Source organism: Medicago truncatula, chromosome 2 (assembly GCF_003473485.1).
Source record: "Medicago truncatula cultivar Jemalong A17 chromosome 2, MtrunA17r5.0-ANR, whole genome shotgun sequence".
Taxonomy (NCBI): Eukaryota; Viridiplantae; Streptophyta; class Magnoliopsida; order Fabales; family Fabaceae; genus Medicago; species Medicago truncatula.
Genome location: NC_053043.1, coordinates 21,672,008 through 21,724,292, shown reverse-complemented (window position 1 = coordinate 21,724,292; position 52,285 = coordinate 21,672,008). Strand labels below are relative to the sequence as shown.

Below are 52,285 nucleotides of genomic sequence, written 5' to 3'. Positions count from 1 at the left end.
TCCCGAATGTTGACAAATTTGTCGACATGAATGCCATCCAAATCTTTTTAACCCAAAACCCGGTTCCAACCCTGCTTGCCGACACTTATGTTTCCATCCATGAGCGTACCGATAAAGAGCGTGGAACCATCGTTTGCTGTGCACCTCTACTCCACATTTGGATAACCTCACACTTACCTCGCCCTAAGGTTAAACCAGAATATCTCCCTTGGTCTCAGAAGCTCATGACCCTTACCCCTAATGATATAGTTTGGTTTAACCCAACTTGTGACCCTGAGCTCATCATTGATAGTTGCGGGGACTTCAACAACGTACCTCTACTTGGTACGCGTGGAGGAATTAGCTATAGCCCGGTTCTTGCTAGACGACAGTTTGGGTTTTATATGGAGATGAAGCCCGTTTACCTCATCCTGGACAGGGACTTCTTCCTCTACAAAAAGGATGATGCAAATCAAAGAGCGCAATTCAAGAAAGCTTGGTATTCCATTATCAGGAAAGATAGAAATCAGTTAGGAAATAGGTCGGTTATTGCCCATGAAGCTTATGTAAAATGGGTCATCGATCGAGCTAATAAATGGAAGATGCCTTACCCTCGCCAAAGGCTTGTGACCTCAACCGTTTCAGCTATACCTTTACCTTTACCTCCTGAGTCCTTAGAAGGGTATCAGAAACAATTGGACATTGAAAGGCGTGAGAACTCCATGTGGGAAGTGAAGTACCGCAAGAAGAAGCAAGAGTATGATACGGTGAAAAATCTACTGGATCAGCAGATTCAAGCCAATTGCAAGGAAAAGAATGAAAACGCTAGGCTGAAAGCCTCTATCCAAAGGAAGGAGGATTTTCTTGACAAGATTTGTCCTGGGAGAAAAAAGAGGCGCATGGATCTCTTTAATGGTCCACATTTAGATTCAGAAGAGTAATCTACTTCAGGGGCTCAAGAATTTCCCAATTGTTCTTATCTTTTATATCGTAGCTTCTGTTATGAACATTGGAGTCTATCCCTTGGCTCAGTTTGTAAAAAGGGAATTATCTTGTTTCTATTTATAAGTCTATCATTTATCTTTTATAATGTTTACAAAATTTCTTTTATAAGTCCTTCGATAAATAAAAAATGCGTCTACCTTTTTGCATAACATCATGCATCATCTTGCATTTCATAGTCTCAAATCCAAGTCCCACACAAATTTTCTTCTCCAGAAAAAGGTCAGTTCGTTTCAAATGGTGGCACCACGCATCCACTACAAGGCTACCCATACACATTACACTCGAGCAGCTGTAAAGAGGAAAATGGATCATCTCGAGCAAGAAAATAGAGCTCTCTATGAAGAAGTGGCAGCCATGCAGATTAAGATGGGCGAAATGGCTGAAGTGATAAAGACAATGGCGGAAGCACAAGCTCAGGTTCTAGCACAAGCCCAGGCTCAGGCTCTAGCTCAAGCTCAGGCTCATGCCCAAGCCCAAGCACCTCCTCCACCTCCTATCAGAACTCAGGTCGAAGCATCTTCCTCTGCTATCCCTGAATGGACAATATGTGCCGACACTCCGACACACTCTGCTCCACAACGTTCCACGCCTTGGTTCCCACCTTTTACTGCTGGCGAAATATTCCGTCCCATTGCTTGTGAAGCTCCGATGCCTACTTCTCAATATGCAACTCATGTTCCTCCGCCTTTTGCGACAATTCCTCAAGCTACTATGACATACTCAGCACTTGCGATTCATGCTATCCCGCAAGATAACAAACCCATTTTCCATTCAAAGAGTATGAAGGCCTATGGTCAAGTGGAGGATTTACAAGAGAAGTATGATGAGATGTACCGTGAGATGAAAGCTCTCCGCGGGAAAGAAAGGTTTGGAAAAACTGCTTATGACCTCTGTTTGGTGCCGAACGTCCAGATACCCCACAAGTTCAAAGTCCCAGATTTCGAGAAGTATAAAGGGAACTCCTGCCCTGAGGAACATCTGACAATGTATGCAAGAAGGATGTCCGCGTATGCTAAGGACGATCAGGTCCTTATTTATTACTTCCAAGAGAGCTTGGCTAGTCCCGTCTCAAAGTGGTACATAAATCTGGACAAAACAAAGATCCAAACTTTCCATGATCTGTGTGAAGCTTTTGTGGAACAATACAATTATAATGTGGAAATGGCTCCAGATCGAAGTGATCTTCAGGCTATGACTCAGGGGGTCAAAGAAACATTCAAGGAGTATGCTCAGCGGTGGAGGGATGTTGCTGCCCAAGTCAGCCCGCGTATAGAAGAGAAGGAAATGACCAAACTCTTCTTAAAAACTCTTAGTCAGTTCTACTACGAGAAGATGGTCGGAAGTACGCCCAAGAACTTCGCTGAGATGGTTGGTATGGGTGTGCAGTTGGAAGAAGGAGTCCGAGAAGGACGTTTAGTAAAAGATGGAGCTTCTGCTAGTGGAACCAAGAAATTTGGGAACCACTTCCCAAGAAAGAAAGAACACGATGTTAATGTGGTAGCCCATGGAAGAGCCCAACAAACTTATCCAATCTACCAACATATCGCTGCCATCACACCTACTGCCGATGTTATTCAACCACCAAATAGTTAGCCTCGATTCCCACAATATCCTCAACAAAATCCTCAACAACAATATCCCCAACCAACATACCAGCAACGCCCATATCAACAACAACCCTATCAACAACAACAGCCTCGACCACAAAAAATGCAAATTGACCCAATCCCTGTTACTTACGCAGAGTTACTCCCAGGATTACTCAGAAAGAATTTAGTTCAAACCAAGCCTCCTCCTCCAGTACCAGAAAGAATGCCAGCATGGTACAGACTTGATCAGACTTGTGATTTTCATCAAGGAGCCCCATGTCATAATATTGAAAGTTGTTATGCCTTTAAGTATGCAGTCCAGAGGCTAATCAATGATAAGAAGATAACCTTCACAGACTCAGCACCAAATATTCAAACCAATCTGTTGCCAAACTATGGTGCTGCAACTGTCAACATGGTCGGAAATTGCCAAGAGACTCACCCTATTCTCGACGTTCAACATATCCGAACACCTTTGGTCCCATTACATGCCAAGTTATGCAAAGTGAACCTCTTTAAACATGATCATGATGTCTGCAAAGTGTGCCTTCTAAATCCCTGGGGTTGTCAGAAAGTGAAAGATGATATTCAAAGACTTTTGAACCAAGGAGGACTGGTTGTTGAAAGAAAATGTGATGATGTATGTGTTATAACTCCTGAAGAGCCCTTGGAGATATTTTACGACAGTCGAAAGACATTTGCTGCTCCTTTAGTGATCTGCTTTCCTGGTCCAATACCTTATACTTCTGAGAAGGCAATTCCTTACAAGTACAATGACACTATGATAGAAGGTGGTCGTGAAGTTCCAATACCACCTTTGCCTTCTGTGGGAAATATTGCCGAAGATAGTAGAGTGCTGAGGAATGGGCGTGTTGTTCCTATAGTATTCCCGAAGAAAGTTAGTATTCCGGTAATTGAGGAGGCTCAAGCTAAGGATTCCAGTGCTGTCAAAGAGGTAAGCCAGTCGAATGGGGCCGGTGCAAGTACAGAGTTTGATGAGATTCTCAAGTTGATAAAGAAGAGCGAGTACAGGGTTATTGACCAACTGATGCAAACTCCATCAAAAATATCCATAATGTCTTTGTTACTGAATTCTGAGGCTCATAAGGAAGCATTGATGAAGGTCTTGGAACAAGCTTTTGTAGACTACGATGTAAGTGTGAGTCAATTTGGTGGAATAGTGGGAAATATCACTGCATGTAACAACCTGAGTTTCAGTGATGAAGAACTCCCAGCCGAAGGAAGGAACCATAACTTGGCTTTGCATATATCTGTGAATTGCAAGACCGATGCTTTGTCGAATGTACTAGTGGATACCGGGTCGTCTCTGAATGTGATGGCCAAAACAACCTATGCTCAACTCTCTTACCAAGGTACACCTTTGAGACGAAGTGGGGTAATGGTAAAAGCTTTTGATGGTTCAAGGAAGGATGTTCTTGGAGAGGTGGTTCTGCCTATTACAATCGGGCCACAAGTTTTCCAGATTAATTTTCAAGTGATGGACATTCAGGCATCATATAGTTGCCTACTGGGCCGACCCTGGATTCATGAGGCTGGAGCAGTAACGTCTACACTGCATCAAAAGTTGAAGTTCGTGAGGAATGGGAAGCTAGTAACTGTGAATGGTGAAGAGGCTTTGTTAGTGAGCCATTTGTCGTCTTTCTCTTTCATTGGGGCTGATAGTGTTGAAGGGACGCCTTTTCAGGGATTTACCATGGAAGAAGAGAGTACCAGGAAGAGTGAGGCCTCTATTTCTTCTCTGAAGGATGCTCAGAAAGTGATACAAGCTGGAGGGTCTGCAAGCTGGGGAAAGTTGATTGAACTTCCAAAAAACAAACGCCGAGAAGGGTTGGGTTTCTTCCCATCAGCTGATTTGTCCAAGACAAAGACCGTCGTCGAGCCGATAAGGGGTACTTTTCATAGTTCTGGGTTCATCCATGCAATCACCAAAGATGATCCTGAAGGAGTGCCACGAAGCTTTGTGACACAAGGAGGGTCTAGCCGCAATTGGGTTGTTGTAGATGTTCCTTTTATTGCTCATTTGTCCAAGTAATGCACTTTATTTCGTATTTTATGCTTTTTAAAGAAAATCCTTTCGCCCCGCCCCAAGCAAAAGTGAATCTATCTAGGGTTTTTTGCTTCAAGAATTTATCATCAATCAAATAAAAATGTCGTTTTGTTCCCGACCTTTTGCCTTGTTTTCTTTTATGTTTTTAGAAAAAATGGTAATACAAAAAACCAAAAATATAATCATATATGCAGATTAAAAACCAATGAACCCGTTGAACAACATAGCCCTATGATCTCTCCCAACTTTGAGTTCCCTGTGTATGAGGCGGAAGAAGAAGAGAACGAAGAGATTCCCGACGAAATCTCTCGGCTACTTGAACAAGAAAGAAAGACCATTCAGCCTTATGGGGAAGAATTAGAAGCAATCAACTTGGGTACCGAAGAAGACAAGAAAGAGATCAAGATTGGGGCATCACTTGATGCAAGTGTCAAGAAGCGAGTGATAGAGCTTCTCAAAGAAACAGATATGGCCCTCAAGTGGTACACCATTTACCTTTGAAACCCGAGTGTCCGCCGGTCAAGCAGAAATTAAGAAGAACCCGTCCTGATATGGCCCTCAAGATTAAAGAGGAAGTGCAGAAACAGATCGATGTAGGTTTCCTCGTTACATCAAAATACCCTCAATGGCTAGCCAACATAGTGCCTGTTCCGAAGAAGGATGGCAAAGTCAGAATGTGTGTTGATTACCGTGACCTTAACAAAGCTAGTCCAAAAGATGATTTCCCATTACCTCATATTGATGTACTGGTTGACAGCACTGCAAAATCCAAAGTGTTCTCCCTCATGGATGGTTTCTCCGGTTACAATCAGATCAAGATGGCGCCCGAAGACAAAGAGAAGACGTCTTTCATCACACCTTGGGGCACTTTCTATTACAGAGTAATGCCGTTCGGTTTGATCAATGCAGGAGCTACTTATCAAAGGGGTATGACTACTATCTTTCACGACATGATACACAAAGAGATTGAGGTTTATGTGGATGACATGATCGTCAAGTCAATCACTGAAGAACAACATGTTGAGTATTTGCTAAAGATGTTCCAACAGCTAAGAAAGTACAGACTTCGTCTGAATCCCAACAAGTGTACTTTTGGTGTTAGATCCGGAAATCTTCTGGGCTTCATTGTTAGTCAGAAAGGTATTGAAGTAGATCCAGACAAGGTCAAAGCCATAAGAGAAATGCCAGCTCCGCAAACAGAAAAACAAGTAAGGGGGTTTCTCGGACGACTGAATTACATCTCCCGTTTCATTTCTCATATGACTACAACATGTGGGCCGATATTCAAACTCCTCCGCAAGGATCAAGGGTTCGTTTGGACAGAAGATTGCCAGAAAGCCTTTGATAGCATCAAAGCATACTTACTAGAACCTCCGATTCTCATCCCTCTAGTTGAAGGAAGACCACTAATCATGTACCTGACTGTACTAGAAGATTCCATGGGTTGTGTGCTCGGACAACAAGACGAAACTGGAAGAAAGGAGCATGCCATTTATTATTTGAGCAAGAAGTTTACTGATTGTGAATCTCGCTATTCCATGCTCGAGAAGACCTGTTGCGCACTAGCCTGGGCCGCCAAACGCCTCCGTCACTATATGATTAGTCATACTACTTGGTTGATATCTAAGATGGATCCGATCAAGTACATCTTTGAGAAACCCGCTTTGACAGGAAGAATTGCCCGGTGGCAGATGTTATTATCCGAATATGATATTGAGTATCGTTCCCGGAAAGCAATCAAAGGCAGTATCCTTGCTGATCACTTGGCTCACCAACCGATTGAAGACTATCAGCCTATCAAGTTCGACTTTCCTGATGAAGAGATCATGTATTTGAAAGTGAAAGATTGCGATGAACCACCGCTTGGGGAAGGTCCAGATCCAAAATCAAGATGGGGTTTAATATTTGACGGGGCTGTTAATGTTTATGGTAGCGGAATTGGGGCAATCATTATTACTCCTAAGGGTGCACACATCCCCTTCACTGCCAGGTTGACGTTCGACTGTACAAACAACATGGCAGAGTACGAAGCATGTATCATGGGTATCGAAGAAGCCATCGATCTGAGAATCAAGAACCTCGACATTTATGGTGACTCAGCCCTTGTAATCAATCAAATCACATGAGAATGGGAGACTCGTCACCCCGGATTGGTTCCCTACAAAGACTATGCAAGACGATTACTGACCTTCTTCAACAAAGTCGAGCTACACCATATTCCTCGTGATGAGAACCAGATGGCGGATGCTCTGGCTACTTTGTCTTCGATGTACCAAGTAAATCGTTGGAATGAGGTGCCATTGGTCCATATCAGACATCTCGAGAGACCCGCTCATGTATTCGCCACTGAAGAAGTTGTTGATGGCAAGCCATGGTTCCACGATATCAAATGCTTCCTTCAAAGGCAAGAGTATCCACTTGGAGCATCCAGTAAAGACAAGAAGACTCTAAGAAGATTGTCTGGCAATTTCTTCCTGAACGGGGACATTTTGTATAAAAGAAACTTCGACATGGTGTTGCTCAGATGTGTTGACAAACATGAGGCAGACTTATTGATGCATGAAATACACGAAGGATCCTTCGGAACTCATTCTAGCGGACATACAATGGCTAAGAAGATATTGAGAGCAGGCTATTACTGGATGACAATGGAAGCTGATTGTTACAAGCATGCCAGGAAGTGTTATAAATGTCAAATCTATGCCAATAGCATTCATGTACCGCCAACTGCACTCAATGTCCTTTCCTCCCCGTGGCCATTCTCTATGTGGGGCATTGACATGATTGGAAGAATTGAACCCAAAGCTTCAAATGGGCACCGCTTCATTCTACTGGCTATTGACTATTTCACCAAGTGGGTTGAAGCTGCATCTTATGCTAATGTGACCAAGCAGGTGGAAGTCAAGTTTATCAAGAATCATATTATTTGCCGCTATGGTGTCCCTAGCCGGATCATTACAGATAATGGGACGAATCTGAACAACAAGATGATGAAAGAATTGTGTGATGATTTCAAGATCGAACACCATAATTCTTCGCCTTACAGACCTCAGATGAATGGTGCTGTCGAAGCTGCAAACAAAAATATAAAGAAGATCATCCAGAAGATGGTGGTGACTTATAAAGATTGGCATGAGATGCTTCCCTTTGCATTACATGGATATCGTACTTCTGTACGCACATCAACAGGGGCAACCCCTTTCTCTTTGGTATATGGCATGGAGGCAGTACTTCCCATAGAAGTTGAGATTCCTTCAATGCGAGTTTTAATGGAGGCTGAATTATCAGAGGCTGAGTGGGTTCAAAGTAGGTATGACCAATTGAATCTGATCGAAGAAAAGCGCATGTCTGCTCTTTGTCATGGTTAGCTGTATCAAAAGAGGATGAAGCAGGCTTTTGACAAGAAAGTTCATCCCCGTGAATTCAAAGAAGGTGATCTTGTGCTCAAAAAGATCTTGACTTTCCAACCCGACTCTAGAGGCAAGTGGACGCCTAACTATGAAGGCCCGTATGTTGTCAAGAAAGCTTACTCAGGCGGTGCCATGACTCTTCAAACCATGGATGTGAAGAACTTCCACGTCCTGTGAACACAGATGCAGTCAAGAAATACTTTGTCTAAAAGTTATAAGAACAGCTCGGTAAGTCGAAAACCCGAAAAGGGCGGCTTAGGCAAAATGAGCGTCTCGGTGGGCTGAAAACCCGAAAGGGCGGCTCAAGCAAAAATTAGAGACATTAAACAGAAATCATTATCCTGGTAGGCTGAAAACCCGAAAGGGCGATCTATGCAAAAGTTAAGGATAAAAAGAAAAAGACAAAGTAACTGCGTCCAGTCAGGCGCAATCCACTTGGGGCATGTCTGCTATCAAAGAATCTCCAAATCTGAAGCATCAAAAGCAGCAGAATTCAAGAGTTGTAAGGGGGAATGGGGTTATGAAGTTCAATGTACCTTCCCATTTTAAAATTACCACTTTTTTTCAAAAAAAATCCATGAAGTCATGCCATCTGCAGGCTGTCATTCAATCAATAATATTTGAGCCCATGGCCCTTCTGTTTGAAATTCCCCTTTTATTCTATTTTTAAAGTTCTTTCCATTGTTTGATGATAATATTTCGAAGTAGAATTCTTAAAAACTTTTTTCTATGTCTCTTAAAAAGGCATAAATGCACAAGTACATATTAGGACTTGAGAGTGAAGGAAGCATGCGTCAGCACGTTCCTCAAAGAATGGTTAGACCCCACCAGACAACCATGATTGGACACTGTGAAAATTCAAAAAGAGGGCACAACGACGGAAGTGTGTCAATGGAAGAACATTATGTATCAGCTTACAAATGGCGACTTTTTCCAGACTTTTAATGGGTTTTGTCCCCATAAGGCATATGTTTGTTACTTCGCCCCCAATGAGGTCATCTCCAAGGAGGTTTGCCGAGTTTATAGTACTATGATGTCAGTCCACTTTCCACCTTACCAGTCTTGTCTTGTCTCATCGAGTCCATCTATCATATACAATAAATACATTCATGTTTTCGTACGTTAACACATTCATACACCCATACATCCATGCATCAGCACTTTCATACATTCTTACACAGCATATGCATCGCATCATTCGTACACGGTTGCATCAGTCGCACAAAGTTTTGTTTGATAATATCCCCTCAGTTCGGTCCTCGTTTCATCATTATGTCAAGTGGCAAGTTCTAACAAATGAACAGCTTGTAATCATCATTTACATCAAAGGTGTCATCCCCAGTGTGTCTGGTCAAGAGATGTCACGAATCAATCAATTTCAAGCGGCAAGTTTCCGACAAAAGGACAGCTTGAATCTATTTTTCAGTCAATTTCAAGCGGCAAGTTTTCGACAAAAGGACAGCTTGAATCTATTTTCATTCACTTTCAAGCGGCAAGTTTCCGACAAAAGGACAGTTTGAATCTATTTTTCAGTCAATTTCAAGCGGCAAGTTTCCGACAAAAGGACAGCTTGAATCGATTTTTTTTCAAGCGGCAAGTTTCCGACAAAAGGACAGCTTGAATCGATTTTTTCAGTCAATTTCAAGCGGCAAGTTTCCGACAAAAGGACAGTTTGAATCTATTTTTCAGTCAATTTCAAGCGGCAAGTTTCCGACAAAAGGACAGCTTAAATCTATTTTTTCAGTCAATTTCAAGCGGCAAGTTTCCGACAAAAGGACAGCTTGAATCTATTTTCATTCACTTTCAAGCGGCAAGTTTCCGACAAAAGGACAGTTTGAATCTATTTTTCAGTCAATTTCAAGCGACAAGTTTTCGACAAAAGGACAGCTTGAATCTATTTTCATTCACTTTCAAGCGGCAAGTTTCCGACAAAAGGACAGTTTGAATCTATTTTTCAGTCAAATTCAAGCGGCAAGTTTCCGACAAAAGGACAGCTTGAATCTATTTTCATTCACTTTCAAGCGGCAAGTTTCCGGCAAAAGGACAGCTTGAATCTATTTCCAATCAATTTCAAGCGGATGGTTTCCGACAAAAGGACAACTTGAATCCATTTCCAGTCAATTTCAATTTCAATTTCGAAAGTATCATCCCCGGAGTGAAGTCGTTCTAGTCATGACACTAGTCAATTTCAATCCTGGCGTAAAGCTGTGCCAGTGATGTCACTAGTTAGTTTCAATCACCTATCATACATGTAGTAGCTAGACAATTATTTTCCCCAGTGAAACTACATTCCCCTAGCGGAGTCGGATCCCTTTCTCTAGCGAGTTTTGGGTATCCCATGGTTGCTTCTCATTCCAGTCGAGTCATCTTTGTCATCTGCATTCGTAATTGCATCATGTGCATTCATAGCATCTTAGGTCAAAAATGGTGTACTCTGTATTTAAGTCTCTTCGACCCGTCAAATCAAAGATTCCATCTTCAAATCTCCGGTCGAAGAAACTTAAATAGGGGCATCTGTCATACCCCAATTTTTGACCCAAGATACCACTTACACGCGTCATTTAACTCCGACCGGTCTTAGCCTTTCGAGCAAAAATTCGGCAGGGAGGTATTTTAAAATACCTCATGTTTGATTCCGAGTCGGGCTCTCTTCTCTCAATTTTCATTTAATTTTAATTTCCATCTTTTATTAACTTTAAATTCGTTTTTTAATCTTTATTTTATCTCATCTTTGTTTTTTATTTTTAATCCTTTAGATGTCCCAAAAAATTAATCAAAAACCATTGTCGGATAATATCCAAACAGCTCACCCACAGTTCATTCACACAGCTCAAAACAGGCTGTCATGTTCCTCTCCAAGCAACAAAATTCTGCTCTATAAATACAACACACAAACCAGCCAAGAAAGGCGGGGGGGCCCAACAGACAAAAACATAGAATTTCAATTGCAAAAACCTGCAATCACAATATCCAAAAACCAATCACAGAAAAAAAACCCAACTCATTTCAAACCATCACCGATCCATAAACAAACAAAGAACCACACATCACAAACTGTTTCACGCTCACAGAACCTTTTTTTTCAACGAACAAAACACAAATCCAGTAGCCATAAACCCCAAATCACAAATCCAATCAACCACAAACCAAATCTAAACAGCACAAACACAAAATCATCATCAACCGCAAATCCATACAACCAAGTCTGACCCATACAAGAATCTCACAAACCGAAACACAAATCGGCTTAAGCTTTAAAGGTTACTTTTTCTTTCTTTCGTCTCTTTTAGATCTAGGGTTGAAGGGTTTGATTTTGGGAATTTTAAGGCTAAAAACGTATAGAGGAGAGAGAGTAGAAGATAAAGAACAAAAAATAATAAAAAAGAGGAGTACATAATCACTCCGGCGCGGCGGCGCGGCCATCTTGGCTGGCCGGCCACCGCGCCAGCCACCGGAGAAGAAGGTGGCGACGGAGAAGAATTCTAGAGAGAAGGCAGAGCCTCTCTCTCTAGAAATAAGAGAAGAGAGAGAGAAGTTTGAAATAAAAATGATTAAAAAAACCGGAGCTGTGTATTTATAAAAGGGATTGGACCGGTTCAACCCCTGAACCGGTCTGAACCGGTCTATTCCAGGCCCACACGCGCCCGGCCTCACCCAAGGCCCAAATCCTCTTCATTTTATTTTCTGCACCCTCCTTTACTGCTCACACACACCCCAGCATCTCATTTTTCTAATTTCTTTTTCATGCATTTTAATTCTCTCTCTATCTGTTAATCTAGAGTACTCTGGTCCTATATTAACTATTAATATTATATTTTTGTTTAATTTAATTATTCTCCAGAACAATCTGGTCCTTGTTAATTAAATTAATCCAGAGTGCTCTGGTCCTATATTAACTGTTAATATTATATTTTGTTTAATTCAATTATTCTCCAGAACAATCTGGTCCCTGTTAATTAAATTAATCCAGAGTGCTCTGGTCCTCAATTAACTGTCAATATTATAATTTGTTATTCTCCAGAATAATCTGGTCCTTGTTAATTAATTTAATCCAGAGTGCTCTGGTCCTAAATTATTTGTTAATATTATATTTTTGTTTAATTTAATCATTCTCCAGAGTGCTTTGGTCCCCTGCTTTTATTTTCATAACTTCGTTAGTTTAATTTTATTTACTATTTCAAAACAACAAAAACATTCAAATATCAAAAAATCACAAAAAAAACTTTTCACAAAAAAAACCTTGATCTTAAATCAAGTGACCGTCTTTTTATTTTATTTTTCTTAATCAAATTTCAAATCAATTCTAATTCAACTTCAAGTCAATTTCTTTCAATCTAAAAAACACAAATCAATTCTCATTTGCCACTTGGCTTTTTTTTTTCTTTCAAAAACTAATAAAAAACACAAAACAAATCAAACGTCAATTTCTACCCCGAACTACGAGGTTTTGATCCCTCACGGGTACGTAGGCAGAGGACCTTGTCCTTCCAAATCAATTAAAAAACAATTTCCTTTTTTTTCTTTTCAACTTTCAACTCAAAAACAATTTTCTTTTTTTTTCTTTTCAACTAAAATCAATTTTCATTTTCTTTTCAATTCTATTTTCATCTCTTCAAAAGCAAGCAAATTTAAGCACAAAAAGTTGAATAAAAATCAAGAGGTTCTCGTAGAGTACTACAAATATTTAGGGTGCTAACACCTTCCCTAAATATAACCAACCCTCGAACCCTAAATCTTTTCAAAATGGATGGTTTGGAACATTTTCCCCTTCAAAAAAATTTGTTCAGTCGTGAGATAAAAACTGAGTCAAACGCTAATCAAATGGCCTTTGACCTCCGAAAAATGGCGCGACAATAGTGTTCAAGCTTCACAAGCAAGAGACTTCTACTTGTTTACAAGTAAACAAATTTGTTCTTACACTTGATATACAATCAGAGGTGTAAACTGAACAATGTTGAACATACTCTTAAGACTTTAGCATTTCTAGGATACAAATTTTGATAACAAATTCTTAAGTGTTTTTGCGCTATTTGATTTTGACAGAGTAATGGCATGGTAAAATAGAAGAGTATTGTTGATCTTCTTTAGATCTTCAGCTCCTTTTATAGGAAGGGATTCGAGAGACGTTAGAGAAGAGTGTCAGCGAATTAAGAGTCGTTGAAAAGCTTCAAATCAAGGACGTTGGATCATTGCCTAATATGGATAATCCCGTTGAATAGTCATTTGAAATTCATTTGCTGAAACTGGAATAATTTATTCATTCTCTTTGTGCTTGAAGTTATTTGTCAATTTCTACACGTGGTCAGAAGAAGATAAAATTGTATTCAGGTCCTTGATTGATACTATAGAAGACAACAAATCTGACGTGGAGTCTGGGTCCCTCTGGATCTTCTGATTTTAGGGGTCTTCCAAGTTTGATGGTGACCTTCCAAGTCTTATGGTGTCTTCTGAGTGTGATGATCTTTACAAAGTCTGATGAGGTTAATCTTCAACTTCTGAGTGGCGTCCTTTTCTTCTGATCCAAGATGTTGACTTGTGGTTGACCTTTCTTCAGATCTTCTACCATAGTCTTTTAAGCTTCTCTTGTGTTTCTAATGCTCTAATACATGTTCGATTCATCAATAGAAGATGAGCACACCTTGAGAGAGATATAAACAACGAGAGTGATATGATATATATGATGTATTGATAATGTGGTGGGAAGAAAGAGTTAAAGAAAAAATAAAGTGGTGTATAAGTGTACGAAGTTCAGGAGTGTTCAACTTTAAGAGTTGATAAAAAAACTACATAGACCATGTATGAAAAATAAACGTCGAATTTAATTAGCATGCATTTATCAAATTTTTTAAAACGATACAATATGTCATCAGCAGGCCCGGCCTTGAGGGAGTGCAAGGTGCTCAATCAAGCCGGGCTTCCAAAAGCTATGGGTCTAATATATATATATATATATATATATATATATATATATATACGGGCGGCCCGGCCAAGGGCTTTTAAGGGCCGGGCTAAAAAGCCCGGTTTGAATATGGGCTGCAAAAAATGAGCCCGAGCCCGGCCCTATACGGGCTCCCGGGCTAACGGGTCGGCCCTGGCCCGTATTTTTTTCTTCCCTTTTCCATTCTTTTAAGTACGGAACATACATAAATATGCCGGGCTAACGGGCCAGCCCGGGCCCGTATCAGTCTCTCACACACACAGACCACAAAAAAAAAAAAAAAAAACAGTTGTATTTTTTGCTGGCTTCCGGGCAGCCCGGATGGGCTAGCCCTAACGGGCCAAGGGCTTTTACGGGCCGGGCTAAAAAGCCCTCTTCAATTTCGGGCTCCAATTATTCGGCCCAAGCCCTACATTTTATTCGGGCTTTCGGGCCGGCCCTTACGGCCCGGCCCATTTTGACAGCTCTAATATATATATATATATATTACTTTTTTACACGTTTGAGGTTTTTCTAGACTTTAGTTCTTCTATCTGAACATAAATCTGGTACTATCAAACCACCCCCAATTTGTATAATCACTTAATCAGTCAATTTAAAATACTATGTCATTGAAAGAATCACAACAATAATTTCTTTTTCACATAAACCATTCGTTTTTCCCTTTCCCACAACAGATAAGTGAGAAATTCAAACGACGCCGTTAGTAAATTCTACCTCTCTTTCACTGAATTTTTTGTATTTCGTTTCATGTTTAAAAGCTCTTTTGATTCTATTTTTTTAATAAAGCTTAATTACACAAAAAAATTGTGTTTTTATTTTATTGGAGACCTATTTTAAATAGAGAGCCGAGCCTCCTATTTCATAGGGACGGCCCAGGTTATCAACATCAAGAGTATTGGCAACTAACAATTTATTTGGTCACAAAACCTTTTTATTTTAAATCTCTAATCGAGATTTTCTCAAGTCTCAAAAATTGCCTGAAAAGAGGCTGAATATTCTGTATATGACGTAATTAATGGTCCCTAAGTTTAAGTCAAAGACTCACATACACATGCAGACATCGAATATTGTTGGTCCAAACATGCATTCATATGCAGCCAGAACAACATGTCGTTTCAGCACATGTTTTGTAAGAATGGGTACTCCTAATAAATTCAAGTCATACCCCGTACCGGCATCCCATACTTATTTATTGAGATTACTCATGAGTGTATACAGATTTCGTGCCAATATTAATTTTCAAAACTTAAATTTTGGGTTCTCCATTTTAGTAAACGAGGTTACATTTTTAAAAAATAAATTATATATGAACACAAATTTTTTTAATATTTATCCCAACCTCTAGCTGCATGCACATAAATGGGTTGTTTGCAGGGGCATATGATAATGTATGGTGCCGACTGTTGATGGTAGACTATCCAAAAATAAATCTCGAGTGAGTTTTTATATTTAACTACTTCAAATAAATTTATTTATTAAATTAACATAAATAAGAAAATAAAAAAATTATTACATGATTGGTAAATTTATTTGTATTAATTTAACACTTTTGGTATCAACAACAAATACAGAGAAAACGTTTTTAAGAATAAAAATTGTTAAAACAATAGTCATAAACAAATTAAACAGGTAGTAAGTTTCATGCAAGTAACTTATTTATTTACATTGAAAATGACATTATTAGTCTATTTAGTATACAATCAATTAAGAATAAAATTGATTTTTTGAAATGTTGTGTCCAACTTTTTTAAATAGCTTTTGTCAATTTTTATTTTATTTGTTATTGTTTTATTTACATTTCATGTAAATAAAAATTACTGTGATTTTTTTTAACATATTAGTTAAGTTTAGGTGACCAAAATAGGTTTTAACATTGTATATACTTTGAATGAAAAACACATACATAGATAATCTCTAACCATCTGACAAGATAATTCTGAATTGGTTTTGACTCAACGCAAAAGCTATAAAATTCAGGTGCAATGCAGGGAGTTCATGTCATTTCATTTATTTTTTATGAAAAACAAATTAGCATGAGGGGGTGTTGTCTCAATCCAATGTAGGGATCTTCAAACTCAAAGAACACTTACAAAGAAATTTACAGTTACTTCTTGCATTTCAAAGCGTCCTGCAAGATTCATTCGTCTTATGAGACCCACCAGCAACACGTGCCTATGGGGCACCAAGGCCCCTTATTGTTGGTCTGAAAGCTAGCGACGAGCGCACGCATCACTTCTGGCCAAGGGTTCAAGTTAGGCTGGAACCCGGAACCTCGGGATCTAATGCCTTTTTTTACTACTAGACTAAACTCTGGGAGTTTATATCATCTCATTTTCATATAATGTTCGACGATGATTTACATATTTATTGATTTTACACATTAAAAAAGGATAATTTCATCAATATAAAGCTATATTAGTTTGGGAGTGATTTAGATACTAATAATTAAATGATACATTTAGGAAAAAAGTACTTAAAAATTAAGGGTATGTTTGAATGGATGGTTTAGGAGAGGAGGGAGGGCATGATTTGCTTTTTAATTGTAAATTATAAACACTATTAAATATTTTTCTAAAATCAATTAAGTGTGGTTGAACTATTATATGATTTTTTTTTTTTTTAAAGACATAAAAATGGAATATATTAACGTCGGCGGTGATCCACTCCAGTACAAGATGTACCAAAGGGTCACCCCTATAAAAGTCCAATCATACAATATTTACAAAATAATAAAGGTTAGTCGATACCCAAACAATGCAATGGATCCCTATTATATGATTATTAACCAAGATGTTCTTTTACTTTTTTAAAATATGATCAATAATCAAGATGTTCTTTTAATTTTTTTAAATATCAAATATATATATTAAAATATTGACTTATCTCTTCAAAATCCACCCAAAGATTCCCTAAGTAATTAACATTAACAATATACTAAAAATTGAAGTTACAATCATTTTGCAACAAATTTTTATTAATGTACTCCTCCTTGTAGAAAGAATGCAGTGTTTTATTTTCAAAAAAGAGGACCACATCTTGTAATTCTTAACTTTAGAACTGCCTCCATCTTTTATTTTTAAAGGACTTCAGATTGATAAAAGGACAAAGTCTCAAGGCATATATGTAGTAACAAAATTAAGAAAATTAGTGCTTTTATGTTACTGTAAGCTTAGGATTCTATTGCTTTTTGGTGGAGTCATACTAAATGATTGCATATTTAGGCCAGAAAATTTGATAGAAAGCTTTTCATAGGTATATTTTATTATTCCTGCAAATCAAATTCGTACTAAAGAACAATTTTTAAAAGCTTTAGAAGGATCCATTTCCCTTTAGAAAGAATAGGGGAATAGTATAGTGAGTGAGAAGAGTCATTAAGAGGCAAAGAATATAACTTGTCTCTAAGAACAAACAACTACACAAATCAATAAGGTACTAAAACTATAATTAATAAACACTAAGAAATGTAAGACAAGTAAGAATAAGGATCTAGCATATTTCATCTTTGCCTTGAATTTGAAGCATGAAATATATCATCTTTACAACCCTGCATAGCCCTTTTGAACTAGCAGCCTTAACAAGTAAAGAACTAAACCTTTTTTCCATCACTTCAAGTATATACTTATATATATACAAGTCATAAGAACCCTAATTTACACACAACATTTGTATCCTAGTTCTGTGTTTGAGGCTTTTTTCTTTAAAACTTTTTGTCCTTCTGAAATTCCCTTCCCTTGCTTTTTTTGTTTGTTCCAATACCACACAACTTAGATATGGCAAATGAGCAAATGAAGCCAATTGCTACTCTTCTTTTGGCACTGAATTTTTGCATGTATGTCATTGTTATAAGCATTGGTGGATGGGCCATGAATAGAGCAATTGATCATGGTTTTGAAATAGGTCAGACTTTCTTCGATCTTTTCGTTTTGTTTCATGGTAGCGAGAACTAAAAGTGATTTCAGACACATAAAATTGATTTTGATATTTGAGTGATGTTGACTAGAATTGATTTTGCCTTTAGACTTGATTCTTAGTTGAAGCTAGAATTTGCAACTTTCTGAATCCAAACGTGATTTCTTCGCTCAAATTTATTTTTCAACTCATTTTTAACGAGAATCAATTTTTATTGCAGAACCTTACACACTTAGAACAAAGCAACATCTTGTAAATTTACTTATTCAGCTTGGTTATGTTTGCAGGTCCAGGATTTGATCTTCCTGCTCATTTTTCACCCATATACTTCCCTATGGGAAATGCTGCAACCGGATTCTTTGTGACATTTGCTTTGATTGCTGGAGTTGTTGGAATTGGATCATTGATTTCAGGACTCAACCATATCCGTTCATGGACTTCAGAGAGCCTGCCATCTGCAGCTTCAGTTGCTGCTATTGCATGGGCTCTTACTGTTCTTGCTATGGGGTAATCTCTTCTTCTTTTCATCTTTACATTAATGATATCATCAAGGTTGCGGTCACAGTCGTATTCCAAGCCTTATATTGCATATAACCACGGTAAAATGTGTCTGATGTTGCCTCAATCGTGTTCACAACTGTGACACAGATTACGATCACAAACCTTTCTTCCAACCCTTTGGATACAAATAGTACAGTCTTTTTTTTTTTTTGTACAAACTAAATCGCATTTCTGTAATATCACTTCTCTAACAAGTTAAGTGGAATATTATTTGTGCAGCTTTGGATGCAAAGAGATTCAGCTTAACATCAGAAATTCTCGTCTGGTAAGACAGGAAAAAATATATTTACTGTCATTTTCTGATGTTCCTATGAAAGTTCCCTTAACAAAGAGTTTTGAATTATTCAATTTTGCAGAAAACTATGGAGGCTTTTCTGATTATCCTTACAGCTACACAGCTTTTCTACATAGCTGCTATTCATGGTGCTGCTGCGATAAGGAGATGAATATAATCAATTATTGAATGTGTTGGTGTGATTTTTCTTTTTCTTTACTTCTTTGTTCTACTACTTGAATTATTTTATTTATTTTTTGGTGTGGTATATTACATGATTGGATTTGTATTGGTTAAGAATAATGAATGTGTATACAAAAGATATTCAACATTTATATCATCTGTACTATTTTCACTTCTGTTTAAGCATAAGACAAAAGAAAAGAAGAGTATTTTTGCGTGAAAATGAATCTTAAATTTGGACATTCCCTTGATACGAAACTTTCTTCAGCATAACATTAATTCAGATGTACATATCCTTCAAACAGTTTATGGTAAATAATTAGAATATGGTTTAGGTGCATATGCATTTGGTATTTTCTACCTCACTTCATTTCAATTTTTTTAATGCAAAAATAATTGAAGGGCCAAATTTGACTATAAGTTACATCAAATATGGTGATGAAAAGGCATGACTGTAGTGCCTGTATATGACCTTGACTGTACCTAATCCTAATCTAAATCATTGGTTGTAACTTGTGAGTCATGATCATGACTAGATACAATAATATAGTGTTCAATAAATAAATATACAATATATGTGCCATCAGTGTAAAAATATTTACACCGATGTTTAATCAAATCAGACCACCATACGAAGTTGTAAAATTCTAAAATATCTATAGATTATTGATATTTGAACATTAAAATTTGGACAACTTTTATGACACTTGTTAAAAACAAGTCATGAGATTATTATTATAACGATTTTTTCGTTTTCTCTCTTAACCAAATGAATATTTGGTTTTATAAGTTGTCCCATAAATTGTCCAATGTGTATGTTCAAATATCATTAATCATATATACATGGTGATTTATGATTAAATATATGAAAAATAATGTACACATTATATATTTTGAAATTCGATAATCTAATCCACATCACCTAATACTAATATAACAAGACTTTGGTGGTGGTGGTAGGTAGTTGTAGAAGAATAAGGTCAGGTCATTGGCCCACTACTCTACTCTACTCTACATCGAAGAAAAAGGGGGAAGATAAGAAAGAAAAGAACAACAATTGCAAGAAGTGTAGTTTGAAAAGTTCTAAAAACAAAGATATTGAGCTGACACTGTTTCTAACACAATTACTACAGCAATCCTCACTGTATATAAACCTCATATAGTTGGGCCTGTTGCCCATTATTTGTTTGGAAAATAAAAAACAACACATATTCATCAAAATATAACAAAAATGTCTGAACCAAATCCTAAGTCTTCACAGGTTTGACACATCAATTGAGATCCTCGTGCATGTATTTCTGCAAGAGAAACAAATTACCAAGGTGTCAACAAAAACTCAGTTTGCAGTTTCAAAATGTATGTTGAATTGTTGATAGTTTGATACTACCCCCAGGGACTTGCAAAAAATATACATGTATTAGTCAAAATTTGGACCAAATACATGTACTTTTCGCTTATATTCAAATCCAGGGTAGATAGTATACTCTATACCATAAAATACAACTCTGCTATGTCAAGAGGTTGTCTTCATTATTAGACATGGAAATTATTATGTTTCAGTTCGCACTTTTACTCTACAAAGGTGAACTTTGAACAAAAAGATCCAAAGAATCAATTAGAGAATACAAAAGAAATAGAAAATGCTTTAAACAAAAATGTTATATTTGTACATCATTAACTGAAACAAACACAAGATCTGAAATATCTGACAATCAAAGTTTAAAACAGAAAACCAATAATCATTGTAGCTGTGACAGAAAATGGAGGAAATATATCATTTTCGCATATAGAATAAACAAACTATGCACCAATTGAATCTTTTAGAGTCCAACAATGATTACTCAACTTAGTTAAAATCGTGACCGTGATTCTGGCTGAACAATAAAAAGCACACGCCCTAAAAATTCTAGAAGAATTACACCTTCCGAGTGTTGAATTCTTTTAGTAATCCCCAAAAATTTTGTCTTCAGAATAATAGGCGTAGACTTGATTAACTTGAGACGAATCATTGCCAGCTCAATGATGCATTCTATCTGGACTCATTAAGCTCGTATATATTATTTTCTAATATTGATCAACTTTTAGTTGGCACAAATATGTTATTTGAACATCTCCAAATTTTGTAATTAATGGACCAAAGTGTGAAACACATGACCATAAAAACCAAAATACTCGTCATACAGATGAAAACAACATATGAGATTCTACAAAGAATATCATAATGAACTGAGCAGTAAACTAGTGATGATTACAATGCCATCAAACTTTTATGAAGACTAGCTAGCATCCATGAAAAAGGGCAAGTGCCTAAAACAATCACAAACATGCATGAAGTGTGCGTGTGCGTGTGTGTCTGTTTCGCAAATTTGCAAGTAAAAATTTGAAGTTGGTGAAGGGAGTTCAAAATATACACAACACAGATAAAATGATAAAATTTTCCAGGTTAAAATATATAATCCCTAACCTGAATTTATCTGCTAGAGCCGGATAGAACATCAAACAGGCCACAGCAACTCAACCAGGACGTCTTATGCACCATAAGCGGAGCTACCGGGGGCTGCATGTCAATAATTCAGAGAGAAAAAAAGCTTATAAAATTAGTTATCAACACAAGTTCAGACACTAAAAGTATCTAATGAAAATCACACTCACTAACAACTTCAGGATTATATTAACTAATTTAAGATATATATATAGCGTATCAGTGTGTGTGCATGCGTGTGTGTCTGAGAGAGAGAGATGCAAAACCTGATTTTCAGAGCTTTCTGCAGCATTAGAACCTTTAACATTTTCTACATCCTTAGTAGCTTCAGGAATAGAACTTTGAGACACTGATGAAGATACTTTCCCGTCAAATTCCCTGGTCTCGGGTTCCTTCAAACTTGATATTCTAACAACCTCATCAGGTAAGACATGTACTTTATCCTCATTTCTCTTCACAGCAAGATCAGTTTCCGCTGCTCGAGAGCCCAATGGTTTCTCTAGTATATCATTCACAGTACCTCCGCTTTGCATCTCAGTGACAGAGGTCACAGCCTTAACCAAATCATCAGAAACTTCTGCAACTGAATTATTATAGGACTCGTCCTTCGAGTTCTTTGCAGTACCGGTTTCAATCACATCATTTGAACCGCCATTGTTCTTCCGACTCCCATAATTCAAATCCTTGGGAGAGTCAATTTTCTCCAAACTCTCCTCAGATTTCATATCCCATTCTATCTCAACAACACCTTCCTTTCCTCCCTCGGCTTCACCAACCTTTTCTTCCGAGGATTTTGCAACAACAGCAGCAGCTGATGGTTTCACTTCAATCTCCTCCACCTCTTCACTGCCTTCATTGAATTGATTGTTTTGATCATCACCATGGTTCCGATACGCAGGCGAATCACCATCACTTCCTTTCTCATCAATTGACTTCAATTCATTCTCCCCTAAAAAATTATTATCAATTACAATACAATTATCAATTAAACAACCTTATTAACATAACCTAATTAACTAACGCAAACATAATCAATCAAAACTAAATCACTCATAAATAGTGAAAACATGCAAATTAATTGCATATCACAAAACATCACAATTAATTAAAATAAAATAAAAAAAAATCAAAATCAAGAAAAATAAAATTGAGCATCTAGCTTGGCATCTACAATTGAAAAAGACAAAAAAGATGCATGAGAGAGAACCTTGTTGTTGTTGTTGTTGTTGTTGAGGGTTGTTGGAGGAGGTGGTGGATTCGATTTCCTTCTTTTTCTTAGCGGCTTTTCGCTTCTTAGCACCTGAAGGCATGGTGATTCAATTCAAATTGAAATAGTGACCACAAATATGAATCTCTTTCTCTCTCTCTCTCTTACTTTTTTGTATGAGCAAGACAAAGATATAGTATACTCTCTTTTTGTAAATTGCTTGCTTGCACAAAATTAGAACAAGAAATGAAAGAAAGTGGTAGTGAAATTGGGTCACTAGCACTTGACTACTTCTCTCTTTTGTCCAAACTATCACTACCAAGAGTAGGAGATTATCTTATATTATTATTATTTTTTTATCAAGAAAAAATAATAGATTTAATTTTGATGATGTTTTACGGTGTCAAAATAATACAATCAATCTTATATTTGATTTTATTCAAGGTAAATATTTTAAATTAAAATTCATGAATTCTCGCTCCACCGTTAAGAATGTTGAAATTGTTTATTTGAATATAGTGATTGAAGTTTGAATTTCAACTCTTTTAATTATGAGAAATGATATTTGTACAACCATTTTCTAATAATTTTTGTGATAATTTTCTCTCTCATACTCACATTATATTTTTACTTTCTTTCAATTGCTTTGGTTTTTGTGCCAACACATATTTTTCTTTGTAAAAATATGATTGTCAATGTCGTTGTCAACCAAATTGATGTTCAAATAACATTGCTCTTTGATTATATGTGTGTGAGATTACAATAATTATTATTGATATTTTTTATCTAAATAAAATATTTTAAAATAATTATCAATTATGATTAATTAAGAATTACATTGTAGGATATATGAAGTAATTATTATTATTATTTGGGTTTAGGAAGGAATGTCATCGGTTACTCTTTAAGATTTTATATTAAAAATTATTTTTTAAAAAGGTCAAATACTATAATTTGCAATGCACTGATTATATAAAATTTTATAAAAACTTACTACTTAAGTTTTTAAAAATGTACCAATAACATTCATTAACATTTTTCTTATTTGGTGAAAGGTTAAGAATGGGATTGTGTATTTGTGATTGAAGATTCAAAATTTGGAATTGGAATCCAATGAGGGGTAGTGTGATGGGGTCAATGAGATGTGGAGAAGAGTAATCAAAAATAGACCAGACATTTCTGTTATTTTTTTAATGAGGTTTTGGTTTTTTATTTTCTTTTCTAAGAAAAAATTAAATTATATGTGACTGAGAGAGATCTGGGTGGAGGGAAATTGAGAGGTTCAGAGCTTGCCAACTAAAGTTTGTGTGATGATTCATGAGAGACACACTTGTGATGCTCTTTTGTCTTTATTGTCCACACATTGGGACAGGTATATTTAATTTTTTGCTATAATTAAAATATTTGTTTTTTATTGCATTCAATATTGAGTTGTGTTTTGTCAAATTGGTAAAGGACTTCGTTATTAACGCAAGAAAAATTAAGGATGTGTTTGTTTCAAGTTTACCAAATTTATTCTTAGGAATAACATTCCTTGGAATATAAATATGGGAATTTTATTCCAAGGAATTTATGAAAAATATGTTTGGTTAGCTTTATAATATTCCTAGGAACCATAAAAATAGGGATTATAATAGGTAAACTATTTATGAATTTATTCCCATCTCCATGGGAACTTTATTCCCACCATTTTCCTTGGGAAATTTTTTCTATTCCCAGGAACATTTTATCATTTTATACCCAGGAATAAAATTTAGTAAACTTGTAACAAACATAGACATATACATTCCTATCATTTTATTCCCGGGAATCAACAATTATAACTTGAAACAAACACACCCTAAAGAATAAAATGATTTCAAGAATTCTACAAAAAAAAAAAAAAAGAATTTAGAATTCTTGTCAAGAATTACTATAAGTAAAATCAAGTTCATTTAATTTGATTAAGCTCTTGTGTTCAAATGGTATCAAAACATTTGAGAAATCATCCAAAGGGGTTCTAGATTATTTAGAGTTGGTCGTGAAGTTATTTGATCAAAAATTGTTCAACCTATAAATCAAATTCGAGTTCTTCTATATGATTCGTCATTTGGTGGAGTTTATATTCACTTGAGCTCAATTTCTTGATTCGAAACAATGATATATGATGATAATGAAAAAAGTGATGATCCTATTCAATTTTAAATGTAACTTTGATTTTGGATCTTTGTGGTAATTAGGTTCTCTTATCACTCGATTATTGAAAGAATAATCCTTCTTCAATTTGGATGCATGTGATTGTGTGTCTAAACACTATATATTTAATCTTGTGTCCATACCAAGTTAGAAATGATGCATATGGAGAATAAATAGACAAATGATTGTGTGCGGAAATGTTTAGATATTCTCTTTTTTATTTTTGAGAAATGTAAACAGTTGATAAAATTTAACTGTATTTTATTTTGGCTAAAAAAAAATGATATTTGTACAACTCTTTTTTTAAAACTTTTGTCACAACTTTCTATCTCATGTTCGCATTATGTTTTTATTTTCTCTCTCTGTTGATTTAGGGGGTGTATTGAATTGAGATTTCAAAGGATTTTAATAGACTTTTTTATGAAAAGAAAATCTTGAGGTATTGAATCAATACTTTTATGAAATCTAAATAAATCTTGTTGTATTCAATCAAGACAATTTAGACTTTTTTTTCAAGACATCAAAATCCGTTGGTATTCAATTAAGATTTCTAAGAATTTATAAAATGTCTCGTGGTATTGAAAATTAGACGGATTTTAATGGATTCATTTGTGTAATGGATTGTGTGAGACTTTTTAGTTAAAATAAACTCATCTAACAATCTCACACAAACTCTTCAGATTTTGTAATACTCTTCCAATTTTTTTTTAATTTTTTTTTTTTTACGTTTCTTTCAAATTCTTTTCTGTTCTACTGTAACAATGGCATGTTATATAACTTGCATTTTTCTTAACATAACTTTTACGTTCGTTAAAAAAAAGAACGTATTGTATAATTTTGTGGTTAATTTATCATCTACCTATATATCAAATTATTATAAAAATCACAACTTTACGTTCATTGGTATTATAATAATTTTTCTACTTGTATTTTTCTACCTGTAACATGCATTTTTCAATCAAATTATTATAATCAATAAACTAACATAACTTATTTTTAGGTCTATTTATTTTGATATCATATGTCCAGAATTTTTAAGCTCAATCAACCTGCTAGTAGTATATTATATAATAGTCTTTTTTTTTGAAGAAATATTATCTAATAGTCTATACACTCATTGATTCAATGTTTTTTTTGGGTTGATTTATAACTGTACTTTTGTTTTTGAGATTTTTTGGCAACTGATCCATACATCTAATAGTATTATATTATACTGTAATGTATCTTTAAATTTATTGACCCTTTTAAAATCTTAAAAATCCATTAAAATCTTGTATCAGGGATAGTCACCTCCCAGTCACCCGAGGACAATGTAATGTCTCGACATGCCAATTCAGCTGGTTGGTAAAATCAAAGAAAGACCTGGCCAATTCTAGTCGGTTGGCAGACGGGTCGTAGCCCATATCACCATCCCAATATACGTAGACCCATTAAAATGAAATGACCATCGTTGACGACAACACAAAAGGCCTCATGTGTGCCTCACGAAACAATAACGCTCCTCAACAATTTCAGGGCGTTGGATCAATCTCCAACAAACTCCCAGACTTTGTGTCAAGTTTACAAGAGACGGTTACAACCTCTCCAACTATATAAGTGTGACTTCGCGTCAAACCTATGAATCAACACATTTTACACACTCTCTCTTCTCCTCAATTCACACACTAACTTAAGCGTCATAATGTTAATTAGTTTTACAAGTACCTCTTACTTCGTTTGGGAGCAGCTTCTGCCGTACTGAAACCTTCTCTCTACCACACTTGAATCTTCGTTGCACGAGCATCTTCATCGAACCATCCTCATTCTGGACCACTCCGGGTTAACTAACACCCCAACTCCTATTATGTTCTATTTGATTATTTCTTCCTTTTAAATTGTGGCAATTTTTTTCTCCCTAAAAACATTTTGTATGCAATCTTTATTCTTAAACGTTTTTGAATAGATACCTTTTTGGATAAATGAATAGATGATGTCATAAATAAGTTTAAAATAGGTTTTTTCTAAATTACCTTTGAAAAATGGTGGGTAATTTACCCACCAACCAATGAATATGAGCAATTTATTGGGGGGGTCAAGATAGTTCATGAATATGTGCTTATGTGGCTAATGTATATTGGTTGAGGTAAATTACCCACCATTCTTCCATGAGTACCCTAGTTGTCACCTTAAAATATTATCATAAAAAAGCATGTGATGTTTACTCAAGAGACAATACCATATTGTTATGTTAGAAATCTTCAATTGAGTTCAAACCTAAAATCTCATACTTCTGTGTGAATTTTAGATGGTGATTTTATATTCGCATGCCAAAAACAACATAAAAGTTAGGGTGTTCGTGGTCTAGTTTGGTTCGGTATTAAGGCTAAAAGTTATATGATCTGCAAAATAAAAAAAGCATGTGGTCTGGTTTGGTTTGGTGAATTTTAAAATAAAATCTAAATCAAACCAAACCATACCAATGAGGTTTAGGTTGGATCGGTTGATGCGGTTTTTTTCTCGAGACAATACAATTTTTTATTTTCAACATTAAAATTGAGATAAAACACTAAAACACAACATATTTTATTGGAAAAAATCCAAGTCCCACAATCCTCCTCTTTATATACTCTTCTCAAGAGTCTTATCTATCCGATGTGGGATGTGGGTTTTTCCCAATATATTTCCAACAATGTTTTAAATTTCACCCTACATTACAATTTCAACTTCATCAAACTACTAGACCCAATTAAAAATATGGACAAAAGGTAATCATATTCTGTAAGAAATGTAAAAGAATAATATTTTATCATAGGTTTCATAGGTTTAATTAGTGTTTTTTCTTTTGTTGCGGTTTGATTTGGTTAAATAAAAATCACAAATCGAGAAAAACAATACGGTTGAGTAAAAAAGTGATATGAATACATCTAAACAAAATCACTTTTTGCGGTTTTGATTTAGACTGGTTTGATTTGCAGTTTTTCTATTGAATTGGTTCGGTTTTAAACATTCCTACTAAAAAGAAGAAAAAAAAATTATTAATCTTGTTCTTTTCTTTTTTTACGAAAGCAATTTAATCTTTTTTTTTTTAAACGAAAGTAATTTAATCTTGATAAATCGGTAATTTTATATTTTGCTTGGATAAAAATTCGCACGGTATATTCTCGCACAAGTAGAGTATTTAAATTCGAGCAAATAGTCACTCTAGTCCCTGACTTTGTACATCGTTGTCACAAAGGTCCCTGACTCATCATGATTAAATACAAATAAGTCTCTGACTCTGCACTTCCGTCATCACTTTAGTTGTTGCAGTTAAAAAATTCTGTTAAGTGATGATGTGACACATGTTTTATGCTGACAAGGAGTATGAAGTGTCACGATGACTAAAGTGAAAGTAAAAAATGGTCACTTTGGTCTCTGAACCGAAAATCAATATTCCCAAATTGAATCTCAAATCCCTAACAGTAAACACAAAATTTCACTAAGGTCGCATACTTACTGTACGTAGTTTTGGTCCCTCATCAATTATATGTAGTTTGGTAGTTTAGCAAGTATTACATGTAGTTTAGTAATAACTAGAATTATTTGCTACTGAGCATTTGCTGATCAATGATAATAAGCTAGTAGAGTTCTTAGATTAATGTGTCTCTAATAACTATTTTTCATGATAATAAGCTAGCAGAAACTTGTATGTATACTATATTCACTTTATGCAGTAATCTTTTTCAACACCAAGTTATCATGCCATGAACCCATTCGTGGAATTTATGTATACTATATTCCTGTAACTATATTCACATTGAAATCACTTTTTTATGACAGTTTCAATCATTGACATTTGACAATACCACAACATCATTGATGAATATTCTGCCCCTTTTAATTTATGGGAAATGCTGTCTAACCTCTAATACTGATTTTTCACACTATACTTGCAAATTACAGTTAAGCTAATTTAGTCGTAGCTTAATGCAATTAGCTCGAAATAGATACAAAAACAGTATATAACTGACACTATTGGAAAGGTTCAATAATAACCCCTTGTTCACAATCTAATCTATTTAGTGCCTGTTTGGTATAGTGGTGGGAGTATAAATACCACTTCCCAATGCTAATAAACCGTAATTTTTGAGAAACTTAAAATTGTAGCTTTTGCCAAAACGTGGGTACTGGTCTGATCCACCGCTGTAACAAACAGAGGCTTAATTTCCCCTCCAAAAAAAATCTATTCTATTTAATTTTATCATTAATGTTTGGAAGTTATACAGTTTAACACATTCCTGAAATTCATAGTTTTTAGCATATATATATATATATATTTTTTTTTTTGAAGAAATATATATATATATATATATATATATATATAGTATATTTTTGTTTGAATTCATATTTATGGATAGGTTTCAACATCAAAATCTAATTCACTAATGAATAATAAGCATATACTATTATAGAGTTCTAATCATATATCATTATATAGACAGTTTATTTGAACTCTCTAAGTTGTATTTTTCTCAATTAGCGTGCACACTTGAATTAAGCCATTTTGAAATGGTGATTTTGCTTTATATAACTCTGGTTTTTATTCAGCCACTCCTATACTATTCAGCCATTTTCGTGTTTATTGTCGGGGACCTAACTGGTAGTAAGTATGTGCAATCAGGGATCTAACTGATAGTAAGTATGTACAGTCAGGGATCTTAGTGAAATTTCGTGTTTACCGTTAGGGATTTGAGATTCAATTTGGGGATATTAATTTTTGGTTCAGGGACCAAAGTGACCATTTTCTACTTTCACTTTAGTCCCGGTGACGATACTCAGCATAAAATATGTGCCACATTATCACTTACCAGCATTTTTCAACGAGGAACTAAAGTAATAACGGAAGTACAGAGTCAACTTATTTGTATTTAATCCTGAGTCGGACCTTTGTGATAACGAGGTGCAAAGTCAGGAAAAAAGCGACTATTTGCTCGTTTGAATTCTCTTTTCCAAGTGCAGTTTCATGTGTGTAAGTAAGTAGCGCGCGATCAGATGCCTTTGGTTAAGTTCTAGACATGGTCTACCTTAACATTCTCAAAATCACGAACATTAAACCTTTTCAAACAACAAGGTTTTTCAACACAACCTCTTCTATATTAAATCTCTGCACAAAACCACAATACCTTCAACAAATCCATGCTAGATTCTTCCTCCATGGTCTCCATCAAAACTCTTCTCTTTCCTCCAAACTCATTGATTCTTATTCCAACTTTGGACTCCTTCATTTTTCACACAAAATCTTCTCTTTTACTGAAAACCCTGATTCAATTATCTACAATGCATTCCTTAGAAATTTGTTTATGTTTGGTGAATATGAAAAAACCCTTTTTTTGTATAAAGAAATGGTTCAGAAATCTATGTGCCCTGATGAAGATTGTTGCTTTTCTGTTTTGAAATCTTTGTTTTATGTGTTTCATGAAAAAGGGTTGATAATGATGGCTCATGGGCATGTGGTGAAATTGGGTATGGATGCATTTGATTTGGTGGGAAACACTTTGATTGAATTGTATGGTTTTTTGAATGGGAATGGATTGGTTGAAAGAAAATCTGTAACAAAGTTGAATTTTTGGAATAATTTGATTTATGAGGCTTATGAAAGTGGGAAAATTGTGGAAAGTTTTGAATTGTTTTGTAGGATGAGAAATGAGAATGTACAACCTAATTCAGTTACTCTGATTAATTTGTTAAGGGCTACTGTTGAATCAAACTCGTTGAAGATTGGGAAAGTTCTTCATTCTTTGGTTGTTGCGAGTAATTTGTGTAAGGAACTAACTGTGAATACTGCATTGTTGTCAATGTATGCTAAGTTGGATAGTTTAAAAGATGCAAGGTTGATGTTTGAGAAAATGCCTGAGAAGGATGTTGTAGTTTGGAATATAATGATTTCAGTGTATTCTGGGAGTGGTTGCCCTAAGGAATCGTTAGAACTTGTGTATTGTATGGTTAGGTCGGGGATTAGACCTGATATGTTCACGGCAATCCCCGCTATTTCATCGATCACGAAGTTAAAGTCTATCGAGTGGGGGAAGCAATTGCATGCTCAAGTGATAAGAAACGGTTCAGATTATCAGGTTTCGGTTCATAATTCTCTCGTCGACATGTATTCCACGTGTGCAGACTTGAATTCGGCTCGGAAGATTTTCGGTTTGATAAAGGACAGGACGGTGGTTTCATGGAGTGCAATGATAAAAGGGTATGCAATGCATGACAATTGTCTCGAGGCTCTTTCTCTGTTCATAGAAATGAAGTTAAGTGGTACTAAAGTTGATCTTGTAATAGTCATTAACATATTGCCTGCGTTTGCAAAGATAGGGGCATTGCATTATGTAGGATACTTACATGGATACTCATTGAAAACCAATCTCGATTCACTCAAATCACTTAAGACATCACTTCTTAATAGCTATGCGAAATGTGGTTGTATAGAGATGGCAAGAAAGCTTTTCAATGAAGAGAAAAGCAGCCTTAAAGATATAGTTGCATGGAACTCTATGATCACTGCATATTCTAACCATGGGGAATGGTTTCAATGTTTTGAGTTGTACAACCAAATAAAACTATCAATTGTTAAACCAGATCATGTAACATTTCTCGGGATGCTAACAGCTTGTGTTAATTCAGGCCTTGTGGACAAAGGCAAGGAAATTTTCAAGGAGATGGTGGACATTTATGGTTTCCAACCTAGTAAGGAACACAATGCATGTATGGTTGATCTATTAGGACGCGCAGGAAAAATCGATGAAGCAAGAAAAATAATAGAAACTAATCAATTAAATTCAGATGCGAGGGTTTATGGCCCCTTGTTGAGTGCATGTAAGATGCATGGTTTAGAAACCGATTTCGCAGAACTTGCTGCTGAGAAGCTCATAAAAATGGAACCTGAAAATCCTGCAAACTATGTGTTGCTATCCAATATATTTGCTGCAGCAGGAAAATGGGACAAATTTGCTAAAATGAGGAGTTTTCTTAGAGATAGAGGACTAAAGAAAACACCAGGTTGTAGCTGGGTAGTGTTGGATGGACAATTTCATGAGTTTCGTGTTGCAGATCATTCTCATCCAAGATCAGAAGACATATATTCAGTTTTGAAAGTACTAGAGTTGGAAGCTGGCATGGAGGATGATGATCTTGAATTCTTTTTTGACCCGTCTACTATTTTGGCGATGTGAATTGCATATCAATCACAACTTTAAGAGCTGATAATTGATAAGCCAAATTCACCAGACACCGTAACGTGTATGATATTCTGATGCCTTATGTACCATTGTTACAAACAGTTATAATAGCTTAAGATTAATACCTCTTTTTAGAAGTTAATTAATTATTTTCAGTTAGCAAGGTTAGCTATATAATACGGAATTACGGATATACTTAAATTTAATTCTTGTAATTCTCAAATTGAACAAATGAAAAGATTTTCTCTCGCTTTCTATCTAGTTTCATAGAACTGACATGGCATCTGTTTGTTTTCTACACTTAAGCTTTTTTTTCCCCTTTCTTCTTGATTCTTCTACAATGGAAGAACGAAAAACCTATCTACATTCATCCTTCTGACTTAATCTTGGTTTTGCAAAATGCTTTGAACATTCCAACTTTTCAAGTGAATCTGATTTGTGTTGGTGGTCTAGGCACACATCCTGTGTTTTTAACAAAATTTCATTGATGATCCACGACACAGAGCACCTGAGGACAATTGGCAAGGGTGACCTTCACCAAGGCCTCTATGTTCTTTGCGCACAATCTCCAGTTAATACCACTGATTCAAATCAACAATGCTGCTTTTATTAACTGCTTCAATTTGGCAATGTAATTATGACTTTACTTGATCATGTCATTTGGCCTTTTGTTCACTGCTTGAATAAATCTGTTTCTTTAAACAATTCTAATACTTCAATTTGCAATGTAATAAATAGGACTGCTTGATCATGTCATTTGGCATTCAAGACTAGGTCATGTATCTCATGAAACTTCTTAGTAATAAAATGGATATTTTGATTCCATTCTACTTCTTGTAATTGTGTCTAATATGTCCTCTAACCAAATTTTGAAGACTATTATTTTTCCAATATCCTTTGATCTTGTTCATATGACATCTGCGGTCGATGATGGCAAGCAATTTTTGTCTACTGTGGATGGTTGTACTAGATTTACTTGCTGCATCACAAATCTGATACTCTTCGCCTAATTAAGGGATTCTTTAGTTTTGTCAAAACTAATTTCAAGAGATGCATAAAAAAAAACTTAAGGGATTCTAAAGTAGTATCTATAGCACAAATCTATGTCCTAATTGTCAACAGACATCATGAGCCACAGTTTTTATCACCAAGCATTGAAGTTTCCTATGGATTCATTGGAAAGCTGAAATCCGTGTTCTAGAAGCCAATCACACGCGTTCCACAGAGTGAAGGTAGGTTTTTAAACCAGATTTAATTTTGATGGGGCAACTGAGATGCACAAGGGATGTCTAATTGCCAAAGGATTCACTCAACAATTGGGCATAGACTATGGAAAATTACTCTCCACTCCAGTGAACAATGTCGGTGTCATATTCAAATCTGACACCTCTATGCGTATGATATTCCTTTAAAAATGTTGTCAAATAGCAGCTATACTTCTATAGAGTAGGAGAATTTAGGATACTAAAGATTGAAGTTCAGGCTACTACAAATTTCACTCGGTCATCAGTTCCCATTGCCGGTGAAGATTTATGTCAGACTGCCCCCAAAAGGAAGAGAAAATGGTAGTTATTGATTATTGATTCTTCTTCTTTATAATCTTTATTCCATTATTACATGTTAGTTTTTAACTTTCTTCATTGGCCTAACACCGAAGTCTGACTTTGCAGGCACAAGTCAGGTCAACTGAGGAAAGAGGGTCATGCAGAAACTGTAAGTGTAAGATATCGAAGTGTTTGAAACAAGTTCAAAAATAATAATCCTTTGTATTTTTGGGTGATAGCACAAAGATTAGGCTGCTATTATAAGTTCCGATGACCTTCATTCATATTTGTTTTTTTTCTATATTTATTTTGGAAAAATGATTACCTAGTTTTATACATCACCTAATTACAAAATTAATGCCATTGAGTAGGTTCTACTCCCTCCGTTTTTTATCTTTTGATGTTTTAGCTCTTGGCACAAGTCTTAAGGAGTAATTGAAGTATATAAATATTTGTATGTTTTGGACTAAAATGTCCTTGTTTATGATTAAATTCACATGTGATAAGGCAAATGCCACAACTCCTTTAATAGTTTTATTGTGTTTTTTTCAACAAGGGTAAATTTGGGGAAAAAATATTAGTTATACCAAAACATCAAATATTTTGAAATATAGTTGAAGTTCTAAAACATCAAAAGAAAAAAAAAATGGAGGGAGTATGTTTTATAGGTTCTGTTCATGGGGCAGCAGTCTTGTACTCTTTCCAATATCCTTAGTTTTATGCTTAATGTGTTCTCTTTCTGCTAAATCTTTTGTGGCATAAAAGCTTGGCAAAAATTTGGGGTTAATGGCCTTCACATTAACCTCCTTTTTTTTTACTGTTTCCACCCTTTTTTCAGTTATTGTGATGCCTTTGCTACCGGAGTCTACTGCACAGAACCCTGCTTATGTCTGGAGTGCTTAAATAAACCTATTAATGACGATACAGTTCTGCAAACTCGCAGGAAGATCGAGTCTTGCAATTCACACGTATTTTTTCCTAAAGTCATAAGAAGTTCTGTTTATTTCCTGTTCAATGTGGCGGTTGCTACGGTGGTTTTATCAACCACCACGACCTTTTGGAGCCTGAGGTGTTTCAAATTGCACCGACGACGGTTTCCTTAAACCAAGATTCCTGCTAGTTCCGATGACGATGAAGTTGCTGGAGATAATTCACTGGAGTCTGAAGAAGATGCTTCTTCTGAAGAGGGTGACGATGATGAATAGGTATAGCTCTTCTTTTACTATGTTTTTTCAACTTATTAGTTGTGTTGCTCTTTTATCCTCTAGGATTTATGCTTTTTTGGTGCAGATTTGATTATGCATGTTTTGCTATCAAGACTTTGAGATGAATTTGAAGTTGAATTTTTTTTACTTGGCTTGAAAACTCTGAAAATGTGCACGCTGAAGTGAGAGAGTGAGAGAATGTGTATGTGTGTGTAAACAAAGTGGTTACGACTTGCTTTGGTTGGCTTCAGGGAGGTGATAATGATTGTCCTGAAATAAGGAAATGTGAGATGGCTATATTAAGAGAAATGCAGAAAAGTAAGAAGCAGAAAATTCAAGAAATATTGGATGCCGAAGATGCTTCCGTCGAAGCTAACAGGGTGAGTTTAGTTATGATTACACTTCTAACCTATTTTTTCAATCTAGGTCTTGCTGACGAGTTCCCAAGACATTGATTAAGGAGTCAATAGGAAGAAAGTTTGTCTTAAAAATACAAGTTAAACATTTGACAACGTAATAACCATTTGAAGGAAATAATTGACTTCATCCGTTGTTTTATTCAGCAGCAACACTTTCTTGAGAGTTTTCACATTTTCAGAGTTTTAGCAGAACTTTGCATCACCAATTTTGTACATTCATCCTTGATTTTATTTTACTTTTGTCGCTGATAAATATGTAGAGGGAAAAACTTATTGTCGAGCCAGGATTTGCATGACTAATCAGGACACGATAAATCATGTCCCTCCAAAACAAAGTGTAAAGTTTCAAATCAGGTATTTGAGCTCTTTTTGGTTCAAGTCTTTTAAGTGTTATTGTATATGCTTGTTTCTTTGAATGTTTAGTTATTGGCCTCAAGCTGATACATTAGGGGTACTATTTGTTAAGAATTGAAATTAGAATCTATGAATAATGTTCCAATATTTACTATTTGTTATTGCAGCTCTAAGGCCTGATGTATTTTACTGGGATAAGCCTGTGGTTTTTACTTATGAACAGGTTTTTCACTCAACCAACGGTTTCTCTGATTCAAATCTTCTTGGACATGGAACGTATGTTTCTAATTATTGTGAACTTTCTTTCTTGAGCAGGTTTGTGGTTGTATACAAAAATCTGTTATAAGCAAAAAGTATACGCTAAGTATTAATCTCATACTGTTTTGGGTAATATTTAAATTCTTATGGGAAGTTATAATTAAAAGAATGACAGCTGCTAAAACTAAAGAGTTTATGTCAGAGATTAAATTTCTGTGCAAGGTTCATCATACAAATCTGGTAATTTCTTTTGTTGTTCAAAATAAATCACATGCTTTAGTTTTACAGAAAATTCCTTACGACATTTATAAGTTTAATTTGTCAAGGTAGAATTGGTCGGCTACGCGGCTAATCATGATGATCCTTTCCTTATTTATGGCTCAAAAGGGTCCACTCAGCAGCCATGTGTATGATCCTCAAAAGAAGGGTTTGCTACTATGCTCAAGTGTTTTTTTTTACAGGAAAATTAAGAATAATCTATGACTAAGATCATTTTCTTGTCTTGCTTGCAGGTCATTCAACACTTACTTGGACCACAAGGGTTCAGATTGTGGTCCAAGTAAGTGGTTGCGAAGTTAATATGAATAGGTTACGTAGGAATAATTATATTAGTGTTATCTCATTATTAGGCCTAGCTTCGATTATTACCATATGTTCTGATAGAGACATAGATTAAATCATTGTTGTGATTTTTGTAATTGTTGCTATTGAATAAGATGATATTTGTATGTTTGGTATTCGTGACAGTTTTTTGTGTTGAAACAGGGTGCTGATTTGGTTTTTCCGGTTGGTGTTATGATGAAAGACCTTGCAGGATAGCAGATGGAATTTCGTAGGTTTTCATGATAGTTGTCTTGAAGTTACATCTGATAGAGATTATAATTAACCTTTGAAGTTGGATTGGGAAGATGGTCTAGAATTATGGGTTGCTTAACATCTTAATCCATTGTAATTTCCTTACTTATATTGTAATATTTATGCATGTCATCTAATGTATATCCTGAGTTTGTTGTCGTTGTGGTATAATATAATGAAAATCGGTTGTAACTATTCGTTCGTCTGATTTAGATTGCATTGTTCAATAAATGATATCTAAATTTGCGTGTCGGCACCGGTCACACACTAGTGTATCTACATGATGAGCATACAAAATCTAGTTATGTTCACCAAACACTATCAAGGCAAGCAACATTTTACTTCATTCTTCCTTTAGAGCCAAGGTATTGACAATTTTAGACAACAATCACATCTTTAAATTATAATAATATATTAAATGAAAACAAAAATATTCTGAAAAATTAATAGTATATGAACCCTTTCTTGTTTCAACTTTCTAGAAGACTTGTACAGAAATAAATAGTAAACCATCACATAGAATTGCCACAGATTTATGAGGGTGTCAAAGCCACTTAATCGAACAGCAAAACGATTTTCTCAAGCATCCCATCAAAAAAAAACTATTGATCTGTCACCATTTGATTTTTATCTTCAACTTTTGCATTAATCTTTCCAGCTTGGGGTTGTTTAGCTGCACAACGGAACATTCAAAATTAAAATTAACATAACAGTAAAGAACCAACATGCAAACTACAAGCACAACACCATTTATGAAGATTGCTATAGAAACTATTCATAAAAACTAACCAGAAAGGAGAGTGTTCCTAAACTACTACACAAACTAAAGCACTGTTTCTTGCATAATAAAACATTTTGGCTTGTTTACCAGGCTATATTTAACTTCTATTTCAGAAATTGAAATATTTCAAGGGTTTGAACCATTCTAAAGAGTATATCCTTGCTTAGATTTCTTTTAATATGATCTCTCTCTCATAAAACTTAAGTCGCACCACCCTTAAGTCTCGCTATGATATTCAAAGGCACTCATTAAGGTTATATACAATACAACAGCAAATTCATGAACATAGACTACTCAAGTTGTGAATTTGAAAAACTATACATGTAGGCAAAAAAGGCAGTTCGAGCAATATGAGCTAAGGTTATTCAAATTCAAATTTTTTCAACTTACATTTCAGAGACGATCCAGCAAGGCATGTCAACCTTGACTGTGTCTTACACTCAGCTAGTGGTTCTGACTTCTCTGTGGCGGCCATTCGAACATCCCATGCGCGTATAGTCCCATCAGATGATGCAGATGCTACTAGGTATGGTTCATCATCTCCTGTAGCCTCATCACTGAGCACAACAATACCTTTTACACGGGCAGCATGAGCCTCTTCTATGCAATATGCAACTTTTCCACTCTTTAAGTCCCATGCTGTGATATTTCTATCCTCACCACCTGTATAGAGAAGTCCATTCTGCAACATAGAATAAATTATGGTGTCAAAAAATATAGTTCAGATGAATTCGCACCTTTAAACACATTCATTACATAAACATATTGCAGCAAACAACTAAACATTATAATTATACAAGATTGCACATAATAACCATCTGCGGCTGCACAGCATATAGTTCACTTCACCAATGAAACTGGTGTAGGACTATTAAAACCATGTTAGGCATATCAATCCCCATTAACCAGCATCAGATATTTCACCACAAATAATTTAGAAACACAATATTGAGATTTCAATAAATAACCTTCACATGAGCAGTTGCCAAGATTGAAATTTTTACCAAGATCTGGAAGAGGTAGCAAGATCGCAACAAGCAAAATTGCAAATAGAATTGAAAGATCGTACCTAAGTAATTAAGCTAGAATTGGGACGAGGATAGCAAAATTGCAGAACGTAACCAAGTACACACAAAAACAATACTCAAATCTTAAACAGAAAACAACCAAGTTCACAAAAGAAAATTCTTATAGTCTAGAACAAAGCACGATGCAATATTGATGCAGAAAACAGAGCAAACACCAATTCAACAGAGACAAACAACTTGCCAAAATAAAAAACAGAGGCAAGAGAGCAAAATTGATGTTAAAAACAAAAAAGAGAGCCAAAGCAGAAACAGGGTGAGAGGGAGACTAGAGTGAGAGTTGGAGATGGTCATGAAGGGGAGGGAGACAATGCAGTTCAAATGATAAAATATTAAAAAATAAGGTTTCTTCATTTTTACCCAACCAGGTCATGCATGACCCATGTGAACAGTTCCTAAACGATTTTGCTATGATCTGGCATCAACCTTGCACAAAATTGGGATCTTGCGGGCAATTCAGATGGGAGAGAATGAGTAGGAACACACAATCGTGTGACTTTACTATTTAAACCTAGATCTAGATAACCTATGATATGAAGAGTCATGCAATGGTAAATAAAACAACACAGCATTGTTCCTCTCATTGTGGGGGCAATCAAATAAAATATTACTATAAAGGAATTATAAACAGAGCATAAACTTTTTTTCACGTTAATGGAAGTTACATTTGTAAATTATGTTTTGAATCTTGTGATACTGGTAACCATCGAAGCCTAGTTAACTAATCCCAAATCCTATTAAAAGCCAAACACTTCTGGTTGATATATTGCTTAATAACTACATCACATTTCCGAAGTAGTACAACCTTTGCCTCAAGAAAAAAGTATAACTTTTCTTTCTTTTTCCTATTATAATCAGGGTTTTATAATAAGGTTCACACTACAATGTGGACCATGACAGCAAGGCTTTTGATGTTTACGAACCCATAATTGAGTTTCATCATGATGCAGCTGCATTTTAAAACCTTAGTAACAACAAACTCATCAAATTGACATCTCAACCGATCAGCAAGCCGAACAACTCATCCACTAACATTCTGCAGCAAAATCATGTTATTTTCATTTTTCAAACCTAAAACTTGATTGTTCTCACAATTAGTACCTTTTTTTTTTACTGTGCTATGACCTAAATTATAAAGAACAATAAACCACTAATTTCGTCACTAAACTATCACAATTACTCTAATTTAGTCCTTAAACTATATAAAAATCCGTCAATTTATTCTCTGATATTTTAATATCAAGGACAAAATTGATGGGTTTTATACAAGTAAAGGACTACTTTGGCTCTGTTTGGTAATAAATAGCGGATAGCTGATAAGCTAGCTTATTGCGGATGACTTATAAGCTAACTTATAGCTGAGAGCAAATAAATATAAATTAGCTAATGAATTTGTAGAGTTTGGTAAAATTAGCAGTTGAAATAGCTTATAAATATAAAATGACATAAAAAATTGTGCATTTAATTATTATTTATATTTTTCAATTAATATTGCAAGGGTAAAATGGAGATAAAAAGTTATAAGTCATAAGATACTAGAATTAGCTTATCAAAAACTGTTAGCTCATAAAAATAAGCTATAGCCTATAATCTCATGACTCGTGAGAAAGTGCCGTTACCAAACAAGTATGTTTTAGTAGTACGAGCTTATAAGACATAAGCTATAAGCTCAAAAAAGTGCCTTACCAAACAGACTCATTATATTTGCATAATGTAAGGACTAAATTGAAGTGAGGGTAATAGCTTAGCTGCTTAGGGACTAAATTAACGGTTTATTCAAATTATATATCAAGCAAAAACCTCTAAAATGAATTAAAACAATGACATATAACTTTAAAAAATAACATGAAAACGCAAACCTTAGCAGGTGCGGCGCAAAGAACACGCTTCGGACATTGCAATTCCATCAACAACCTCGCATCCTCAGCCTGATGAACATTAACAATTTCATCAACAGCCATAAAAAACGAATCACCAGACACATCAAATCTCACAATCGACGCTTCCTTATCCAATCTACAACAAAAGCTTCTCCTCCCACGAACAAGATTCACCATAGCAAAACAACTATCCCTCGAAACAGTCAACGCAATCTTCCCCGAAGGATGAATAGCAAGATCATTAACACCTTTCTTATGAACAGAAAGAGTCTTAAGATGAACGAAACCATCGGCATCGAAGATTGCAAGGGAACCGTCAGCGTCAGCTGAGACGAGGTTACGAGGAAAAGGGAGGTTAGGTGGGGAGTAAAAGGAGAGAGCGGTGACGGTGGAGGAGTGGTCTGTGAGGGAACCGAGGGAGGAGGAGGTGGAGAGGTCGTAGAGATGGATTGTGTCGTCGGAGCCGCCGGATGCGACGACGGAGTTGGAAACGGCGACGGTTTTGATGAGTGAGAGATGAGATGGGTAGGAGAAAACAGGGGTTAGGGTTTGGGTGTTAGGGTTGAGATTGAAACCCCAAATGAAACGTTCGTATGAACCTGCTACTAAGCTTATTCTTCTCTTTGAACTCATTTTTGTGTTATGTTACGCCTCTCTTCTCTTTGAACTTCACTCGTGTGTTTCTCTTGTGTTATAAACCCTAAACCCTTTTGTAAAGTCTAATGCTATGTTTGGTTTGATAAATGATTTGGAAGAAAAAAGAAATGAAAGAAAGGAGAGTCGAAAAAAGTTTTTTATTTTTTTTTCTTGTTTTAACACTTTTTAAAGAGAAAATGAGTTGGTAATCAGAAATTCGCAAGTAGAGTCTGGTATTGGAAATCAAACACAAGTTGTTTTAAATAATTTATTTTCATTAATCATTTAAATAAAATTACTTTAAGTGATGGTGTTGAGAGAGGAATTTTGTTTCTCAGTTGTGAGTTTCTTAACTTCTCTAATAAAGTGTTAGGGAGTGGTTGTTTTTCTGTTTAAACTACATTAAGAAATGCATAAATAAAAAGTAGAAAGATAAATGGATAAAAAGTGTTAACAAAAAGCATTGTAGAGATTAACAATGACTATTGGATTTGTGACACTTGCAACAAAGGATTAGTAAGCTAAACAATGCAAACACAATATAATTCAATATTGAACAAGACTTTCACTATTGAATCAATTGTTATTCAATCAAGGCTTAAATATGCAAACCGTCCCTGTAATTTAAGTTCATTTTGATTTTCGTCCCTGTAAAAAAAAAAATTAATTACATCCCTGTAAAAGAAATTTTGTTTTAAAAATGTCCCTGGCCCCACTACGCTGGTGATGTGGCAACGTTTTGGACCACATGGCAGTTGCTGACTGGGCAACTTATGCCACGTGGCGCTGACGTGGTTTAAAAAACAAATAAATTATTTTTAATTGAATATAAATTTTATTTAATTAAATTTTTATAATTTTCGTTTTTAAAAACTAAAATAAATATATTATTGATTTTATAAAAGGAGAAAGGGAAGGAAAATCAGATCTAGGGTTTAAAAAAGTTCTTCTGGTCGATTGATCTCCTTCCTCTGTTCAACAACATCAGAAAGCAACATTCATCATCTTCCTGCTTCGTGTGCGGTCCGATCGACGGTTCTGATCTTCTCTGTGAAAGTTGTGGAGTTTGACGGTTGGGATTGCACCGTTCGAAGCTTAATTGACGGCTGGATTGAGTTGAGTCTGACATCCTTGAAAGGTAAGAATATTTATGCGCCTTTTTGGTTTTATATTGTAGTTGTGTATATTTATGTACTGATTTTGTCGTTTACCATTTTCTATTCTTGTGGGGACCAAATTGATAGCGATGAATGTTATCTAAATGTGTTTTTTTTTTGTTTTTTTTTTTGTATGTAGCATGTCTATTACCGTAGCTTTTCATCATGGAGGGTTATTTGTTAGGGATTGGTTGATATGTTACAAAGGTGGTGAAGAATCAGTGTTTAATTTAGATGTTGATAAGTGGTGTTATTTTGAACTAGAAGGGTATGCAAATGATTTACAAAAACAATATAATTATGGGAAAAGGTATAGGATGTGGTGGAAGGTTGAAGAAGAGGTTGATTTCAAGTTAGTTAGGTTAGATGAAGATGTTGTAGTAATGAAGGAGTATGCTACTAAAAAGATATGTAAGCTTGATATATTCATTGAGCATGATGTTGTTGAAAGTGATGGTGTTGTTGTTAATGTTCCTAAGTATATAGAAGAATCTGAACCTGTTAAGAATAGCAGTTGTAAGGGGAAGGAAAAAGTGGTTGAAAGTGAAGGTTCTGAGGATGAGCAAGTTGATGCTGGTGGATATAGTGGTGATGAAGATTCTGATGTTAGAGGAGACAGGTTTGATGACAGTGAAGAAGAGAGAGGTTTAGGAATGGAGGATGGGTTTGGTTTAGCTGATTCTAATTATCTCATGATTGAAGGTCCAAGTACTACTCACTCTGATCAAAGAAATGAAGATGAGAAGTTATTAGATAGGGTTGAAATAGATGTTGATTATGAAAGTGATTCATTGGCCAGCTCTGACCCTGATGATTCTGATGAGGAAAAAGGTAAAAGATATGAAAAGTTTAGGATGGAACAGCTTAACAAGAAATTCAAGTTCAAGGTTGGCATGGAGTTTAGGTCCCTAGCTGAGTTCAAGGAAGCATTTACTGAGTGGAATGTAATAAATGGGTGGGAGTTTAAGATGGTGAAAAATGATCATTTAAGGGTTAGGGCAGTTTGCAATCATAAGTTAATGCAACTACTGGTAATGTCCCTGATGTGTCTGCACCTGAAGTCTCAGTTGTTGTTCAACCTACACAAGTTAATGCAACTGATCCTGCTACTGCTAAAAGGTCTCAACCAAAGAAGTCTCAACCTGCTAAAAGGTCTCAACCTGCATCTGCTACTGCTGTCAATGGTGTACCAACTGCAAATGCACCTGCTACTGCACTTGCACCAACTGTTGTCAATGGTGCACCAAAAGCAAATGCACCATTTAAGCCACCAAACAAAGTACATTCCTACATCAACATCAATTTACATATTTTGGACTACAAATACTTTTATACATTGAATTAACCTTTTTTTTTCATTGATTAGAAAAAACATGCTGAGATGGTGTATGATGTTACACACCTGCAAAAGAGAGCAAAAACCACAATGACATGGCATGGGGTAAGGTGTGAGACATCTACAGAAAGATCATCTGCTGGGGTACCAAAGCTCAACCAAAGTAGACTTAGAAGAAGTGGAAGAACCTGCTACTTTGGTCCTCAACCAAAGCTTGGAGCACCAGGAACAATGGAGAAAAATCCTATTGACATAGACAATGGACCTGGTGACCTAACTCAGGAGACAACTGTAACAGACAAGAAGAAGAAGAAGAAGAAAGCTTTGTGGAAGCCTTAGATCAACCGTTATCAATTTTGTCTTGTATTGCTTGGAAAAATGTCATTTTGCTATTAGTGACTGAGAAATGCCTTTTATTTAGTTTGTAATGTGGCTTGAACAATGCCCTTTTTGCTATTAATGGGTTATAAATCCCTTTACAATGGTGTGTAATGGCTTGAACAATAGCCTTTTTTATTAAGTATGTAATGGCTTGAACAATAGCCTTTTTGATAAAGTATGTAATAGCTTGAACAATAGCCTTCTATTTTTCTAGTAATGCCATATTCAATTACATATTATGATGTTGTATATATCACAGGGTTAAAACATTTCACATATCACATAGCACAAAAAGTGTGGAACTTCATTACATTACCAAATTGAACATTTTCATTCATTGATTATCAACAAAGTTAACTTTGATTCAATATACATTAAAGTGAACTCATAACACAATACAACACTTGTTAACTTAACACATACAATTAACCCTCCCAAACAACCCCATTACATCAATTCTTAACATACAATACAAACACAAGCCAACTGAGAATTAACTTCAACACAAGCCATTTCACTTTCTTTCTCTCATCTTCAAACTTCTTCTTCCACTGAACGCATTCCCTTCCATCAAATCTTTTCATTATTTCATCAATGTTGGTGCATTTCCTACATCCTTCATCATTTCTTCCTTCCACCCTAGACGCCTCCATGGCAGCATTATCATCCATCATGTGTGTCATCCCTGGGACAAGTTCATCGTCCCAAATGAACAAAGCACATGTATGTTGATCCTGTATAAATTACCCAGAATAAAGGATTACACTTAATATCCAAAAACCAGCAAACAATAAAGCTAATATCAATAAAGGATTAAACTAACCTCATCATTCCACCTTGTACAGCGCCAGAACCTGCGTCCTTGATTCTCAAATGTGTTTGCTATATACATCCTCATAGGGAGGTTACAACCACAAACAGGTAACATAGACATCATCTGCTTGGGGTTACGACCACCGCTGTTTGGGTTACGGCCACTGCTGCGGGATCCACCACCAATATTGCACGATCCACCGTTTCTGGAAATTGAAAATGAGTGAGATCCTCTGCTATTCGAATACCCTCTACTGCTTGACATCTTCGCGCAATGATTGGAGAAGGAGAAAAAGAAAAGCGAAATCGAAGAAGAAGAAGGATGGTTGGGACGAAGAGGAAGAAGAAGGATGGCTGGGACGAAGAGGAAGAAGAACTTTCTTAAACCCTAGATCTGATTTTCCCTCCCTTTCTCCTTTTATAAAATCAATAATATATTTATTTTAGTTTTTAAAAACGAAAATTATAAAAATTTAATTAAAAAAAAATTATATTCAATTAAAAATAATTTATTTGTTTTTTAAACCACGTCAGCGCCACGTGGCATAAGTTGCCTTGTCAGCAACTGTCACGTGGCTCAAAACGTTGCCACATCACCAGCGAAGTGGGGCCAGAGACATTTTTAAAACAAATTTTTTTTTACAGGGATGTAATTAATTTTTTTTTTTTACAGGGACGAAAATCAAAATGAGCCCAAATTACAGGGACGGTTTGCATATTTAAGCCTTCAATCAAAGTTAATTCACAAAACTACAAAACCAATACAATCATATATCAAATGTACTCTTATTAACAATAAAATTACTAACAAGAATATACAATTGATTGATCTAGGGTTAAACTATGAATAAGTTAATTTCCATTATGATGAGTGATTGAATAACACTTTACAAAATATTAATCAATGAAAAATAGTTTTTAACACATTAATCACTTCAACAACATAGCAATTAAACGTGTACATACTCTCAAACATAAATCAATCAAAATATGCAAGAAAAAAATAAATGATTAGAGAACATCAGATTTTAAAGTAGTTCCCCCCAATCGTCCTAGATATGCAGTGACTATTTGACAAAAAAAAAAAATCTTCAATCTTATGTGATCATTTGGTAATCTTCATCAAGACCCCATCTTCAACATAAATTCCATCAATCTCCTTTAGTGTTGATGAAATTGAAAATTCCTCTAGCTTGGTAGAGGAGAAAAGAAAGTCTTCTTATGTCCTTTGGAATCTTGAGCACGTCTAATTTTTTGAAAGAATCAAATCATTACACAACTTACAATTGTCCCTTATATCTCACAAAGAACTATGAAGAAAGTGGATTGTCAAGGTTATTGAGAGGAGAGTATAGAGAAAATCAATGAATTTCAATGAGAAAATTAATGTTGTAATTATGGTTGGAGAGTCTTAGTGCAAAGAAAGCTGGTTTTTAGTGCAAAAAACACTTTTATGAATCGATTCACACTTATGTTGAATCAATTTCGATGAATAAAATTGAATATGGACAACGTATGAAGATTGAGTATATTGAGATAAAGATCAAATCAATTTGGATGAACTGCATGAAGATTGAATCGATTTGATGATCCTTCTATCCATTTTTTAATTAATTAAAAAATGGGTAGAAATTTCGAGATTTGAGTAAATTGATTCAAAGAATTAGTTATGACTTCTAAATAGATTCAAATTAATTCGAAAACAAATCAAGTAAGTTATGACTTTGAATCGATTCAACTTTTAAAAAAAATGTATTTAAAGAGCTATAAAAGCACATACGACCTAAAACTAAACCAAAAAGGTTTTTTTTTCCTTTCTACCACAAGAGCTTTAAAAAGGAAACTTAGCAAAGATTTTATGCAAGCAAAATATGTTTTAAGCAAGGTGAGAATTAGTCCTACAATAGAGAAACAAAATACAATCTTCTAAAACTATCCGAGGAATATAAGACATCACTCAAAACCTAAGAAAAACTACAAATTACATTATCTCTAGTTTATAGAATGGATCAATATCAATGGAGATCTCTGAAACTCCTTTATCCGGTAACTAGAACCTCCCCTCCTTGATTTCCTTTTGGATGGTCCTTCAGATGATGATACAACTAACTGTTGAATAATTATAGGAATTAAGCCATTTACAATACTTATTGCCTTTGATTTCCTTAGTCGACGGAATCATGTGACCATCAAATAACTAAATTTTCTTATCTTTCAGCAAGGGATAAAATATACGGTCATTTTTCATTATGTCAAAGGCATATTTTATGCGGTATTATGATAAATTTGTGGTACTCCCCTTGCCTAAATCCTCATTGTCGTTGATGGGACTAGGTGTGGACCCCCCCCCCCCCCCCCCCCCCCCTCTCTGGGCTAGAAGGTCTATTTTCTCTTTCTTAAATGAATTGCTTTGTGGTGTAGGTCGATTTTTATCCTGGGTTTGGTTTTGGTGATTTGTCATGCTCTAGGATAGTTTGAGATTATGTGTATTTTGTCCCTCTATGTTTAGAATATCTTATCACTTTACACAAAAACTCTTTGCATGCATGAAGTCTTTTGAAAACGATTTTTTGTATATTACAATCGATTCATTAGTCTCAACATATTTTCTGATTCTATTCAAGAAAATAGAGATATCATGGGTTCATTTTGAATTGACTCACACCTTCACAATTCGATTCAATATTCATATGAATTGATTCAACCTTCATAGGACGTTCAGATTCAGATCTAGTAATTTGAATCGATTCAACATATGTTTGAATCGATTCAACCTTTGTATTTTCAAAAACAAAGAATCAACAAATTTTACACTATACATTCTCACTTATGAATACAACTTAATCCCATTTGTTCCAACTACTGAATTCTTTCATTACTTTTCTCTCTACTCTCCAACTTTCCAAAAACATAAGAAACAACTTTCTTCCTAGTTCTTGGTGATATTTTGGATCTAGATCTAAATCTAGAGGAACAATAGCAGGTTGTGTAATGGTTTGAATATTTCAAAGAATTTGAGGTGCTAAATTTCAAAGGACACAAAATGCATTTTTTTTCTCGTCTACTAGTTAGGGGTTTTTTCCAGTCTCATCAATTTGAGGGAAATAGAAGGAATTCAAGCAAAAAGAACGGTTCTTGACGAAGGTTGCTGAAGGATCACTTGGTATAGACTATTTGAAGGATTTGGGGGTTGAGTTTGTGACATCGAGCTCGTATCAAGTTGAATGTGACCTTGGTAAAAGTTGTTTAAGGTCTTGGTGATCTTTAGGGTCACAAGCATTCTTAATTACCTGTATATTAACCTTGTAGCACTTATATGCAAACTTTCAATCATAGAAGAAGACCACATATTTATCTACGAAGAGATGACATATCCTATAACGAGGATGTTTAGAGAACCTCTATACATCGAGTGTCTTCTCTTACCTTATCTTTTACCTTTTGGATTTAATTTCTCGCAATTTGATGAATTTTGATATGATAGGATTGAACATGGATTAAGTGTGTAATTCTGGTACGTATGGGACACATGTCGTATATGATGCCAGGACATCAATAATGTCGAATACAATGTCAAGACATCATAATAACACAAATAACAATAAACAACTTAAAGTAAATTGCAAGAAGTAAATAACACAGAGTAATCGTTAACCCAGTTTGGTGCAACATCACCTACATGTAGGGGCATCCAAACCAGGAAGGAAATCCACTATAATAGTATTAGTTTGAAGTCATGTGTAAACAACCTCTGGTTTACTGCCTTCGCACCTAATCACTACCCATGATATTTCTATCTAAGACTCACCTAGATATGAGATCCCATCTCACTTCCTCCACAACCCATGATTACAACAAATACAATCAAAGTGGAGACACACTCCAATAAACATAATACACTCTTGCTTAAAAGCTTACAAGTGATTCACAAATACAATCAAGGTGATACAATAGTGGCTCATAAACAACAATGGACGGACTAAAACCCTAATTGACACTTTCACAAAATGTGGCTTCAATGATCTTCTTATGCTTAAAGTCTTCCTTTATATAGCCTGAGAAACGCATGGGCTTGATGAACAATTCAGGCTAAACAATCCAGCTGATTCAATAAGGTATTCAACTACAATATTCCAGAAGCATATATATTGTTTCCTTAAATGTTTTGACATCCATTCTTAGGAAACACGACAAAGCTTAATCCGACCTTTGTTGCTTCTAGAAACACACGCTTCTTGGACCACAATATACGTGAATCATATATTCATAGAATTGTCACAAATAATGGCTTGATGCCTTTCTCATTGTTATTCCTTGTGTATATATAGGGGTTACAAGCCTATACATATAATTACACTAAATAATATATAATTACACTAAATAATTACAATTATTGGAAACAAATCAATTTCTTATTTATCTAATAAATATAATAAGGAGAACAAGTCAACTCCTTATTCACGTCCCCCCTCAAATTGATTCAGCTGGTCGAAGATCATCAATTTTCCCACAAGAAACTGATGACGTGGGCGCGGAACAGCCTTGGTAAGAATATCTGCAATTTGCAACTGAGTACTGACATGAGGAAGGGATATTAGTCATTCATCATAGGCGTCACGGATTGAATGACAATCAACTTCGATAAGCTTGGTGCGCTCATGGAAAACAGGATTTGCAACGAACTAGATGGCACTTGTATTGTCAGCATAAAGTGAGGTTGGCTCTGTCTAAGGAAATCCAAGTTCAGCCAAAAAACCACGAAGCCAAATTATTTCTGAACAAGCGGCATACATGGCACGATACTCAGATTCAGTTGAAGATTTAGAGACTCGTGCTTGTTTCTTACTTTTCCATGAGATCAATGAAGATCTAAGAAACATGCACCAACTAGTAACAGAGTGTCGAGTATCAGGGCATCCTGCCCAATTAGCATCACTATAAGCACTCAACTTAGGATAATTTCCAATGGAAAAGAATAGGCCACAATGAGAGCTTCCCTTCAAGTAACGAATTATACGACGAACTGCTGCTAAGTGAAGATGGCGCGGAGAATGCATGAATTGACTCACTTGTTGAACAACAAAAGATATGTCAGGACGAGTAATGGTCAATTAATTAAGACTACCCACAAGTTGTCGATACAATAAAGGATCAGGCAAGATATCACCATCATCACGATGATATTTAACATTAACCTCAAGAGGAGTATCCACTGGATTAGTCGATTGGAGACCCGCCATGGAAATCAAATATGTGGCATACTTGTGTTGATGGAGGAAGATACCCTTTGATGTAGAATGAACCTCAAGACCAAGAAAATAATGCAAGTTACCAAGATCTTTCATATGAAAGGAGGCATGTAACTGTTCTTTAAGTCTCTGAATGAAAGCATTATCAGAACCAGTAATAACCATATCATCAACATATAAGAGAAGTAGGACAATTCCTGTAGACGTTCTATGGATAAAAAGAGATGAATTATATTGACTATGACTAAAACAGAACCCAAGTAGACTAGAGCAAAATTTTTCATACCATGCTCTAGGCGCTTGTTTCAAACCGTATAAAGAGCGTTTGAGCTTGCATACACCCTTAGATGACGAGAATAAACCTTGAGGAGGAGTCATATAAATATCTTCAGCCAGGTCACCATGAAGAAAAATGTTCTTGACATCCATTTGATGAACAGTTGTCATTTTGGCAACCGGTGCAAATGTCTCATCATAATCAATTCCATATTCCTGCTTGTTTCTTAAGGTAACCAATCGAGCATTGTAACGGTTGAGAGACCCATCAGAATTCAATTTCACAGAATACACCCATTTGCAACCCATGGGTTTGATATCAGGTGGACAAGAGACAATATCCCACGTAAGATTCTCTTGAAGTGCCTGAATTTCCTCATTCATCGCTTTAATCCAGCGAACATCTTTAACAACTTGTGAGTAACAAGTAGGAATGGATATGCTAGAGAGTGAGGCAGTCAAAGAAGTGTGTTTGGAACCATATCTGTCTGGTGAAAATCTATCTGGTGCTCGAGATGTTCGACTAGAACGTCTTGGTTCGACTGGTTCAGGATCAGGTGGCGGCTCAGTGTCGGGAGGGGCAGTGGGAATCTGTTTTATGCATTTTCTGACATATGTAAATTCTGGCTTGTAACGTTCTATAGATTGAGGCATAATAGAAAAATTGGGAAGAATAGTTATATCATTTATGTCAGGAGAAATAGAATGAAGCATGAATTGATTATAAAAAAATGTAACATTCCTCGAAACTCGGAAGCTATGATTAGAGACATCATAACAAACAAAGCCCTTATGAGAGTTACTATACCCCATAAATGCACACTGAACAGACTGTACTCCAAGCTTATGCTTTTCAAACGGAGGTAGGTGGACAAAACACACACACCCAAAAGTATGTAAATCACTATAATCAAGCTGAAATTTAAAAAGATGAAAGAAAGGTGAATCAAATTCAATAACTATAGAAGGAAGACGATTAATTAAAAACACAGTTGTGGCAAGAGCTTCCACCCAAAAACGGGGTGGAATGAAAGCTTAAAAAAGTAAAGAGCGTGTCACATCAAGCAAATGGCGATTCTTTCGCTCTGCTAGACCATTTTGTTGCGGGGTATTAGGACAAGATCGTTGAGACAAGATCCCCTTATGTTGAAGGTACTCCTGAAACTCATGAGACATATATTCACCACTAGAGTCAGAGCGAAAAATTTTAACACTTGATTGAAATTGAGTTTCAACATATGTCAAAAATTTCTTAAACATAGATGTTATACCCTGATTTTGGACCTAAAAATACTCGTTCAAATTTCTTTTCTAACACTGATATTTGTCAATTTACTGTTGTTTTACTCTGAACCTTTACTCTCTTTTCATCTGCATATTTTACTGTCTCTGTCTCGAAGTGTGTTCAATCATGATTTTCTTGCATAAAACTATCCAAAGTATCTTTCTTGCATTACAAGTCATTTGAAAACTCTCTGAATCATTGCATTACTTTTCTTGCATTTTATTTCAAAAAATCATACAAAAAAGGGTATTTTGGTCATTTCCTGCATTGGAACCCATTTTAGTCCCTGTGTCTGTCTCTGAGTCTTTTTAACTTGTCTGTACAAATCATTGTTGAATCTCTGTCTAAAATCATTTCAAAAATTGCATCTGAGTCAGTTTGAGTCAGTTTAGTCCCTAGGGGAATTTTTGTCTTTTTCTGTCAAAATTTCGGCAGAGAGGTATTTTAAAATACCTCATTTTTGTAATTGGTTCATTTTAGTCCTTTTTGTTGATTTTATTTGTGGTTTCACTTTACGTTTTGTCCAATTTTAGTCCAATTTTATTTTTATTGCATTTTAGTCCCTGAAACAGTTTCTAAAATTGCATTTTTAGTCCAATACTTTTTTAAAATTGCATTTTTAGGTCCTTTTTCTTAATTGCAGTCCAGTCCTTCAATTTTCTTATTTTGCAGAAAGGTCCCTAAGTCCAAAAACAGATGTCACCATTTCATTGGTCCAGAATCACACATGGCAGCCTATAAAAGGTGCATTCACTGCACAAATCTGCAGAGATCCACAGAATCAGTGACACATCA

At 35.4% G+C, this 52,285-nt stretch overlaps 5 protein-coding genes across 6 annotated transcripts; 3 read left to right on the top strand and 2 right to left on the bottom strand.

Annotated features, from left to right (window-relative positions):
• Positions 1-17,428: 17,428 nt before the first annotated feature.
• LOC11416190 (membrane protein PM19L) lies at positions 17,429-19,095 on the top strand. The gene is made up of 4 exons (XM_003595511.3): positions 17,429-17,889; positions 18,189-18,408; positions 18,682-18,727; positions 18,819-19,095. The coding sequence occupies exons 1-4, from the start codon at positions 17,763-17,765 to the stop codon at positions 18,906-18,908; spliced, it is 483 nt and encodes a 160-aa protein (XP_003595559.1). The 5' UTR covers positions 17,429-17,762; the 3' UTR covers positions 18,909-19,095.
• An 891-nt stretch (positions 19,096-19,986) lies between these two features.
• On the bottom strand, positions 19,987-22,920 carry LOC11422858 (uncharacterized). Of its 2 annotated transcripts, none has more exons than XM_003595510.4 (4): positions 22,609-22,920; positions 21,668-22,350; positions 21,384-21,476; positions 19,987-20,217 (listed from the first exon to the last, which is right to left on the bottom strand). In XM_003595510.4, the coding sequence occupies exons 1-3, from the start codon at positions 22,709-22,711 to the stop codon at positions 21,390-21,392; spliced, it is 873 nt and encodes a 290-aa protein (XP_003595558.2). In that variant the 5' UTR covers positions 22,712-22,920; the 3' UTR covers positions 19,987-20,217; positions 21,384-21,389. The 2 variants fall into 2 exon arrangements, with proteins under 2 accessions (XP_003595558.2, XP_039686478.1); XM_039830544.1 differs by having other exon boundaries at positions 21,668-22,352; positions 22,620-22,920.
• Positions 22,921-29,751: 6,831 nt separating this feature from the next.
• On the top strand, positions 29,752-36,806 carry LOC11418279 (pentatricopeptide repeat-containing protein At1g11290, chloroplastic). The gene is made up of 2 exons (XM_039830543.1): positions 29,752-32,037; positions 34,359-36,806. The coding sequence occupies exon 1, from the start codon at positions 29,817-29,819 to the stop codon at positions 31,968-31,970; it is 2,154 nt and encodes a 717-aa protein (XP_039686477.1). The 5' UTR covers positions 29,752-29,816; the 3' UTR covers positions 31,971-32,037; positions 34,359-36,806.
• A 198-nt stretch (positions 36,807-37,004) lies between these two features.
• On the bottom strand, positions 37,005-41,060 carry LOC11417690 (p21-activated protein kinase-interacting protein 1-like). Its single transcript, XM_003595507.4, has 3 exons — positions 40,337-41,060; positions 37,783-38,074; positions 37,005-37,284 (listed from the first exon to the last, which is right to left on the bottom strand). The coding sequence occupies exons 1-3, from the start codon at positions 40,988-40,990 to the stop codon at positions 37,214-37,216; spliced, it is 1,017 nt and encodes a 338-aa protein (XP_003595555.1). The 5' UTR covers positions 40,991-41,060; the 3' UTR covers positions 37,005-37,213.
• A 1,141-nt stretch (positions 41,061-42,201) lies between these two features.
• LOC120578049 (uncharacterized) lies at positions 42,202-44,052 on the top strand. The gene is made up of 2 exons (XM_039830128.1): positions 42,202-43,429; positions 43,517-44,052. Exons 1-2 carry the CDS (start codon positions 42,255-42,257, stop codon positions 43,578-43,580), a joined length of 1,239 nt encoding a protein of 412 aa, XP_039686062.1. The 5' UTR covers positions 42,202-42,254; the 3' UTR covers positions 43,581-44,052.
• The last annotated feature ends 8,233 nt before the right edge of the window (positions 44,053-52,285 follow it).

Excerpts from the sequence above, each read along its gene's own strand:
- LOC120578049 (XM_039830128.1), top strand. The coding sequence starts at position 42,255 with ATGTGTTTTTTTTTTGTTTTTTTTTTTGTATGTAGCATGTCTATTACC. Across the intron at positions 43,430-43,516 it reads CATTTAAGCCACCAAACAAA|AAAAAACATGCTGAGATGGT; the intron begins GTACATTCCTAC and ends TTCATTGATTAG.
- LOC11416190 (XM_003595511.3), top strand. The coding sequence starts at position 17,763 with ATGGCAAATGAGCAAATGAAGCCAATTGCTACTCTTCTTTTGGCACTG. Across the intron at positions 17,890-18,188 it reads TGATCATGGTTTTGAAATAG|GTCCAGGATTTGATCTTCCT; the intron begins GTCAGACTTTCT and ends TTATGTTTGCAG. Across the intron at positions 18,409-18,681 it reads CTTACTGTTCTTGCTATGGG|CTTTGGATGCAAAGAGATTC; the intron begins GTAATCTCTTCT and ends TTATTTGTGCAG.
- LOC11422858 (XM_003595510.4), bottom strand. The coding sequence starts at position 22,711 with ATGCCTTCAGGTGCTAAGAAGCGAAAAGCCGCTAAGAAAAAGAAGGAA. Across the intron at positions 22,351-22,608 it reads ACAACAACAACAACAACAAG|GGGAGAATGAATTGAAGTCA; the intron begins GTTCTCTCTCAT and ends ATAATTTTTTAG. Across the intron at positions 21,477-21,667 it reads CAGAAAGCTCTGAAAATCAG|CCCCCGGTAGCTCCGCTTAT; the intron begins GTTTTGCATCTC and ends ATTGACATGCAG.
- LOC11418279 (XM_039830543.1), top strand. The coding sequence starts at position 29,817 with ATGGTCTACCTTAACATTCTCAAAATCACGAACATTAAACCTTTTCAA.
- LOC11417690 (XM_003595507.4), bottom strand. The coding sequence starts at position 40,990 with ATGAGTTCAAAGAGAAGAATAAGCTTAGTAGCAGGTTCATACGAACGT. Across the intron at positions 38,075-40,336 it reads TTTGCGCCGCACCTGCTAAG|AATGGACTTCTCTATACAGG; the intron begins GTTTGCGTTTTC and ends TCTATGTTGCAG. Across the intron at positions 37,285-37,782 it reads TGCTGGATCGTCTCTGAAAT|CTAAACAACCCCAAGCTGGA; the intron begins GTAAGTTGAAAA and ends TCCGTTGTGCAG.